Raw genomic sequence first — 72,089 nt, 5'->3', positions numbered from 1 at the left:
AGATAAAATAAGTGAGTTTACCATGTGGTTCAAAGTTATCGTTGTCATAAGTTGGATATTAAGGATTAATCCTAAGAAGAAAAAATAGATAATTAAAACACACATATATATATATATATATATATATATATTGGTGTTGTTCCATACACCAATCCTGGTCAGGGCACATTACTAGGCTGTGGTGAATATATATTCACTAATTTATTTAATTAGTGAATATATATATATTCACTAATTAAATAAAAATGGTGCTTGAGATGACTAAAGCTCATTTATTTCTTACCTGCATGTGGTTTTGTTTTATATAATATGTTTTTAAAATTCTCACCTGAGGATATGTTTTCACCAACTTTTAGAGAGAAAAGAAGGAAAGGAGAGAAAGAGGGAAGGCAGAAAGGAAGGAGGGGAGAGAGAGAGAGAGAGAGAGAGAGAGAGAGAGAGAGAGAGAGAGAGAGAGAGAGAGAGAGAAAGAGAGATCAATTGATTGCCTCCCATAGGCGCCCAGACCTGGGATGGACCATGGCCTAGTTATGTGCCCTGACTAGGATTGTTGTGCAGAACAACACTCCAACCAACTGAATCACCTGGCCAGAGCTCTAATATTTCTTTAAAACAAATCGAGCGCCTGCCCTTCTGAAGGTGCTCAGCTAAAAGACTATGCCTCTGTTAAGCAACAGGATAGAGTGTGTGAAATAAATTGAAATACTGAGAATATCTATCATGGGAAGGAACTAATCATCGATGATTAATACTAAACAGAAAATTATTCTATAACACACAATATTATTTATGAAAAGGCAATTTATAGTACAAAGTAACTTAAATATTAGGAAGGAGCTACCTTTTAAAAAGATTTATTTGTAATTTATAGAAATGTCACTTTTTTTAGCCTAGGTTTTTGGTTACTCTGTATATAAAATATGTTTATGTATTCCTTCTATGTATTAATGTTTTATAATTTTTTATTAATAACAAATGCATTTTATTTCACTACTTAACTTGATGAAACCATTAAATTAAGGTGACCAAATGGTCCCACTTTTGGCGGGACAGTCCCGATTTTCAACAATTTTCCCCGCCTCTCGCGTTATTTTAAAAAAAGTCCCGATTTTTGGAAAGATTGAAAAGATTGGAAAGATTCTTTCCAAAAATCGTGATCTTTTTTTAAAATGCCGCAGGACGCGGGGAAAATTGTTGAAAATCAGGACTGTCCAGCCAAAATCGGGACGATCTGGTCACCTTACATTCAATGTACCTTAAAAGAACACTAAAAGGCACAAGCAGTTATACAAACGCTGCTATTTTTCATTCTTTCTCCCCCACCCCCCCCCCTTTTTTTTTTTAATTCTCTCATGGTTCTGGAGGATTGAAGTTGGAACTCCAGGTGTCCACAGGACCATGCTCACTCTAAAAGCTCTTGGGAAGGGTGCTTGCTTGCCTCTCTCTGGCTTCTGGAGGTTGCCTGCAATTCTTGGGATTATGTGGCTGTTAGATGCGTCACTCACTCTAATTTCTTCCTCCCTTGACTGAGGGCATGCTCTGTTTTTCTTTTTGATCATTGAGCACATGTATCAAAACTGACTTCGCCCAAAGCAACTTTCTAAGGCTTTGGGTGTTGGCACGCCCTATTCTCCAACTATATTTCCTTGACCTTGGCACTCGCACAGTTGACAGGTAAGAAAGCTATCGGGCCGAAACCGGTTTGGCTCAGTGGTAGAGCGTTGATCTGCGAAATGAAAGGTTCCAGGTTCGATTCTGGTCAGGGGCATGTACGTTGGTTGCGGGCACATCCCCGGTAGGGGGTGTGCAAGAGGCAGCTGGTCTATGTTTCTCTCTCATCAACGTTTCTAGCTCTCTGTCTCTCTCCCTTCCTCTCTGTAAAAAATCAATAAAATATATATTTAAAAAGAAAGAAAGAAAGAAAGAAAGAAAGAAAGAAAGAAAGAAGAAGGAAGAAGGAAGGAAGAAGGAAGGAAGGAAGGAAGGAAGGAAGGAAGGAAGGAAGGAAGGAAGAAAGAAAGAAAGAAAGAAAGAAAGAAAGAAAGAAAGAAAGAAAGAAAGAAAGAAAGCTATCGGTTGTGAACATGTTAGGTTAAAGTCTCTGAACACAAAGGGACCTGACACGGAACTAAACTACTCAATAGTCTTCATGTCTTCCTTGATAAATTAGTGTTTCTACTGGTAAAAAACTGTATCTTGGGGATGAAGTTTATGTCTAAGTCATTAGTATATCCTGTGCTTTATTAAATCACAAGAGAAAGTCATTTTTGAATTCAGTTTCTGTGAAGTATTTGTCAGCCCATCTCCAAGACAACCATCTCTAACAGAGATGTATTATATTCTTTTAAATATCTTGGAGTCAATATTAATTCATTTATTTACTCTTTTTTTATTTCTGAGCATCTCAAATCAGATGCCCACGGATCAAAGTTCACAAGCAGGATCAAGCTTTATGAGCAATCCAAGGCTATGCAGCCTCCAAAGTAGTCTGGGCCATTAAGGGTGATTTCTCAGACACTTTATTCTCACATCAAGGCTGCACTTTCTGTTCCAGAATAATAGAGGTGGTCACTAAATGGAGTTCATAAGTTACTTCATGTAGCAAGAAGAGAATTTAAGTTGAGTAAAATCTCTATTTTATACCCAGAGAGTTGTGTGGCTTATATGTATTTTTCCACTGAGCCCTGTCTCCTGTTTCCATAAATTAATTTTGTCTTTATTTACTCTAAGAAACCCTTTTAGTTAGTAATAGTCTCTGAAGAAAATTTTATAGATAAGATTCTTCCTCCTTGCAAATAATATTAGTTTACACAGTTTAGTTGACAAGGAGATTAACCTGCCTTTTCCTCCACTTGGATGTGTCCCTCCCCTAAAGGGAACCAAACAAGCTTAAATTGTTTCCTCTATCTATCTATCTATCTATCTATCTATCTATCTATCTATCTACCTATCTATCTATGTCTAAGCGACCATTACAACTGAATGACCAGAACGACCAGAAGGACTGGTCGTCTAGTCTCTATGACATGCATTGACCACCAAGGGGCAGACACTCAGATCAGTAGGTTAGCTTGCTGTTGGGGTCTGGTCGATCAGGACTGAGAAGACAGGCCAGAAATACCCTGGAACCCTCATGCAGTCCTTCCCCAGCTGACAAACCTCCCGTGTCCCTCCCTAGCCCCAATCGTGCACTAGTGGGGTCCCTCAGCCTGGCATGCACCCTCTCACATTCCAGAATCCTTTGGAGGATATCGGAAAGCCAGTTTCAGCCTGATCCCACAGGCCAGGATGAGGGACCCCACTGGGCACGAATTCTTGCACGGGGCCTCTAGTATGTTTTATATATGCTTATCTTAATTAAAATTACATTAATATAGCTAATAATTATTATCATCATATGACTATTCTATTTTCTAAATATTACCTAAGAGTTTGTATTTTGCTTTGAATAAAGACTTGTTAAAGTGCACTATTAATTTTATTACCAATGTTAGGGGCAGAAACAGAATACTGGGAACTATCTGTAGTTATAAGAGATACTGGAGGCCTGGTGCACAGATTCATGCACCGTTGGGGTCCTTTGACCTGGCCTGCAGGGATCAGGCTGAAGCCAGCTCTCTGACATCCTCCTAGGGGTCCCGAATTACAAGAGGGCAGTTCTCAAGTGACATGCCCTGGAATCAGGCTCATGACTCTCTGGTTCCGGGCGTGTCACCTGAGAACCACAGCTGCTGTCACTGCAGCTCAGCAGCTCCTGCATTGAGCATCTGCTCTTGGTGGTCAGTGCACATCATAGCTACTAGTTGGACTGTCAAAAGGTTGGATGATCACTTAGGCTTTTATATATATATATTAGTTATGCTCTGTTAACCTTGATTGTTTTGTTCTAATAAGAGAAAGCACATTCTTACCTGGCCTAGGATCTGGGAGTCAACCTTACCCCTGTTGCTTGGGAGTCAACATTGGACCTGGGAGTCAATCTTGGAATGCATGCTAACTCTCATTGGAGAACTGCTTATTATCGTGGAAAAATTAACCTTATTGCCCAAACCATGGAGTCCCCACCCAGCCCAAATTGACTACTTCTGCACACCTGCAATATCCATTTTGTTTACCCATTCTTATTCCTTTTGCCTACTTCCCCATGTAATCTTTGTCCTACTCATTATAAGCAGCTAGTGCAGAGCAGATTTTGTGAATGACCTGCTATTCTCCCATACCGCCGGCATTACTGGAATAAATGCTCACATCTGATTCAACTCTGTCTCTTGCTTTATGGCTCAAGTAGTGACAAGCAGCCTGGACCCATTGGTTGTCCAGTTTCACCCCAAACCAACTGGAACCACATTTGTGGAAGTGAGGCCAGGCATCTACCCCCATAGAGCTCCTCCAGTGATTCTGACAACCGAGGTTTCACAAACACCACTCCATCTCCTCTCTTCTGTCAATCGATTATTTTATTTTATTAGCTAAAAGCAGAGAAAAGCACATTAAAATTTCTCACTAATTTTATGTTAGAGTCCATTTTTATTTTTGTAGGTCATATATTTTCCTCCTTGAGTATTTCAACACAGTTATGTGATTTAGCAGCTATATCTTTGTTGTGAAGAAATCATCACAAAGATTTTTAATTGGTTTAATATTTTATTTTTAATAATACATTTTATTTTGAGGAAAAAAAATCAAATCCTCCTATCTTTTACAATAATTGCACGTGCATGCTTTATGTTTCTTCATTTCTTTCTCATAAAATTCCTGAATTGTGTTTCTTTATAGATCTTTTTTTATAGACAATATTTAAATGGGTTCATTTTTAAATCCCATATGCTTATTTTTTTCTTCTTATAATTGCGATTTTTCAATTTGTAGTGATTATTGTATCAGATATACTTTTCGTTTTTACTACTTCAACTAATTTGCTTTATGTTTTATTCTTACATTGCCTTGTTGTTTCTGTAGTTTTCTATCTCTTGATGTTTATAATATATATTTATTCATTTTACATTCTAGTGATTTGAAAATTAGGAATTTTAATTATGAGGGTAATTACTATGTTCTTAAGTGTACATACCATTTGTGGTAATGGAAGACTATGTAATTTAGACTAAACTGCCTATAGAAAACACCTAGAAATGTTGGACCAAATGTTAAAAAAAAAAAAAAAAAGGAATGAATCAGGAAGTGAAGATCTGCAGTATTTGAGACCCTTTTCCCCCTGACCCTAGAAGAAGTGGCTGAGAGGATAAGAAGATAGTTTCAATCAAACTGAGACTCCAGGGGATAAAATTACAGCACAGTTCTCAACTAGAAGGTTTGGTGCTGAAGGGCTATCCATCAGGCATGAATGGCAAAAAGAAATGGGCTGGATCTCTCAGGAACTAAGGACCAGTTTTATTTTCATAAGAACCCACTTGTGGAATTTTAATTCTATCCACATTTTAAATTCTACAAAACATGCTTATTATTGCTATTTTATGCATTTAGTGTTCTTTTAGAATTATCAATTTAGTATTATTATTTTATATTCAGTCTTTCACCTCCAAATTCCTAGCAAGGATCATTTTTCTTCTGCCCGAAGTACATTTTCTTTGTCATAGGTTTGTTGGTGGTTAATTCTCAACATTTTAGAATGTCTGAAAATGTCTTTGACCATCATTTTTATAGGGTATATTTGCTGGACATAGACTTCAAGGTTGGCAGCTATTTTCAATCAGCTTCTTTTAAGATACAGTCTTATCATCTGCTTTCTAGTTCCTTTTGAGACATCAGCTAATAGGGTTATTATTTCTTCTTTTTACATAGTCAAGTCTATTTTTTTCTGGCCTCCTTAATATTTTACCTAGTCCTTTGGATTTTGTCAGTTTTACTATGCTCAGCCTACATGTTTTTTCCTTTGTATTTACCTTTTTTCTTTTTTTAAATCCTCCCCCAAAGATAAAATTTTTCATAAATTTTAGAGAGTGAAAGAGGGAAAGACAGAGAGAAACACTGATGTGAGAGAAACATATCAAGTGGTTACCTCCTGAAGGTGCTCCAAACAGGGCCCGGGCAGGGGAGGAGCCTGCAACCAAGGTCGAACCCAGGACTCTTTGGTCCATAGACTGACATTCTATGCACTGAGTCAAACTGGCTAGGGTCCCTTTGTATTTACGTTGTTTGGGGTTTATAATGTTTTTTGAGTCCATGGCTTGCTGTCTTTTGCTAATTAAGGAAAATAAACTGTTTTTATTTATTCAAATATTGGTCTCCCATTCTTTTTCTGCTCTCTTTCTGGCATTCTAGATACATATATGTTAGACCTTTTCACCATGACCTATATGCAGCATATTTAATGTATGTGTTGTCACGCTCCATTATGGCTATTTCTAAACAAGTGTTTAATATTCCATATAAAAGTTGTAGAGCTAAGTCTGGCATTAGTATGATGTTCTTGTTTTGCAAAGGGGAATTCTATTTGTTCTTGGAAGATAGCAAGAAGTTCTAGAATAGCAGCATCAGCCTCATGCAACCAGGAACTGCAATGAATCAACATTTGGACCAGGGAAAAGGGTTGCAACCCCATGCTTTTAATATCAATACCCTACTACCTTCCCTTTAAGGGTTTGTTTCAGAATGTGTTTTTCATTGGTAGAATACTAGTATATGAATGTATCTTTTTGTTCTCTTGCTATGAGAACAACTTGTTTCCATATCAAGTTCTTGGATTACTCTTTTGTCTCTCCCACCCTACACAGGTGCTCAGACATATATCAAATGTTAAGAAAGAGAAGTCTTAGGACAGCTTTTGCCTCTCAGCCAACATAAAAAGGAAGCCTGACTGGATGTTTGTAGTAATCTCTCATCATCCCTCTCTCTTTTTAACTTCATAACTTCATTCAGAGGTGTTGATATGTCTAAGGGCACCTTTTGCTAAAATGTGTTTCTCAGAAAGAATAAGCCATTTCTTTCTTTTGTCTCAGCTCTAGCAGGAGTGAACATTTTTCTTCTTTCTTTGAATATTGCTCCTATTTCACTTATATCATTTCTTTCTATGTATTTAGGCACACCAATTACTCACAGGTGGTGTTTCCATTTCCTGGCCTCCATATTGACCATCATTCTTTCACCACTTTCAATAATTTAAACTTCAATTGGCATCCTGGGAGATTTTCCCCAGCTTCATATTGTGAGATATAGTTCTTGAAGTGGTAATTCTGCCGCCTAATACTACTATTGTAAATATAAATATTATACTGTTGGATTAATGTATCCACCACACTCTTTAATAAATTTATAATACTACAGAATAGTTTAGAAAAAAATGTAAGTTACATGCCCAAGCCCTATACTCCGCAGCCTTAATCCTGTTCTCCCTAAGTGTACACATTTTAATAGTCCTTGACTCTTATCAGTTTCCTTTGAGTATTGAAATAATACACTAAAATATTTATTTCATAGATAGTATCTCTTTCTTCCTTCCTCTCTCTCTCTCTCTCTCTCTCTTTCTCTCTCTCTCTCTCTCTCTCTCTCTCTCTCTCTCTTTCTTTCTTTCTCTCTTTCTTTCTTTCTTTCTTTCTTTGTAGAATGGGGATATTGAAGCACCTGCTTTCTTTTTTGTCAATCTCTCCCACCTTCACCTTTTAAACTGTATCTGAATTTTTACATAGTCAGTGCTGATAATATTTATGTACTTCTCCATAACCATAAACTCTGTGCTTTATCCCCATATTGATGTTAAAAATTAAAAGTAATTAAGCAGCATCAAATTAGTGTCAGTTTTAGGGGTTCATTCATATTTCCTTCCTAATAGAGCTTTCAGTTATTCTAAGTGCCCTTCTCAGGTTCTTCCGTGTAGTGCCTTTATTATATCTTTAAAATATTCCAGGATCTCAAGCCTTCCATGGAAACTGCCCAGGAAATGTGTATTTTTGTTCCCCCTCTCCCTAAGCCCTTTGTGACCCTTGCCCAGTCTACCCCGGTTGCTCAATAGGACCCAACTGTCTGCAATTGTGGAAAGGCTCCACTTCGTGCTTTTAATGTTAATGCTCTAGTTCCTGGTTTCTAAATCTTTCTAAGCTGATTTTATTTTATTTTATTTGGTTTTGTTTTATTTTATTTTTTTACTGGGTGAAATCGTCAAGAAATTCCCTAACATAGAGTATATGGAAAGTAAATTTCCCAAGTCAATTTCTGTCAAAATTGCCTTTATACTTCTTTCATATTTGATTGAGAGTCTGGATGTATATCAATTTAAAATATAAACATGCAGAGATAAGAATTATTTCAAGTGACTTTAGAACTCAAAATATTTACTGTGTATTCTTATAGGATAAATTCTAGTCTATCTTTACATTATCAGTAGTATTTATATACTAAACTTCATTTTAGGGTCCAATTGTTAGTATTTATATTGTAATTTTAAAATACATTTTATGTAGAATATAAAAAATGCAAATTACATATCATATTTAACTTTTAGGAGCTAAAAGTTTAGTATAAAATAGATAAGAGGATTTTTTTAAATTAAGTAAAAATACTGTAGTGTTACATGTGAATTGGAAATACCAATATGTGCTCTGGATTATATTGTCTTATTTTTAAATCTATGTAATTTCTAACTTGTCCATAAAATATTCTGGAATCAGTGACAATCCATTAGCAATGAGTAACCTGGCACCCAGGACTCCTAGGAGGAATAGTTGATTCCAGGTCTAAAGCTGGAAATATGTAGGATTAGGCTGAAATATCTTATGCCAGAAAGCATGGAAAATTTTAAGAACCACAGGCAAATGCAAAAAACAAATAACAACACACAGGATACAGCGTCAAAGGTACCCTTTGGTCAAAGAAGAACAACCAATAATCTGATAAATATGACTAATTAAAAAAGGTTTACTACATAAAAATTTATGACAACAAAATTATACTTAAAAAAGAGAAAGGGGAAAAAATGCCTTATCAGACCTCATCAAAGCAAGTATGGCAACAACTCTGAAAACTGGTTATTATAAAAAAGAACATTATCCTGGTCTTCACTCTATCTCAAGGTAGTCAAAATATCTCTAGCTGATAAGGGAAAATTCTTCTTTGTTGAAGAATTCTAGCTAGAAAGGTGGTAGGAATAACAGAAGCAGAAAACTTGGTTTCTTAGGTTTCTTCTGCAATAAATAATGGATCTAGGCAATTATCATAATTTAATAAAAATAGTAGGTGAAAGATTATGAGATATTTCATAATGATAGGATTAGATTTCCAGGACCTATATCCACTGACAATTATTAGCATCACTAAGGATGGACCAAGAAGTCATTGTGGTCCTGAAATATGATGCAACATGACATAGAGCATTAACTACTAAGGGCAAAACCAAGAAACAAAATAAAAATCTAAACAAAGATCACCACTAACTTACATTTCTAGGAGTATATATAATTAGTTAAATGGCACTGAAAAAAGCAAATAAATCCAGAATGTGGAATATTCTTTAGAAGCATTAATTGAGTTTTGGTGAAAATTCAATAGGATGAGGGTAAAAAGGGAGAAGTGGGTGGGCTACAGAGAAAATAAGAGATTCAAGAGGCATAAAGAACAAATGCAATAACTGAAGATTATATGAGTCTTAAATCAAACAAATCAGCCTTTACTGGATTTTTTTAGGTAACCAGGGAAATTTGATCATAGACCAAATATTAAGTGACACTAAATAAGTATTTATTTTGTTAGGTATGGCAACTACAGTATAGTTTGTGAGAAAATGTATATATTTTTTAAAGTACATATATAAATATGTACAAATGAAATGACCAGTCTTTATTTATTTACTTTAAGCAAAGAAAAATGCAAAACAGAGATAGGTAAAGCAAATATTACAAGATCCTGATAATTATATTTAAAAACATATATTTGTTCTTGTAATTTCTTCTGTGCATGCTAAATATTAAACTTTAATATTCAATTTTATCTTGTACTATGTCTAAACTTCAATGTTTAACATTTAACTCTAATCTGTGTGTGTGTGTGTGTGTGTGTGTGTGTGTGTGTGTTTGTGTGTGTGTGTCTGTGTTCATAAGGGGGTGAGCAGTTAAGGGGAGATAGGAAATTCATGAATTTAATTTAATTATGCCAATATTTATTAAGCACCTAATCTTGGAAAATAAAGATGAATATGATACAGTAGAAATAATAGCAGTAAATAGAGGTAAATGATTAACCTCTGTCAGAATGGAATGAGAAATAGCTTCATACAGAATTTATAATTTGAGCTGGGACTTTAAGAATAAATAACAGCTTGTCAGAAGGTGATTGAAAAATTCCTCACAGAGGAAACACAGGGGAAAGGTACTACAGATTTGTGGAACTAAATCTTAAGGTTTGGCAACTGCTGTTAACTCCGATGATAGACAAATGCAAGAGGGAAAAGAGGGAAAATGAAATAGTGATGCAGGCAATGCCCCTGCTTCTCATATTCAGAAGAGACAGAGTAATTGGAAGGACTGAAAGAGGAAAACAATTATTCTGGTAACAATGAGGAAGGCAGAGAGAAAAAGTGCTAGGTGGACTGAAATAGCCTCAGCCAAAACTAAGGTGAGCCTGAACTATTGGTGGCAATGAAAATAAATAGTATGAATTTAAGAGATCCTATCTAATAAAAGAGTAATATGTAAATTGTCCATCACTCCAATACACAAGATGATTGCCCCCATGTGGTCAAAGATGGTTGCCCCCATGTTGTCACATGATGGCCACTACAAGATGGCCAGTAGGGGAGGGCAGTTGGGAGGGACCAGGCCTGCAAGGGAGGGAAGTTGGGGGTGATCAAGCCTGCAGAGAGGGCAGCTAGGGGTGACCAGGCCATCAGAGGAGGGAAGTTGGGGGTGACCAGGCCTGCAGGAAATGGTAGTATGGGGGCCCCAGGCCTGCCAGGGAGAGCAGTTGGGAGGTCCAGGCCTGCAGGGGAGGGCAATTAGGGGCAAACAGGCTGGCAGAGGAGCAGTTAGGCATCAATCAGGCTGGCAGGGGAGTAGTTAGGGGGTGATCAGGCTGGCAGGCAGAAGTGGTTAGGGACAATCAGGAAGGCAGACAGGCGAGCAGTTTGGGAGCCTGCAGTCCTGAATTGAGAGAGGGTGCAGGCTGAGCTGAGGGACATAGACTCCCATGCACAGATTTTGTGAACCAGGCCTCTAGTATTTAATAATTGATTAGAGAATAAAGGAGACAGAATGACTTTGTAACCACACCTTTGGCATCATTTTTTAGACTGTATTCCTTGGAAGTACCTTGGATTCGATCTTTGCCTCCAAGTTGATTATTCATATCCCTTGCCATCTAAAGAGGCTAGTAGTATCCTATACCAGTAAATATATACAAATGGATGAATAGAATAAAATAGAGACTTCAAAGGCACCCATAAACATTTAGTCACTTTATGTGTGGGGAAAAAAAATTCCACTCTAGAACATCAGTGAAATTATGGTTTGAAAATAATTTCACTATTGCTTGGTCAATGGATATCATATATTTTAGGCTGAACATACACAAACACACAAATATATACATATACACACAAACCAAAACACATACACAAGCATCAACCATACAGGAAAAGATTGATAAATTGGACCTCAATAAAATTATAACTTTCATTATCTAAAAAACACAAAAGACTGAAAAGGCAAGTGGAAAGTGGAAAATGTTTCTTTCTTTTATATATATATATATATATATATATATATATATATATATATATATATATTATTGATTTTATACAGAGAGGAAGAGAGAGAGATAGAGAGTTAGAAACATCGATGAGAGAGAATCATCAATCAGCTGCCTCTTGCACACCCCCTACTGGGGAGGTGCCCACAACCAAGGTATTGATACATGCCCTTGACCGGAATCGAACCCAGGACCTTTCAGTTCCCAAGCCGACGCTCTATCCACTGAGCCAAACCAGTTTCGGCTGGAAAATGTTTCTAATACAAATAACAAAAAAAGGACTCATTCAGAATATAGAAAGAACTATAAAGCAATAACAACACACAACCAAAAAACAAAATGGCAAGAGACTTAGACAGCCAATGTCACACAAAAAGTAAAGGCCTTACCAAGTGTTCAACAAACTTATGGAAAGGTGCTTTCACTGATTAATCATCTTAGTAAACACAAGTTAATACCACAGTGGAAAACTACTACACAAGCACTAGCATAGACACACAAAAAAAAATATATACACAAAAACAAATAAACTGCTAATATTAAGCAGTGGCAAGGACTTGGGGAACTAGAACCCTCACACACAGAGGAAGCATAAATTTGAGCAACCATTTTTGAAAACCATTTGTTAATATCTATTGAAACTTAAAACATGCATGTCCTATGACCTAGAAATTTCAATCCTAAATGTTTACTTGAAAGATAAGCACATATATGTTTACAAAAAGAATGCTCACATCAACAACACTAATAAAGCCAAAGTTTGAAAACAATGAAAACGAGCTGAATAAAATGGATAAATTGTGTTGTATTCATATAATAGAATACTATGTATAATGAGAGAAAAATAGTTTCATGTAGCATGGATATATTTCATAAATATGGAAAGCCAAGTAAAATAAGCTGAAACAAAAGAATTCACTCTGTGTGATTCTATTTGCATTAGATTCAAAAATATAAAAAAAACCCAATAGAGATGTCAAGAAATTGGTTACCATTGTGAAAGCTACTATTAGGACCACAGATTTCTAGGATGCTGGAAATGTTATGTTTCTTAATCTGTGTGCTTGTTAAATGGTCTATCCACTTTATAAAAACTTATCAAGATATATACATATATAACTTGTTCACTATTTTTATGTATACTAGAATATACTTTATTAACATATTATTTATAAATTAACTAGAGGCCTGGTGCACGAATACATGGACAGGTGGGGTCTGGCTAGCCAACCCTAATCAGAGCCAGTTGGGGCCAGGCTGGCTGCAGGGAGAGGTGTGGGAGGTTGGCTGGTTAGTCCCACCTCCAATTAAGGTGGGGAGGGCCAATCGGGGGTGGGACCACCCAGGGGGAGGGCCATGGGCAGTTGGTCAGCCAGCCCTACCCTCTGGCCGATCTTGTGGTGGAACTCCTGGTTGAGGGCACAATGTGCATATTTGCCTTTTATTATATAGGATTGAATTAGTTTAGCTTGGGATCTTATAACAAAAAATCAATGGATTATCTGAGAAAAATAGACTCAATACATGAAATGAGCTCTATACAGTTTTTACTCACCAACTAATTCACTAACCAAGTATATCCTATCTTAAGTGAAAGTATATATAATTACTAATGTGAGCATACTTATAGCCATAGACTGACTTTTAGGCAACTTGTAATAAATATTATACATCTTTCTTTTAATATGCTTTTTATTGATTTTAGAGAGGGGAAGGAAGATGGATAGAGAGCTAGAAACATTGATGAAAGAGAAACATCAATTGGCTGCCTCCTGAACAACCTCTACTGGGGATCCAGCCCCAACCTTTGGGCATGTGCCCTGACCAGGAATTGAACCTGTGAACCAGGTTGATGCTCAACTACTGAGCCACCCAACCAGGCTATTACCCATCTTTTGAAGTCCACCAAGTCATTACTTCTATGAAGCTTTTCAGCTGCTTCAAACATGTAAATCTTTTCCCAAGATTCCCCAAAACTTATCAATTATATAGCAAAACTGAATACATTCCTTAGAAATTTCATATATGCTAGTCTTATTTCTCAGACTACACATTCCTGAATGACAAAATATATTGTGCACAACAATATGATTATGTATCTGATGTATAACCCATAATACTTAGCAAATCAATGTGTAAACTATTTTAGATGGGTATCATTGACAGTATGATTTACATATAACACAATAGTATCAAATGCTATTGAAGCACACAGAAACACACTCACATGTCAATTTGAAAATACATGGTGGTTTCTGATTTTTTTTGGGGGGGCGGCGGGGGGACGATAAGGTATTGTGAGTCATGGTAGCCTCCCACTAGAGAAGTACCATGAAATAGCTGTTTTGCTTGGTCTCTTGGTAGCCAAGTTAGGATCCAAAATACAGGCTTCAATGAAGCAAGGGTAGAAAATCCTTTCCAGCACTGACAATTGTCAGCATTCCCATAGGCAGTGATGGTGGTGGAGAAGGCTCCCATGGCATGATTTTGGTGATGACTTATACTGCTTAAGGGTGGATTCCTGATCTTTTATTGCTAAGTTTCCTAGGGAATCTGTGACTCACCTGCTATTTGTTCAAACATTCCTCTTCTATTTAGACTAGGATCTTTGTCTTGTGATTATAGATAAAAACTCTTAGGATATATTTATATGTGTGTATATATATGTGTATGCACACGTGTTTCCATATACTCATATATACACCCATGCATCCAAAAATTACATTTCCAAAAACAAATGCATGAGTGGGTACGTGTGTGTGTATCCCATGTCAATGCCAAATAGTATGTATTTTTAGTAACTAAAAAGTAGAGGCTATAAATGGCTTTTACTTCCACAACCATTTGTACAAAGCAGTTCTTGTTCTGTTGTTTACTAAATAGACTTTATTGCTTTTTATTTGCTTGTTTTAATAAAATTGTTATTAGTTCATTGTAGAAAATGAGTCATTTTCAGAATAACTTTTTCCCATGCCTAGAATGTATAAATACTTATCTATAACTTCTTAACAACTTTGTTTTTATTTTTTAAATTTTTATTCATTCCCTACAATGTGTATGGTATGAAGAAAAAATTATAAAACTATATTTTCCTAACTGATCACTCAGTTGCTTGACACTAGTTATTTAATACCTTTTCTATCTCTAATTGATTTGAATTGCCATCTTCATAAAGTATATTAAATTTATATGCATATTTAGACTTCCTCAAAGATATTTTCCACAATTTCATTAGTCTTTAAGTTTATTCCTGTACTAATTTGTCCCTATTTAATTATTGCAACTTCATGATTTGATTTACTTTCTAGTTGAGCAGATGGTATCTTATTTTCACTGAAATAGGCTCTTTTGTATCAGCAATCTGTATCCACTTCCTCATCCTATTTTTTTTAATGTATCTCTTTTTTTTCAATTATCTTTGTAAGAGCTTTATCTACAGCATTGTTCTTCTTAAATAACCAGTTTTGAATGTATTCATCAATCTTACAGTTTTTCTATTTACCAATTCATGGTGCATTTGAGTATATTTTTATTTAAATAACAAATATCTGTTACAACCAATCCTATTAACTCTCAGCTCTTTGGGAATGGTTTTAATTTGTTCAACATCAAATAGGTTCTCTTCTTTGATTGATGCTAATTTCATCTCATTAATTGTCTTCCCCCAAATTCAATGAGGCGCATTTCCTATTCCTTCATGGCCAATTTTACATGTCATAGGAAAGCCATCCTGCCTTTCCTAGACCGAACCCATTTACTATACCATTTGTTCTTACAGCTATAATACTGTTTTTAATCTGGATTTTAAAACATTGACCTAGCTCCTCTCCCCTGGTAGACTGAATTTATTGGAAACAGGAACCAACTTCCAAAACAATACAGTAGTCAACTAAGAGTATTTTATGAACCAATGACAAGCATATATAAACCTTCTGTTTTATTTTACTTAGTTTACAAATGAGATACCACTATAAAATTCTTTAGAAACAAATGAGATACCACTATAAAATTAGGAATATGTTATCAGTGCATTAAAATGTTAGATCCACGAGGAAAAACTAAGTAAGATATTAGAGGTAAGGGAGCATACATATTTATAAATATAAGACATAAATTTAGTCCAGGGTCACTCAATCACCCAAGCAAAAATTGAAGAATTTCCATGAAAAGAGTATCTAATGTATTTAGTATATGCTACATTGTATGTGGAAATAAACATGTGCATACGTTGAAATTCTTGATGTTGAGGGTCTGACATAGTATGATGGAGCATTAGGGTGTATAACTTATGAAAAGAGAAAAACAAACAAACAAGTGGCTCTATAATACAAATAAGTGGCCTAAAGCAACAAAGAGAGCAAATCATTATTAGGCAACATAGAGGGAAACATATCCTGAGTCATTTAAGTATAATTTCACATGCTCTCTAGGGGTTAGATTTCAGATAAGTTTAATGTCATAGTAACAATATTCCAGCTAGGCTGAATAGTAAGAATCCTGTTAAGAGTAGCCTTGTAAGAATGGGTAAATCAAGAACTAAGGCTGTGACATAGGTAAAATAAGCAAAGCTATAACACCATCCCTGTTTTCCTTTCTCATTCTATTAGAATATGGGATAAAAGTAGGGTTGTTACAGGTTTAACCTATGTGAGGCATGTCATGATGCTGTATTCATTATACAACCCCTAGCTCAATGGAAAGACAGGATTGAAATATTCCCAGATTTTAAGAGAACCCTTCCATGGAGTGCTTATTCCTGACTGAGAAATAGATGTAAAGCTCATACACTTTTGTTATTCTGCTTTTCAACTTTATAATTAACACATCTTACTTTAATTTTCCTAATTTTTCCAATGAGAAGTGAAAGTATTGGGTGGATCTAAACAATCAAGTTACTTAAATGCAAGAATAGTTTCTTTTCAAAATGGGTATAATCTAATTGTATTCAATAAAAGGCCATAAAGCATTAAAAGAATAATTTAGTACACAAAGGTTTCATTCAGCTGCCCTGCCATGAAGTCCAACAGTCCTGGAGGTGTTTAAAACCCAGAGATAACATGGTCAGTAATGTTGGCATGGCAATGCTTTGAGTATAGTCAAAGGCCCTTCAGCAATGCAAACACAGATAATGTGATACTAAATCTGAATTACAGGCTTCTGCCTGAGTATACTGGTTTTGAATTCTTGAATGAAGTATCTTGACTGTTTGCTGCTTCTTCATGGGATGTTAAACATTCAGAACAATTTATGAAGCCATAAACCTGCAAGATTTCTTTTCCAGCTCAAGCTAAATCAAGGGGATCTTTATTTTTACTTGTCTAACCTATACCACTAAAAATCAGCTTATCACTGACTGAAGTGACCATAGTTATTCCCTCTGGGGTACTATTATAATGATCCTTTTTATTTTTATTTCCTACTTAACTGTTTTACTAAGATCAATATTTGAGGCTTCATTAAATTGACAACTGAATCTAAAACCAGTTTGCTATTGTTCAAAATGCAAATGACTATTTGCTGCTCTCAGATCTAAAAAAAAAAGGAAACATGCCAAGCATACTATAAATGTATACTACATTTATTTTGAATTTTTTTATGCATCACGTTTCTTTATACTTTTGTAGATAAGTCTTTCAGATGAATATAAATTACAATATATATTCTTTAATTTTGCTTGCTATCATTATTTTTGTAAAAAGTAAAAAGCAAATAAAATTAGAAAACAGTCAATACTGATGGTATTGAACTATGGTTTTACAGCCATGCTCATCTCCTGGATTTGTTTCTCAGTTTCCCTGCCATGGTGTGAATTTGAAAAGGAATCTGAAGATACAAGGTGAGAATTTGCCTTATTTTTCACCACACAGCTCGGATCTGTCATTTTCTACATTAATAGGATTTTTTTGACTGAATGACCTTGTTAATACAGCAATATGTTTTCTGCTATATATCATCAGTAACAGTCTTCTAAATAAGAAAAACTACCATTAAAAAAGTCATGCTTGACTTCACTCCATTTTTTCTCTTCCTTTAGCAAAATCAAACAACTTCCATTATATCTTAATGCAACAACTACCATTTAAAAAAAAAAAAAAAAAGCACAATGAGTATTGAAAATCCAACATGTTGAAATACAAGGCTAAAAACCTGCTGTCCAACAGCACAGTCTGATGGAGACATCTGGATCTTTGGCAAAATGCTAATTTTCTTTAAAAAGTGGTCATAATGTGGGAAAAATATTTTCTACTACACATAAATAACTTGAGTTAGGAGACCTTTAAAAGATGTTTAAAAATTACTACAAAAAGTGAGTTGTATGAAGATGGATAAAAGTCATTTTATTTCTTTTTGAGGTCTTTGAACGCATGTCATATTATGTCAGTTTCTGTTAATCCTATACTATCTTAGTCAATTTTGGTTCCATAATTGAGTATCAGAAAGGGGGACTGCCTCTTATACAAAAGCAGTGTGCTAAAGCCAGAAAAGAACACATTTTGCTAATGGGAGACTATGAATCCCAGTAATTTGTCTCATTGGCTGTTAGGAACTCTTGTTCTTCAAGAGTTAATAACCTTCATTGGGAATATTCAATGTGTGTTTTCTGTACTGATCTCTTCTTTTCCCATTCTTTACCAGTCTTCACCATCAGATCCATGTACTCTCTGGAAACTCCCCACAAAAATATTCTCGTCTCAATACCACTCCTTGAGGTAATTCATTAATTTCAGGACCATTATTCAATTCTCTATTCCAAAGGTTCATTATCTTCATTAGTATCCTAAAACCAGACTTACTTCCAACTCCCATTCCTTTCATGCAGCCTCATTCTTCCTGTAATCCTTTCTTCTCAACCTATGTTGACCCTCATCTGGCTTTTCAGTTTAAGTTTGCACAGTTTTCTTTTGTCCTCACAGCACCTGTTCCAAAATCCCAGAAGGGTGGATAACAATTCATAGGAACAGCAAAACCTAAACCTAATTTAGCCTAAAACAGACTAATGGACAAGATATCCGTCTGATAAAAGCTTTCAAAATTTGTCTCAGAAGATTTAAGCTCAATTTACTTTTTTGTTGTTGTTGTTGCTCCTTTGAGCTTGGCCTCACATGTCTCAGTGTAATTAATGACCATGAGGCTCACATAGATCGCTTATGCATTATGAGACTATAGAAATTACATTGTAATGTATTCTTCTGATAGGGCTGCCATCACAATGTGCCACAAACTGGATGGCTTAAACAACAGAAATGTATTGTCTCACATTCTGAAATTGAGGTGTCAGGAGGGTTGATTCCTTCTGATAGCTGTGAGAAAAGGATCTGTCCCAGGTCTTTCTCCTTGGCTTGTGGATTACTTGTGCTCTCTCTGTGTCTCTTCACATCATCTTATTTCTGTGTGTTTCTCTCATAGACTGAATTGGGATCTTCCAAAATTCAAATGTTGAAGCTCTAACCCACAATGCAACTGTATTTGAGGATAGGCCCTATAATTAAGGTTATTAAGGTTAAAAGAGGTTCTAATAGAATAGGACTGGTTCCTTATAAGATGAGCAAGAGAAAGAGATCTCTGTCTTTCTCTGCATGTGCACAGAAGAAAAGCCATATTGAGGACACAGTGAGAAGATAACCATCTACAAGCCAGTAAAGGGTCTCCCCACATACCATCCCTGAGGAAACTTAATCTTGGACTCGAACCTCCAGTACTGTGAGAAATAAATTCTGTTGCTTAAGTCACTCAGTCTGGTATTTTTTTAATAATATATTTTATTGATTTTTTTTTTACAGAGAGGAAGAGAGAGGGATAGAGAGTTAGAAACATCGATGAGAGAGAATCATTGATCAGCAGCCTCCATCACCCTCCCTCCCCAATGGGGCTGTGCCCACAACCAAGGTTCGATGCCCTTGACCAAAATTGAACCTGGGAACCTTCAGTCCACAGGCCCGATGCTCTATCCACTGAACCAAACCGGTTTTGGCTCAGTCTGGTATTTTATTACAACAGCCCAAGCAGAATAGTGCACACGTTTCCCATTTTTTATAAGGAAACCAGTCATATTGGATTAGGGCCACCCTAATGATTTCATTTTAAAACAAAGACTCTATTTCCAAATTATGTCACTTTCTGGGGGTTAGGACCCCCAACATTTTTTTGGGGGGGGGGCCGTTGGAGGGGGGCACAACTCAACCTATAGCACACACCAAACCTGGAGCATACTACTCACTGTTTAAGGAATCCTCTATTTGGAAAATGTCTAACTATTAACATTGATGCCTAAGACTACTAAAAATATCCCTGGTTAATGACCAGGTTTATATCCTATATAATAAAAGCCTAATATGCTAAGTGTCCTGTTGACCGGTTAGCTGTTCAATGGTCAAAACATAATATGCTAATGATATGCTAAGGCCATTCAACTGCTTGCTATGATGTGCACTGACCACCAGGGAGCAGATGCTCCAACTGGTAAGTTAGCTTGCTGCTGGGGTCTGGTGGATCAGGACTGAGTGAGACAGGCTGGACATGCCCTGGACCCCTCCTGTGGTCCCTCGCTGGCTGGCTGTCCTCTCACATCTCTTTCTGGCCCAACTGTGCAGGTCCCTTGGCCTGGCCTGCACCCTCTCACAATCCAGGACTCCTTGGGGGATATCCAGAGAGCCGGTTTCAGCCTGATCCACAGGCTAGGACAAGGGACCCCACGGGTGTATAAATTCATGCATTGGGTTTCTAGTGAAATAATAATTGACCCAGTTCATATGAAAAAACATTAGTGAAAGCCTGATTAGTAGAATTATTTGAAAAACTGTATTAGCAATACCAGTACATGACATAATTCTTCTGATTTTACATAAACTGTCAATACTGTAGAGTGAGGTATTAAACAGCATCCAAACTTCAAACATTGAGGCTGATGACCAAGTAGTAGAGAAATGAATGAATGAATCTCATGGGTACTGGGAAAGACCCTTCCTTGTGGACAGGAGATGAACTCAACCCCAGCAAACACTACCAGAATAACGACCTGGCAGTTCCTGCTGAAAGAACAGTGGGTGTCTCCTTCCCATAACCCAAAACAAAAGACTTTGCTCTTAGTGCATAGATCCTGACTCCAGCCAATTCCTTATTATATACTCATCTTATGCAACACTGTTCGCACAACTTCATAGAACATGGATTCTCCATGGGAGTAAACATGGTGGGGAGGTAAAAAAGTCTTTCTCTTTTTATGTATAAAGCATCAATGTACACATAGTACAAAAACAGACACAGTTTATCTATGGTATTAAAATTTCATTTGGAATGAGACAGTGATTGGGGGAAAAATGCCTACAAAGACAAAAAATACTTCAGGGGATGATAAAGTTTGAAAAATACTGAAATACAGTATTGACATATACCCTATTCATGGCTCCTTTTAAACATCAAACATCAAATTCCAACCCCCAAATACCAGCCCTCTCCCTCATTCCCCTTGCCTAGTTTGTGCCCTGATGTGGTAACCTTTTCCCTAACTTCTTCTATTTTATTAAAGATAAACATTATAAAGGAATTCTACATTGAATGCCTTTAAGTGGAAGTTTCCTTAATGTATTTAAATGTTTGTCTACACATGATTAATGACAGATGGCAGAATAAACAGATGACAAACATTACAATCATGAGTCTTAGGACATACCTTCAGTCTTAGGGAGATGAATTTAAGAAGAAAATGATGTAGTTCTATTTCAATATTAGGAAAATTTAAAAAATAATAATTTGTTCTTATGTATGTAAAGGTATTTTTCATAACTTTTGTTGATTTTCTTAGCTCATATTGTTAACAAGTTTACTATGTATTGTTGTAAATATTAAGACAATATTGTACAAATTAAACAATTTTGTAAATATTTTTAATTACTTCAATAACAGTTGTGATATACCCACAGAAAAGCAAATTACATAGAAGGGCAAGGTCATTCCAAGTGTTTATTCAGTGTTCTGAGATATTCCGTGGTTAAACAACTTTCATCTGCTAGGATCTACTTTTTAAATCTTCTAGCCCCTTTATCAACTACATGTACGGCCTCTAGAAATTAATATGCTAAACTGAACCAACTTAATGAAAGTAACTATCATAGGGCTTGTTTTTCCAAAGAGAAATATTATTTAGAGTAGCAAAATTATAAGCCAACCTAGGTAATTTGTAAAGCCCTTAGAAAGAAAACAAGAGCAAGTTTTGTGAATGGAAATACAGTGCTCAAGTCACAAATACAGATGAGTTCAGAAGAAGGAAAAAAGAATATTATAAAAACCCACAGTCAAACACATACCCTTTACAACTGCCATTCAGTCTTGGGAAGAAAACAACACAAATTCAATTCACTAAGTAAACTGCGCTAACAGATTTCAGGAAAGGTGCTAAAATTTAAGAGGACTTTAACTGTTTATTTGTTTCTTTCTGAAAAGATACAAAGAAAACACACAGTGGCTTTATAAATGTTCATATGCTTACGTTTTCTGTTGTTTTTTTTCTATTTTCCCCCCCATAAAGGAACCACATTTCTGACTTGTTACAATACGACTTAAGAATTGTCCTATTTAGCCTCAATCTTAATCAAACCTAAGAAGCAGGGACTGTAACTGTTTAAAAAATCTAAATGTTTCATCAGGAGCCACTGTTTGTCAGCCACCACTTGGCCTGAGAATGAGCAGCCAGTAAGGTTGTTTAGAGCTCAGATGCTGTGGCGACTGCATCTGTCTTCCAGGCAGCTTTAATCCTGCCTGGTTCACTGGCGCTACCTTTAAAAGCTCTTTAGATCGGTAATTGAGAGAATAAATCTTTGAAGGACTTACCTGAATACAAATATATATTAAGATTTCAGTCATAAAATACCTACAAAGTATTGTGCACAGTCTCCTCTCAAGGACTCAGCCATTTAATTCAGTTCGCTAGACCAAGATATTTGGAGTTGGGATTCAATGATAGAATTTTTGCTTTTGTCCTTGTTTTTGTTTTCCTGATGTGTGATGTGAAATCCAAGTTTCATTTTCTGTGCTAAACTAGGAGTTATGGAATTTGGGTGGGGCTGAGGGAAAGGATCATATCATAGATTTAAACACACGTTATGTTTACATAAAGTGAAAAGCTATAGGGAGAATTCAGAGGGTTAGTTTGGGAAGCACAAGGTCTGATTGGGAAAGGTTAATAATGCTAGGTTTGTTTAACCTGAAAAAAAGACAAGACTAACTATTGATTTTCTCAAAATATTATTTTCCTTAAAACACTCTTTTACTCTAGAATCACAGAAGCTCCTAGAAAGGGAGCCAAGAGGGACTGGGTTCCCAGAGGCTAAGGAGCAGGATTTGAGCAGGCACTCAGAACCTACTCAGTCAGGCTACAAACTTCTCTTTGAATTTATTTCTCATGTTTTCCTTATAGGATATCCCCAACTTCCAAGAGATAGTTTTACTCAGTTTTCCCCATTACCCACAAGAAGAGCCATATAATATCAATCTTAATACTAATAACTGCAGTGACATAATAACCATTATGTATTGAGCATCCACTATGGGCTAGACTGTTCAAAACACTTCACACTTCACAGTTATTAATTCTCATTTTCAAAATAGTCCAAAATAACCACAATGATACTCATTTATATTGTAGGAAACAAAGATTCAAGAGAGGTTAGACACATTGCTTAAGAACCCAAGCTATAAGTGGCAGAATCAGAAATAAAAACCTTGTCTATATAACTATAAAGTCTATGTTTTGTCCACTCCCCCATGAGTCCTCTCTAACTAAACACAAAAGAAAAGGAGTCTTAATAGCAAAATGGTTTATAATAATAATAAATGTGACATTATTTAAAGGCATAAGTATATATGAATTATTAAGTAAACCTACGGTAGATGTACATGACAGACTCAAATAAATACATAATTGATGTGGAGAATGCTTATTATTGCGATGTTAAGTTTAAAATTCCTCCCGATATAGACTTTATTGATGCCAGGCTATAAAAATATCCAGAATAAGTCTGGAACCAACTACACTAAAACATCAATAGCAACTGGGAAAGAATGGTGTGATAACAGCCACATTTTGTTCTTGCTATTTTAAATATATTCCTATTTTCTTTAGTAAGAATGTATTATTTTTATCATAATTATTTAATTAAATGTCTTTAGGGAACATATGATCTCTGATGTTAGGAGTAAACACAGGAAAAGCCCACCCTAACCATCCTCCTCCTATGAAACTGTCCCTGGGTGCTCTTCTCCCCTCTATGTCCTTGCCTTTCTGCCCAGCTTTCTACTCTGCCTCAGTGCCTATCACCAGTCTCACCTTCTCCAAGGTCCTTGTCCTGGCTCCCTCTTCCCTGGACCATACTTTTGGAATTGTTACTTTTCTGTTTATTGCAAGCATGTTTTATTTCCTAGAGTATAATTCAGTGTCTTAGGAACTTCATCAAATATGCCAATGGTTTAATGAAAGGAAGTCTCAATACTCTTCTTCCTAGGGCACTGCGAGATTGTCTCTATCTCTACTGAATCAAGAACAAGAGAACGCAGCCTACCTAGCATTCACATGAGGAAGGAAATTTAACATTTTCCCCTAAGAAATATTTACTGACATTCAAGGCTCTCAAACATTGGAGTAAATGACCATAGTGGATTTGCCACACTGGAGGCTGTAAATAATAATTTGGCTTAACAGATATGGTCTTCAGTAAAGGTCATTATTATACCAAAATTATGTCTGAGGAGTCATTTTTCTTTTCAAAGATTACTTGATATTCAACTACTTTAAACAAACAAACAAAAAGTTGTTTCCTCTTCAACAAAAATACCACTGATAATAACTTCTAAGCCCCAATATTTCCCTTAATTAACGTGAGTCTCTATGAAGTGAGAAAACCTCCCAGAAAAGATTATTTTGCCTTTTGTTGGTACCTTTGAGGGTCAAGAGGAGATTATCTGAAAATTTATGAACATGAGCCCTTTTAAAATTGTATAGCTCTTAGATGTTATTTCATTTCATTTGCTTCTCTTTGAGAAAATAAAAGCTTATTCAGCCCCTCCCGTATATCAAAAGATGCTTGAAAACTGTATTCTGTTTTATCCATTTCAATGTCAGCTAGACTAGAATGGTGCTTCTTACCTAGCAAATAAATACTAAATAAATACTCACTGAATGTATGACTGAAGTAATGTTTATCCTCTGTTGGCCCTGCAGCCAGACCTTTAGCTTCAGCATAAACGAGAAATGCAGAAGAAGCCTTTTCTCTAGGAATAGAAACTGGTAGCAAATTCACAGTTTCTTGCAAGATCTGTCGGAAATGCCATGTCCCTTCTATGTGACACCCAATAGAAACTAACACATTTAAGTTCACATGCAGACCAGCCAACATTATATATTGACAATCTCATGGAGCTCTATGATTCTTAGGACTTAAGGCCAGTTATATTTCCTTAGCCTTATTGAGAAAAAGGGAATATGGTTTATTTAAAAATCTTCAGAAAATGTAGGGAAAACAGGAATAATCAGGGGCTTTCCTGAAAACATACACTAGCATGTACACACACACACACACACACACACACACACACACACACACACCACAAAAACAATCATGTTTGGTCACATCACATCAGATACCACTATCGCCTCCTGTGTGGCCTGAGGCAAATTATTGTCATCCTCTATATTTCACTTCACCAAGGAACATGAATTTATGTCCTTGGTAAACACTGGAATTGAACACTTAAGCTGTTCAGCAACATAGCTGCTGTCAGAGTGAAAACACAAACACTTTAAGTTCAGGATTCTAATTTCAGAGTGATTACCATGAAGTAATGGAGTAAATAAATGCATTTTTATACAGTAAAATTTTGTTATCCCTAGATTTAATATTCATGTTTCAATAGTGACCATGTGTTCAAAGTTCACAACAGAGAGTAAATTTGTAATTCTGCAGAGGCACAGACTTGAATGATGACCCATAAAGTCTGGGATCTGTCTAGAGAGTGAGGTTAGAAGGGGAATGTTGAGCTAGAAAGTTCGCCAATTAGGGGTGGGGATTGTGAAGGTAAGGGGGGGGATGAGGGCAAATAGGTTATATCTTAACCAATAAAGAAATTAAAATGCAAAAAAAAAGAAAGTTTGCTAGAAAGACTGCTCATCATTTAGCATCTGCAATCCAATGGCGATTAGTTTTGTCCAGCATTTCTTACCTTGTAAACACACCTCAAAGTGGGAATAGTATCTGTGATTTCAGAGATTTAGACAATTCCTTTCAGAATATCAAGGACCAACCATATATAATTTATGACAATTCCTTTCAGAAAATCAAGGACCAGCCATATATAATTTATCTCCCTCACTACCTCTACCCTTTGTAAGGCTCATTGTTGGAGCATTCAATAAAGCTTATTGATTGATTCATTTATTCAAAACATAAAACAGTTGCCTGTTCAAACAAACATTCCCTTAAAGGGGATACCTAAGCATAGATTGGCCCATCAGAGCAATTTCTAATCCTGATTGTGGGTTAAGAGTTTAGATTCTTAGAAGCAGAGGTATTGGGAGGACACAGATGAACAAAGCAAACAATGGAGTTAGAACCACAAGGACACACTGTGCACCTCACAGCCTGGCCCAGTGTAAATTGAAACAGGAATACTGAAGATTCACATCTAGAATCAGTTCAGAGTTAGCCACAGAAATTGCCATATATGCTCAGCACCTGGGTTTATTATTGCTAATATGAAATCATCATTTCCTTAATACATGAGAACCACAAAATACTTCTGCCAGATCATGCAGGATCCCTTCAGTATAGGTAAGCAGAGACATCTAACTTTCCTGTCCACATTTCTCTTTTACTGATTCCTACCCAAATTTCTTCCCAGTTATTTAAAAATAAAAAAATCCCCAAACTTTGTTGAGCTTCTATTAAATGTCAAGGACTGTATTTGGACCTATTTATTGTTGAATACTTCATAGATCCACCAGAGATACCTGTTGATCAGGCAAAGCTGAATTTATTAGATGTATTACAACAAGAGAGGAAACCACATTGATAGTCATGATAGTGTCTCAAAGGAGAAGTGGTGGAAGTATATTTATAGGGTTCTGTGGATTGGACTCATACAATTTAAGGTTTTTCAAGATTGGAGGTTGCTGGAATTGGGCAAAATTCATGACACAATAGTTTAAGACTGGTGGACATATAAATTTAAGTTCTTGATGAGAAAACAGTTGTCAGATAAGAGCTTTTACCAAGCAAGAAATATGTTGTCCAATAAAAAACTATTTGCCAACATGTACAAACTGGTTGCCTAGATAAATTGTTTTTCCAAAATGGACTGAAACAAACCACAAATTTTTATTGGTTTATAGTCTTATCTTTCCAAGTAAGTCATATTGACAGATGGCCTTACTTCTCAGTGTGGTAAATATAAAGTTAAATAAGATATATTCTTCATCCCAAGGAACTTACTGTCTAATGTGGTTGACAAGATGGATAAACAAATCATTTTGGTTAGAAAGGAAGGGACAGATAGAACATATTAAGAGATAGAATCAAAAGGACTTACTTGTTCAATGGATATGGACAGTAAGGAAGAAGGAGAACTCTAAAATATCTCTCTTCTTACTTGGGTGTTTTAGAAAATATTTAGGATAGTAAATGTGGGGCCAATAGGTAAAAGAGAAAGATTTAAAAAATGGTGTCCATTCTAGACAGGTTGACATGAAGATCCCTTGTGATAATCAAGTGGAGGCAAGTAGATAACCAGCAGCAAGTAACTACACATAACTATCATGCAGCCCAAGCTGGGAGTAAAACCCATGGACACGGAGATTTCAACTAGAAAATGTGCAGAGTGAAAAGAAACCAAGGATTAAACCCTATATAATAACTTCAGGATAAAAAGACAGATAGAAGAAGAGAACCCCACCAAATAGATCCACAATTGTTATCATAGAAATCTAAAGAACAAAGAATTTTAAACAACAAGGAGAGATAAAGGTATCAAATACTGCAGAAAAGTTACTGTGAAATAGGCAGAAGTGACCTATATAATAACTGGAGTGTTAAGAATAATTTTAGTAGTAATAATTTCAGTGGAGCGGAAAGAACCAAAGCTTTAGAAGAGAGGATTTTCTATCTATCTCTTCTAGTTGTACTCCTCAGTATAAACACTCTACTGTTTTAGGATAATATAGGAAGATAGCTGTGCTCCTTTCAATAATTTAAGTGGTAATGAGTCTCTATCACCTCTCAGTCCCTGACTGCAATATCTCAGCATAACAGATAATTGTTAATTTGTTTTGTCTAACTGAATTCCTGCCTCTGTTAGGGGAATTCCTGTCTTATGAAGCTTGATGGGAAGCATGCCCCACCTCCCATCACAGAAGCTGAAAATGTCAGATATTCTCCCATCCTCCCTTACAGCTCAAGAATGATCAGCAATCTATCTTTGATAACTCAGATACATCAACACCAGACTTTGACTCAGGAGCTAATGAGGCCAAGAATCAGGCACCTGGGATTTATCTGTGGAAGCAGAAGCTACAGGCCAGATCAGGTTCCTGGCTGAAGAGTTAGGACCATTAAAAAGTTGACTGCTTGGTGGTTTTCTCAACAGAACAGTTCTGTTCAGGCTCTGCAGTATTCAGAGCCATCACTGACACTTACTGACAACTATGTGTCAGGTGCGAGTTTTGGGTACTACAGTATAGGGTTTCTCAACCTCAGCATTGTTGGCATTTTAGGTTGGCTAATTCTTTGTTGTATGTGTTGGGGGGGTGGGAAGGGCATTTGTAGGGGTCTGCCCTGTGTGTTGTAGGATGTTCAGTAGCACCTCTGGTCTCTTACCCACTACATGCCAGTAGCACTTTCCTGGCAATAAAAAAAAGCAACAATAAAAAAATGTCTGTAGGCTGTTTCTAAACAGTCCCTGGAGGGCAAAATAGCCCTCATTTAGAATCACTGATGAAGTCATTCAACATTCACAACCACCCCAAGAGACAAGAACCATGCTAGATTTTCAAGGCCTTGAGGAGATTCAGTTCAATCACCTTTTAAATAAATCTGGTAGTGGGCACAAATCAATTTTTGTCAAAATCTGTCAGTTCTGGTTTCTGCTGTTAGCAAACTGAAACCCACCTGCTAGAGTTTCTCATTCCCCTTCCTTTTGTCCTCACTGGAATCTCAAAATAGTGGTTGTGTTCCCTTGGACAGCAAATCCTTGGGTCCCACATAATGAGAACCCTGATGTTAATGAGACAATCCTGCTTGGGAGTTAGCAGCTTGGGAAAGAGAAGTGGTTTTCTGTTTCTCCAATCCAGTGAGGCTATTTCACAAGCTTAATTAGCTCTGGTGGCTGACACTGGACCAGTGCCTCTGCAGCCCTCATTAAAGCTTTATCAGTAAAATAGAAGGCTCCACTGTCCCCTCTTAATGAGGCAACATCATACTATTTTTCAAGAGGAAAATCCCCCCTCACTTCCCCCTCTTAAAACAATGCATGACAGGTAATTGGATTGTTAGTTTCATCCCTTGATGGAGATCTCCTCTGGTGAGGCTACTTTGTTCTTTGAAACACCCGATAACTCCCTGGGCATCACCTTGATAAGTACCCACCCACCTCTCAGAGATCTCTGGGTAAATTATGAAATCAAGCCCATTGCTTGTTCAGAAGCAGAAGGCTACACACTAAGACCTTCACTTTACAAACTAGGGTGCCAGAGCTTTGGTTTTTATTAGGAAGGTAGGGAGGTGTGGTTAGTGAGGCACATGGGCTTACAGTCAGAGTGATGGGTCCCAAGGCTGCCTCAGCCTCTTCTGACTACTTGGCCTGGCGAGTTGGCCTAACCTCTCAGAGCCTGGGTCACTTCATCCATAAAACAGATGTAATCATGTAGAGGTCATTGTGAGAATGAAGTGAGAACATGGTGTTTATTCAGCAAATGGCAATCGTTGCCATTACTGTTATTTAATTGTGCCCTTTATCCCCAGCTTACACATATTTGCAGAATGTTTCTTTTCCCTTATACTTGCCTACATATGATCTTCCACACATTCTCCAAATTCTGGTTCCTGGGACTAATCAGTCTGTGCATTAAAATATGTATACATCGTTGTCTGAGCCTTGGGATTTATTTTTGTTTGGGGGCCATTGGCAAAGAGTTTTAAAAAGAATCATCACATTTGATCTTTGAACTACATGATTCCACAAGGAAGGCAGGTGTCATAGAGGATGAATCCACCATGTAGAAAGGATGTGAGCAGGAAGGTCCTCAAGGCCTGTTCACATCTCTTTGGATGCTCTTCCCTCATGCCCCATAGGCCATCACAAAGTCACCCTTGTCTCAAATTTTTACATAAACATACCTTTGTCTTTATTTGTTAAATGAGAGGGTTGAACTGGAAGATCACTCAGTGCTTATGTCATATCTAACCACCTATGAACTTACAAAATAGGTTTAAATAAGCCAAGGCCATGCAAGAAAGTCAGCAAAGGTAATCACTTTAAGTCAGACCAGGTTAAAAAAAAAAAATCAGAACCAGGTGCAGCTAAATGTCAGAGCCATCAAGGACATTTTGCCATGTTGCAGGCACGACTCTCTACTCTCTGACACTATACTCTTTACAATCAGTGACACCTAATGATTCTGTCTCCAATCTCATCTCATTTACTCAATTGTCATTTTGACTGAGCTTTCCAGCATCACCAACTCATTACTGGCTTCTCTTATCTGACTTATTATATCAACACTTCATTTCCAATTCCAGCCATCTGTCTAACACCTCACTGTCTACTCTGTGAGATAGTTTGTTTCTGGTTATTTTAGCCCTGGATTATCTTCCAATCCTCACCTGTTCTGCATCACTGAACTCCCAGAAACAGGAAAACCCTAAAACATACCTGCTATTACTGGGAACAATACAAGTTGGTCTCTCTGATTTCCTAGCCTCTGAAAATGCACTTAACAGGACTTGAATCTAAATAGTTTGGTTCATTTCACCAGACTTACTGGTATGGTTTTACCTGCATAATGCCAGAATCATGTGTAGAAATATCCAAAATAATAATTTTTGGACTGACAATGGCTACTCCCCATGTTTGAACAGCTACAGCAATAAAAACTTCCCATTTGAGGAAATACAGCGCCTTCCTCTATTGAATATTCAGGGCTATTGCAGCCTCTGATGGGAAAAAGTCTCCTTTGCTGGGGAGGATAAGGAGCCTCGCCAACAAACTATGAAAACAGTAAACAAAAGGATGATTGCTATTCCTTTTGGAGCAGACAAAAGCCATGACCACGGAATACAACTGTAAGAATTTCGTCAAATTTCTCAAACCTTTGTAAGTTTCACAGTAATGCTATTTATTCTATTACCATCTGTTTTCCCATAGTGATTAGCATTAAGCTTCTTAAAATAAAAAAGGGTTGTATACTTATCTTCAGGACATTAAGAAAGAGCAAAGCAGAAAAATAGCTTTTTCCCCTCTGCAGGCAAGCTTGCTAGGAGAAAGACCCAGAGGCAGAGGGTGTCATCAATTTTCAAAGGAGAGGGAAATGGGTTGAGTCCTTGGAGCAAATAGAAAAGAAAAAAGTAAAATAGCATCAGTTAGGGTCTAAGAGGGACTTGGGACTAGATAGAACAAAGTCCTTTGTAATAGTTCCCCAAACTTGGCCTCAGACATTTATCTTAAGTTTGTTAATTGACTGACAGAAATATTCCTAAAGGTGAGAGTTAGAGGCTACTTCTGAGACCCATTTGGATATGAACAGAGTGTGCCTTTTCACTGAGGACAGGTTGAGTGAGAATCTTATTCCTGAGAAGCGATAATAATTTGTGGGAAATGCACCAGATTGGGTGTCAGCAGAAATTGACAAACTAATTCTACATTTATATGGAAATGCAAAGAACCCATTAAAACTAAGATATCTTTGAAAATAAAGTTGGATCTTATACTACCTGACTTAAAGCAAAAGTAATGGAGACTGAGTAATCTGTGGCAAGATAGAGAAAAGATTAATGAAACAGAATTGAGTCAGCAAATACATTCATGTATATGTTCAACTGATTTTTGACAACTGAATCCAATAGTCTTTACAAAAATTGCAGTTGAAACAATTTGATATTCACATATAAAAGAATGAACTTTAATCTATCCTTCTTACCATATATAAAAATAAGTTAAAATGAGCTATAGTTCTTGATATGCAATCTAAAACTTCTAGAAAAAAAATAAGAGAAAAAATTTCTTATATAAAATACCAAAACATGACTAATAAGTTTGTAAATTTGACTTCATTATTAAGACATTATTAAGAGAAACAAAAAGACAAACCACAGGCAGAAACAAAACATTTGCAAATCACACAGATGATAAAAAAAAAATGTGTCTAAAATATTTACAGAACAATTCTCAAATCTCAATTTAAAAAAAAAAAAGTCATAAATGAGCTAAAAAATATTCAATCAACACTTCACCAAAAAAAAGTTGTACAGATGGTAAGTAAACACATGAAAAAGGTACTCAAAACCTTAAGTCATTAGGGAAAGGAAAATTTGAACCTTAATGAAATACTAATATACACCTAAGTCTAACATTCAAAGACTAACTATACCAACTATTGATGAGGGTGTGGAGAAACTAGAATGCTCAGATACCACTGAGCATTGTTTGGAAAACAATTTGGCAGTTTCTTTATAAAGTTAAATGTGCATCTACCCCCAGGGTTTACCTAAATGAAATAAAAGCATGTGTTCAAAAGGGACCTATGCAAAAGTTCATAGTAGCTTTAATTATAATAAATAGCTGCAAATTAGAAACTAAGCAAATATACATCAATAGGTGAATGGATAAACAAATGTGGTTTATTCCTACAATGGAGCACTGCTCAGCAATGAAAAAGGAATAAATTGTCAGAATATGCAAAAATATGGATGACTCTTATAATAATTATTCTGATAAAAAGAAGACAGTAAAAAAGATGCATTTTGTATGATTCCATAATTTTACTTTTATTTATTTGTCAAAAATCTAAACTGATTAGTAGTGACAGAAATCTGATCAGTTCATGGGGATGGATCACAGGAAGGGGGAATTGGCAGAGGAGGAGATGAAGGAGGGTTTGCAAAGGACACAAAGAAACTAGTTATTTTCATTAATTAGAGATATTCATTATTTAGACTTTGATGTTGGTTTCACTATTATTTATAAATAATTTCCTACTCTTTAAATATATTATCTTACCTAATAAAAGAGAAACATGCAAATTAACCATCATTCTGCTATGCCCACGGCCAATCAGAGTAAGTATGCAAATTTACATAACACAGATGGAGGTTAATTCTGCATATGCAGGCATGGAGGTGTGAAGCCTGCTATAAGGGGAAGGGGGTGGTGGAGAAGGGAGATACTGAAGTGATGCTTGTCCCAGACAGAAGCAGGAACGTGCTGGCTCCTGGGCAGCTGGGAGTGAGGCCAGGGGAAGGAAGGCCTAGTCTTGCATGAATATCGTGCAATGGACCTCTAGTTTATTTATAATTTACTTATATATTAGTACAATTATACCTCAAAAAGCTGTTTATAAATGTGTCAAATGACTTGTCCAGAATGAGAGAGGATATAAGTAGCCCCAGAAATTTACCATTTGGCCAAAAGCCTTTATTCTTTTTGTTTAAAGTTATAGTGTTCTAATACTGCTGTCCCTCCAACCAGATGTTAGGGCTTTAGGGAAAACAACTGTGCCTAGCCAAAACTTTAACTACAGGAGACACACAAAAATCCTGATGAGCTCCTCCTCTTGAAATTTACTCCAAAACAAGATTAGAAGCAGAATTCTTCCTTCAATAAAATAAGATATTTATAACCCCATGTCACAATGAAGATTTAGCAAAGCAGCAAGAGACCCAACATTTAAGCAACAGTCTTGTAGTGGCTCAGAACAGACATTTGAGTCAAACTGACCGAACTCAAAATGTAACATTGCCATTTAGTTACTCATGTGATTTGGGCAAGTAACCTGTGTTCAGTTTCCTCATTTGTAAAAAGGGGGATAATAATATTACCTCATACGATCAGTGTGCTACTGAGATAAGTTATACTTACAGTGCTTAGATGTGCACTAGCACACAGTAAACACTACTTAAGTTTTTGTTAAGTAAATAAAATATTGTAGGAAAAAAATTCTAAACAATATGTGGCCTCATGGGGATAATAAAAACCAAGGCTATCCAGGAAAGATGATGAGGTTTTTCGTTTTTAAGACTAAAAAAAGAGGGCTTATTTGAAAGTCCCTATAATAAGAATCAGACATTTGGTTATCCCTTCTCCACACTGATTCTTGCCAAAAGATAAAGGGTTTATTTTCTTTAAAATAAAAAAATGGAGTGCTGGTAGTTTTGCTCAGTGGATAGAGTGTCAGCCTGCAGACTAAAAGGTCCTAGGTTCAATTCAGATCAAGGGCATGTACCTCAGTTGCAGGCTCCTCCCTAGCCCATGCCCTGGTCTGGGCTGTGCAGGAGGCAGTCAATGTGTTTCTCTCACATTGATATTTCTCTCTGTCTTTCCCTCTCTCTTCCACTCTCTCTAAAAATCAATGGAAAAATATCCTTAAGTGAGTATTAAAACAAAACAAAACAAAAAACAGAGAGGCTAAGGAGACAAATATATTAAGCTTAAAATGGGCAATGATAAGCAATGGGATTGAAACAAGAGGCTGTAGTGAGGCTGCCCACTGAAAAATGAATCTGCAGACCCTGCCCCGACTGCTCCAGAATATCTGCCTTTCAGTCAACCAGTTGTAACCAACCTACGTAAGAGAGAAGGAAACCCTTCTCCGGAGATAATGAGCCCCTCAAAAGATCAGATATTTGGATTTATCTAACCATAAGCCCATGGCTAACAAACTTTGTTTTAGCAGTGATGTTCACCAAAGATAACTCCACCATCCACACAGAGCTGCCCAACTGTTCGTGGTGCCCCTATCTTAAATAGGAATGGAATGACAGTGTCACCAGGCATTTGAGGGGAGTCTTCATTGTGAAGGAAAGACCAAAGCACAACAAACAGGTATAAAGTAAGCGAGATGGTACACAAATCAGAACAAACCATTAAAAATATAGCATTCATGTAACAATAATAGGATATCATAAACAGAAATCATCAAAGGGAGAAAAAGAGCTCTTTGAAAGCAGGTAAGGGGATTAATCAAAGAACATATATGCATAATCCACAGACACAGACAGCAGTGTGGTGATGGCCAAAGGGAAGGGGACAGGATGGAGGAGGGCAAAGGCAAGGGTAAGGGGATGGGGACGTCTGTGGTGATGTCACAAAAATTAAAATTAAGTAAAAGTATTATTGCTGTTTTAGGTCAGGTACCCTGCAAACAGAACCTGAGCTGGGGACTCTTGTCCAAGGATTAACTGAGGGAGTGATTTCAGAACAGAGGAGGGAAGCAGGTTAGGGCAGGGAAAGATGCCTACACAAGAATCTGATCTCTGTTGGAGACTTCCTTCAGTCGGGTCCCATAGCGAAGAGCTCAGAAGACACATTGCACCACTGAATCAATCCCACTTTGAAGTAAGGGTTCAGCCTTTTTACCTGCATGTCAGTCAGTTATTATCTGAGTTCTGATCCCAGGATATATAGGTGCACAGCCATGAAAAAGAGGCAGCTGCTGGTTTGTTCAGAACAATTCTCCAGAGAAGGGGTTGCTATGAGTTGTCAGCCCACACCCTCAGCAACTAGGGGGCGGCCGCACTGGCTGTCTAAGGGCAACCTGCTCATTCATTATCCCTGTATCCTTTCCAGGTAACTCTCAGAAGTCAAATATTTCCTTGCTCAAACATATTATGCAAATAATGAGCTTTTGAAATGATCTCCATTATTTTGGATATTTTGACTTTTAGCTTTTGAAAAATTAAGCAGATAGCCACAAGACTTGTTTGTAATAAACCTCCAACAAATATATGTCAACTCTTAGGCTAACACCTGGCATCAGTCTCCTTTCACTTCTATTTTTATAGCTCAGATTATGTAACTGAGAAAGTTTCCTTCAAATCTCCCACTTTCACTGTATTAATAGAAGTTCTAGAAAAAATGGTGAGAGTATTATCAAAGAAATTATACAAGAATTTTTTTCCAAAAATGAAAGCAAGGTAACTATATTAGAAGAACCCACTGATGGCCAGTGAAATAAATGTAAAGGGACCCATATAGAGGAACATCATAAAATCTTAGAACATCAGGGATAACAAAAAAGTTCTAAAGGTTTTGAGACAGACACTCAGGGCTATTTTTTGGCATTATTTGACTTTCTATACAAATATTAACAGCTATAACACAATATTTGGTGGTTCTAGAAATATGATTGAGAAAGACAATTCAAACTTAGGCAATCGAAGCATAAAAAAAAAACATCAATAAGAATCCTAATATAGTCGAAATCGGTTTGGCTCAGTGGATAGAGCCTCAGCCTGGGGACTGAAGGGTCCCGGGTTCAATTCAGATCAAGGGCATGTACCTTGGTTGTGGCAAATCCCCAGTAGGGGGTGTGCAAGAGGCAGCTGATCCATGATTCTCTCTCATCTGTATTTCTAACTCTCTATCCCCCTTTCTTCCTCTCTGTAAAAAATCAATAAAATATATTTTTAAAAAAAGAATCCTAATATAAATTCACATCTATTTTCAAAGTTAGTAAGGGGCAATCAGACAGGCAGGGTGTAAAATGAGAAAAAAATGTACATTTAAAAGCCAAACCCAGAGTGTCTAAGAAGTAACAAGACAGTTTAGGCACGGCAGAGGTGACATGATGGATCACCTTTAAATATTTTCACTATGTGATGTATAAAGTCATGGAATGTTGGTGAAAAGAGACTCATAGATGTAGCCCACTTCCCCAATCTGGTGAGCACTTGCATAGTGAAAGTGGAGAAGCAGGTCCATCAAGTGACAACAGACACTATATACAACTCTTCAGAAGAGAGGATCCAGCACTCTGTCCTCTTTGTATTATACAATATATGGAAAGCCATCTCTTATAAATGATAGCCTATGTTAAATGAATACAAAAAGGATGAAAGAATAGAAGCTTGGGTTTGAGCCCAAGCTTTGCCACAAACTAGCTATGTGCATATTCTTAGACAGTGGTCCTCCACCCTCCACCTGGGGCAATCCCCCCAGGGGGCATTTTTTATTGTCACAGCTGATGGAGGGAATGAGCAAGAGGGTTGGTAGGGGAGTACTATTAGCACCTGGTGAGAAAAGGTCAGGGATCCTACAGCACAAAGGACAGCCCCACACAACAAAGATCCATCCCATGGCAGAGGTGGAGGAACCCTGCTTCCGGGATAACGGAAGTCTGGCTTCCTTTCTGTAATGGGGCCCTTGATTCAGGATAAGGCTGGAAACTGCAGCCTTCCTTCAGTGGGATGTGTTGCTTGCTGAACAGCAAGATCTCTTTCTCTGGATTCAAACAGAAGCTGACTGAGTTCTTTGCAGGGCTGCTTGGAGGCAATCTCCACTCTGGCAGAAATATAAAGTGACATATTTAGGATTCTTTTCAATATGGAACTCTGATGAAAGAGGTGAGATGGGGAGCCCAGAAAGGTGAACTGAACTGAGTAACATGCAAAGAAGATCTGATACAACTCACAGATCCATTAGCAGGTAAATACTACAAAACATCTGGAGGTAAAATGACAGATGCCCATAGAATTGTGAGATAATTTTGATTTTTCTCTTGGGACAGCCCGATTTCTATCATATCTTACATCAGTTGTGTATAGTCCTTACTCTTCAGTACAAAGCACTTTTTCACTTAGGGTCTTTAATTAAAGTATAGAAAGTATAAAAAATGGAGAAAATGAATAAAACAAAAAGAAGAGGGGGTTATAATTTTTTAAATATAGTTTTATTTATTTCAGAGAGGAAGGGAGAAGGAAAGAGAGAGAAACATCAATGATGAAGGAGAATTATTGATCAGCTGCCTCCTGCATGCCCCCACTGGGGATTGATCTCACCACCCAGGCATGGGCCCTGACCAGGAATTGAACCTGACCTTCTGGTTCATAGATCTGATGCCTGAGCTATGCCCAGATAGGCAGAATTATAATTTTTAAAGTTTCATTAAGACTGTAAATGGTGTCCCTCTCCTGTGATATAATGAAACAAAGCAGCAGAGATAACTGGTTCAGGCCAGGCATTCAATCTTACCAAGAGTTATTTTATTTTACTTTTTTACTTTTTCTTAGAGGTGAAAGACCTTCTGGGAAAGGAACAAGACCAAAAACGCTGAGAAGATGATAACTAGCAGAATTTAAAACTTTAAGCTGAGTAATCCTAAATTATAAGGGCATATTTAAACTTTTTAAAAGAGTGCTAATTTTATTTCCTTACAGCAGATATATGCCCAAGCTTTTAGCGTAGACTACTGCCAGGTGTGTGTGTGTGTGTGTGTGTGTGTGTGTGTGTGTTGCCTGAGAGTAATAAAAAATAAATCCACTGGAACCATCTCCATACATGAACTTAGCTTGCTAACAGATATTACCTGCTAATTCCAGTGACAGATTTTCCTGATACTTAATGTCAATTTATTTTAATTCGACATTTTTTAAATTGGGATAAGAGTACATAGGTGCCATAATTGGCTTCAAATCTACAAATGAAACATTACATTAGTTAAAATTTTATGTGAAGAGTAGAGTTTGTCTGTTAACTATACAATAAATTATTTAACTATTGAATTTAGTCATAAATTTCATAGATTTTAATTACCTAGTGAAAAAGTAGAGACATGACAAGGGAGGAACATACAGAACATATGATCAAAAAGAGCCAAAGTTTTCACTTCTCCTCATCCTGAGAAAACATCTAGCTTGCCACATGATGGTACTTGTATAATTATAAGATAATTAAAGTTGTGATTAGTACTTACTACAGCATCAGCCTCACAAAAACAACAAAAACAACAAAAATAACTCAAGGTTCCAGTTCATAGGCTATAGGCTGGTGTACAGAAGTAAGATCCAGTTGTCTACCACTTCAAAATATTTCTTTAGCAACGGTTCACATTTGACTGAAAACAGGAAAGTGCGTTGCCTCATTTTCATACTGCTAAATCAAAACCTCTCTTTGGAATGCATCCCAATCCCAATGGTAATTTGCAAAGTGAAAATGAAATAACAGGAGGACATTAACCAGCTCCCTTCCAAGACCTGAGAAGCACAAGGGGAATGTGTAATTATTCATCCAACCTGCCTCCCACTTAGTGAGCATCTCTTATGTCGAGGCACTGAGCCAGGTACTGCACATAGATGTGAATAAGATGTTAGCTGGACTTGTTTAGGGTGGAGGCCATGGGTACAATTGGTTCTACCTTAAGCAAATCCTTACCTTATATTCTACTTCACTCAAAAGGACCTTCTCGGGGCCTGAAGCAAAATGAAAAGAGAATCTGGTTTTTGTAAGTTGTATCCAAGCATCCTTTATTTTTAAATCCTAGGTGTTATTTTTGATGTGATATTCACTTCCCTGTGCTTGGGAAAGAGACCTTGTGATTCTTTCGACAAGCCTGGCAGCTGCAGCTTTGTTATGAAACCACAGTGACTCCCACGTGCACTGTCATGAAAGCATACTGTGAAATGATTCAGTGGTGGGTCTTGAAAAAGAAGGGGAAACATTGGCAGAAAGGGAGTGATGATGTAATGTGTTTGGTGATCCCAAAATTGTTAAACTAGATAATAAGATGACTACTGTCCCCTTGATAACCTCAGTTCTCGGGGTCTCCTGCTGGCTGCATTCATTATATCAGCTGGGAACATTGCCTTAATGACATCTGCAAGGCTTAATACTCTGTAGACACCACACTGTGCCCACAGGATCGTCCATAACTCATTGAAATATGCAGAGCTTTCAGAAATAAGGAGAGATGTCAACTGGGCCTGGTGCTAAGGAAGGGCACAGAAACACTAGTAGAGGTCTATCGCCACTTAGCATTTCTCATTTTCCCATCTTCCTAACAAGGCTAGAATAATTGATTAGAGATAGGGTGAGAAATTTGGAGCAGCTTCTGGAAAAACAAAACAAAACAACAACAACAAAAAAAACACTGAGATCTTGCTTAATGAGGCCAATGGGCTCCTGGTTCAGAGAAGTAGCCCCAGGAAAATTAAGAGCCCAATTCCCCTTTCCTAGCCTTTTAATTGCAATGCTTTTATATCATCACCTATTGTTATACCACTGGATCCTTTCCCCCCTGATGTGTGACATTTCTCTGAATGATTTAACTTCCATGCTTGCTTCTCTTCTTCCAATTAGCCTTCTCCAATAGGCTCCATCTCTCATTTCATTTAGATTTTATTTTTCCCATAGAGTACCACACACTTCTTTCTGTATTTTAAAAAATTACCAATCCATCATCTCCCTGCCACACTGTTCCATTCCTTCTTCTCACTTCCATAGAATTTTAACAAAGCCTATTTATCATTTTGAGGGTGACCAGTAGTAGGCTTGGCACTCTATAGGGCCACTCTCTGGAAGCTTCATCCTTCCTCCCTTACCCGAGTCTAGATTAGTGTGTCTTTTCTCTGCAGACCAAGAATTGGCAAACTATAGCCTATGGACCAAATCTGGCCCAGCACCTTTTTATAAATTAGGTTTTATTGAGACACAGTCACGCTCACGTGTTTATTCTTTGTCTATAAACATGCATGATCATGGCGAGGGCTTGCACAGAGATTGCATGGTCCTTAGAAACATTTGTGAATCTCTGCTCCGGACAAAAGGCTTTTTTTTTATGTGTGTTTTTCCTTTGTCTTTCCTTCTCTTCTAAGTTAGATAACAACCACAAGGTTAGATAGCTCAACCAGAAATAATACCAAACTAGAGATGCAGATGAGTTTTATCTAAATTTACAGAAGGGTGGCCTCCATTCTCACATAAGAACCTTTCCTGTTTCTCAAAGGTAACAAAATGTTGATTCTTCCTTAAACATCCTAAAATTAAATGTTGTGTTTCTATTTACTTATTAATCCCTGCCCAAGTACACCCACTTCCAGGAGGCCTTTCTGATAGCTTATAATTGCTCTGAGACACATCTCATAGCTCACTGGTGTCCGCTTCCCTTCCCCTGCCCTCCACTTCCCCTACCCTTTCTCCTTCTTGTGATTTATGGTTTAGCAATATTTTTTTTATTGCTTGAGAATGCCTTTGTAGGTTCCTTTTCACTCTAATAGCATTTTTTCATTGAAACATACACAGTGCTTCACCTAAGATGGATTTTGGAAAATAAAAATGTCTCCATCTCCTTCCATGAATGAACACCCATTTCAAGTCTTTTCTGGTCTCCATGAGAATTTTTATATTGACCATTAGCTTGGAAATAGCATTTCTAATAGATGGAAGATACAATCCTAAAGAGGTGATAGAAACTGGGGAACTACACAGCATTTTATTTCATTTGAAATAGTTCACAAAACTTAAAATTTGTAAGCATTCAATTAAAATCTTTATTCCCAGGTTCTCTCAAAAAATCAGAAATTCTAGTACCTCTGGGATTTCCACATGGCTTCACCTAGCTAGAGCTCTGCAGCACCACCTCCTTGAGGAGTCATGTACTATCTGACTTCCAGATCACCATAGTTTCTGACACTCCTATTAGCCTATGTTGGGCCAGTTTAATCATTTGTGTTGCCTGCCCAATCCCCATAGACATCTATAGCAGTCTTCTCTTATCCACAGTTTTGCTTCTCACTCTTTCACTTAGTGTAGTCAACTATGGTCCAAAATATTAAATAGAAAATTTCAGGATATGTAATCCATGTTTTAAATGGCATGCCATTCTGAGTAGCATGATGAAATCTCCCATTGTCCCACTTTGTCCTGCCAAGGACATGAATTGCCCCTTACTCAAGCCTATCCAGGCTGTGTATGCTACCCACCCATTAGTCACTTAGTAGCTGCCTTGATTATTAGGTTGATTGTTGTGCTATTACAGTGCTTGTGTTCAAGTTGCCCTCATTCCTTATCTTACTTAGCAGTGGCTCCCAAGAGCAAGAAGAGTGATGCCAGCAATTCGGAGATGCCAAAGAGAAACTGTAAAGAATGTGTACATATAGGAAAAACCACTATAAATAGGGTTCTGTACCACCCCAGGTTCCTGGCATCCCCAAGGGTCTTGGAATGTATCCCCTGCCTTTAGGGATAGGGGACTACTGTAATTTGTGATTTGTAGTCTAAGCTAAGTAACAAAAAGACATAAACATTTGACTGAAAAGTTATATGTCATATGTGGTTATCAGCAATAGCTTAATGTAGCTGGAAGCAAAAGTAGTACAATGGGAGGAAATGGTAAATTAATGGAAAAATATTGCAAATATCTTAGAGTCAGTATTAGTAAAAGGCGGAGAGAGAAAAATGAACAAAAACCAAACTTGAAATTTGACAGTCTGTTTAGGTAATCAAGACCAAGCTAAGTCCTAGATTTGATAACAGCACTTTGGAGTATATAGTATAGTGGTTGTTGTGAGCTGAATTGTGTTTCTTCCAAATTCACATGCTGAAGTCCTAACCTCTAGTATTTCAGAATGTTCTGTGTATTTAGATACAAAGCTTTTAAAGATGTAATTAAGGCAAAATAAAGCTCTTAGGATGGGCCTTAACCCAATCTGACTAGTGTCTTATAGGAAGAGGAAATTTGGACACACAGCGATACCAGGGGCATGTGGGCATAGAGGGAGTACCATGTGAAGAGGTAGCAAGAGAGTGACCCTTTGCAAGCCACATAGAGGGGCCCGAGAAGAAATGAAACATGCTGGCATTTTCATCTTGAACTAGTAGCTAGAACTGTGAGAAAATTTCATTTTTTGTTGTTGAAGCCATCAGGTGTGTAGAATTTTGGTTGCCCCAGCAAATTAATCCGTGCAGCCCCTGCAATATATTCTGTGGCCTTACACAAGTTTTTTATCTCCCTCTCCTACAACTAGCCATCACCCACTCTCACACAAGCCATTCTCATAGCCCATCATACACTCCCCTCTCCTCACAATTCACCAAACCAGACCTATCTGCATCTTATATAAGGTGATGATTTCCAAAATGCCACAGTTGACTTACTCCATCTCTGGAAGACAAAGAATTAAAACTGAGGGACTATAACAAGCATATTCATTCTTGTTATATTCATTCTTCCTTATTCAACCTTGAAATACACAGCACAACAGCATCCATTAATTATTTCATTACTACATCTGACTTCCCTTTTCTTCTGATGCTCCTAAAATATCATATATCCCTACTTTTTTAATACTATTGTCCAAGAAGACTCTAATGCAGATAATGCCTTCCTTAGCCATCATAAATGTCCCTATTTAGTTATTCCTGACTCAAGAAAACTGGCCTGGAACTTTCATCTCCAGATTTGCCCTCTCTGCAGCCACTATGTAAAGGTGACGATGGCTTATGGAAGGGATGGGGAGGGAGTGGGGGGGAGTTGATGGATGAGTTTTCATGGTATAAACCCTGCATGGTGGAAACAAACAGTCAATTTGGCATTTCAGCTTAATGAAATCAGAACAAAATCACAACTCCATACTTTAAAAATATATATATTTGTATTGATTTCCAAGAAAGGGAGAGGGAGAGAATGATAGAAACATCAATGAAGAGAATCATCAGCTGCCTCTTGCACACCCCCTACTGGAGATTGAGCCTACAATCCAGGCATATACCTTAAGCAGGAATGGAGCCATGACCTTCTAGTTCATAGGTCGATGCTCAACCACTGAGCAACCCAAGCCAGGTGCAACTCCATACTTTTTTTGCACTGTTGCAAAAATATCACAGACTTCTTTGCACTTGGGAGATTACTTAAAAAGAGTATGAGCTCCTTGGAGACAGTGATTATTTTTTTTTACTTTCTGTATATCACTGACTGCATTGCTAGAACTTGACATTCCATTACATGATCATCTGTATTGGCTATATGATAATCACATGGCTTTGCCCTAGTAAAAGAATATTCCTCTCAGAATACCTCATCTAACCTTTGCAGAGACAAACATTATCCAACATGATAGTAAACTAAAGGCAGTTCCTTGAAAGGAGATGTCGAATGGGGTTTGGAGTTTATAGAGAAAAGTTTCTTTTAGAAGAGAGTATTTCCACTCGGGTGCCAGATGGAGGGATCTGACTGGTTATCCAGGAGATAGCAGAAGAGAGGCATCAGGCTTCAGATGGAGAAGCCATTAATAAGAAGGATGGATGGAAACCAGAAATGTTATCATCAGAGTGAGGGAGGGCTCTGTGTGAAAAAATCTAACCTGAGGTCTCTCATAGGTAGAAACAGATATTGGTTCCCTAGGCATTGCCCTATCTGAGGATATTTTCAGACCTAATTGCTCTCTGGCTTGGACAGAGTCAGCCCTATCATTTCAAGTTTTATTGTTAAAGTAAATATGATCTACAGGCACCTAAGCTTGCATAAAAGTTTGGCAAAAGGTACACTTTTCCAATAAATTTTTGTTTTGAAGACATTTACAGTAGGTCTCCTTTAAAAAATGCACTCATCTATTATAATTTCAGACATGTGCCCATGTGATTACTAGTTTTTCCATGACATTAAACAAATCCTAGTGTATAAAATATAATGATGCTTAGAAGTATGTATATATTTTAAATATGTTAAAATACATGCACACACACAAACTCCAAACAATATGTAACTGTGTACATTCACACATGTGTACTGACTCATGTGCACAAATTTCACACCAACCGCTTCCCTTTAGGTTTTAATTAAAGTGCCAATTCCTAAGATTGATGATTACCAAAAGTAGGTACTAAGAGAAGTAAATAAAAGGGCCAGTGGCATTTTGACAGCGGACAGTGTGACAGGGATGCATTGCCCAAGTTTTACTAGAATAAATCACCTTCATGCTAATTTTCACCTTTGGCTCCATTTCTCTACTTGTTCCCAAATAAGTTCTGAGAGGGACGCTTGCTAAGGCAGAGATTAGATGCACAGAATAGAGACTGATCCTCTTCAAAATCTCCCCTCCAATCCTATACAAAGCAGTAAGAACCAAAGAGCCATACTTCACTAATAAAGATTTGATGAACTGGTACAAAGTCTTAGTTTTCCTTTCCAAGATTTGTCCTGGCTGTGGGCATTCAAACCAAGGGAATACATCAGAGCAATGAGAACAGATCGCATCTGGTGGAAAAGACAAAGTGGGTGCATCCTTTGAAGAGCATATTTCTGTGTTAGGTTTCGTTTTTCCTTCCACCACTATCACTGCTGGCCAGGACCTCTCTTCACATCTCTGATCCTCTCTTTGAGCAAAGATTCACCCTCTGATAAAACAAGCCATAATCTGGAAACCTTTATTTTCTGAACAGAGCCTTCCAGCCACACTAAATCCATCTGAGTGAAATAAGTTATGATTTAAAGCATTTTTTGAGATTATATCCCCCTAAACGTACAACCCAGACTGAAGAGATTTATTTGGATGAAATGAGAAATGGTCTTAAACTTTGTCTTTCATTTGCACCAACCCCCAAAGAAACTTGCCAAGTTTATAAATGTTTATCCATCATTTTCCTTAATCTTTCTTCTCACTTGGTAGATGTACCCAACTCTACTTTCTTGTCTGTGAAGAAGCAAATATGTCAAAAGTTCAAAAAAAATTGATTAGAGTTTTTTTTCTGCAGCATTTTGCTGATTAGGAAGCACACATGAATTTCAGATAAGCATCAAACGCTTTTTGGCACCAAATATCAATTTCTGATTTTAACTCTTGCTAAATAAAATGACTCATACATTTTGTACATTCAGTATCATGCAACTTGACAGTGTGTACATTTATTGAATGGAAACATCCAAAATCACTCTCCCTGTTATATGTTCTAATTTTATCCTTTCTTTAGCAACTGTTGACAGTTAAATTTTCTTGTTTCTGGCATGGATATGAAACTGATAATATTTTGAAATGTTCTAAGACAAGTAGAGTTATATAACCCTTACCATTAAAAAAATTAAACAGATATTAGCTAGACTTGTTTTTGATAAACAACACTCACAGACCTCCAATGATTATATGCCAAACATCTGGCATCAATGTCCTCTCATTTCTACTTTTATAATTATGAGTTAGGTAGTAGGAATTTTTGTGTAAATACTCTCAAGCTCAGTGGAAACTATAGATATTGAGAGCTGTTCTTCTAATACTTCCTTGTAATATTTACTTTTCTTAAATATGGTGTGCTATTATCAGCATCCCCATCATTTAATGTTGTTAATGATGTAAAATACTATGCATAGGATCCAAATCTAAAGATAAAGAATAAAATCTTGTTAAATTATATTGACTTTTTTAAAAACTCTTGCTGTTTCTCCTAACCTCTTTTAGATTAATTAACTTGAAAACAATACTAGAAGATATATGATTCTAGAGGCCTGGTAAATGAAATTCGTGCACTGGGGGAGTTGGGGAGGTGGGGAGATGTGCCTCAGCCCAGAAGGCACCCTCTCCAATCTGCATCCTCTCAGGTGATGTCTAACTGCCAGTTTAGGCCTGATCCCACAGGCAGTTGGACATCTCTCTCACAATTGGGACTGCTGGCTCCCAACCACTTGCCTGCCTGCCTGCAAGATTGCTGATTGCCCCTAACCGCTTCTGCCTGCCAGCCCAATCGCCCTCAACTTCCCTCCCCTGCTGACTTGGTCACCTATTACCTGCCCTCCTCTGCCAGCCTGGTCACCCCCAACTGCTCTCCCCTGTAAGCCCAGTTGCTCCCAACTACCCTACCCTGCCAGCCTGGTCTCTCCCAACTACCCACCCCTGCTGGCCTAGTCGCCTCCAACTACCCTCCCCTGCTGGCCATCTTGTGGAGGCCATCTTGTGCAAGAGTGTGATGGTCTATTTGCATATTACCTCTTTATTATATAGGATAACAATACTAGATGATATTATAGAAAGTATCATGATTGCCATGGCATAAGTATATTCCCATAGGTATACATGACCAATGAACACAGGATGATATAAAATCAAGCTGTGTTCAAAAGCCACAAACTGGCATAGAGAAGAACATGAAGCTGATCCTTAACTTGATACCTATTTGCTTCCTGAGGTTTTCCCAGTATCACTTTGTATTCCAAAGATTCCTGCTGTGCAGTTCCATTATTCTGCTTTATAAGTGCAAGAGTCACAGTGACATGCCAAAATGTTAGGCAGAATATCAACTCATCATTAGAACATAATATCCCTAATACATGTGATTCTGATATGAAAAACTTGCTCAAGAAGTCACATCTATTCACTTTAATGTGACATTGTGCTGGTCAGCATGTGATGCTGCTGCCAGCTGGTTTCCAGCTGTCTGTCCAAAGAATGATACTCTGTTCATTAAAGTTATTTATCCCCAGGACATTCATGCCTCCAAGGGACTAAATCAGACCTGGTGGATGTACAGTAACTCTTCAATTTAGTTCTTTGGGTCATTTTGCTGCAAAGCCCCTCAGAGCCATGAAGGAAGTAAAGCAATGTGAAAAAGAATTGTTGACAGGCAGTTCCTGGGGATAATTGTGGGAAGTGTTGTTTCAATTGAATGTTTTCATCTTCCCTTATTTTTCTCTCACTGTCCTAACATCAAGTTGGCATTAAGCAGGTTTTCAACTACTTCTTAGTGAGGGATAAACTTGAGGTAATAATTTCCAGACTTATCAGTTCATCAGAATCACCTGGGGAGCTTTCAAAAAATACAGATTTCCCAACTTCAGAGTTTTTTATTCAGTAGGACTCAAGTTTGAAAAGTTTTTATCTCTTTCTTCTTATTATGAGCCCTTGGTAACCTGAATAGTTTTGAAGATCCAAAGTAAAGGATCCCTAATTAGACATTTAGGCTTTGATAGTCATCTAATGAAAATCTGTTTTGTACCATATATCAGTATTCAATATCATGTTCCATTCATGAGCAGGCCAATGGTATCTGGGAATACAGACTTTTTCTGGACCCTTTTTCTGTCTTGTGCTTTTTTTTTGATTTTTAAAAATGTAAGTATAATTTATATATACCGTATTTTTCGGACCATAAGACGCTCCGGACCATAAGACGCACCAGTTTTTAGAGAAGGGAAATGAAGAAAAAAGATTCTGAAACAAATAGTGTCCTAAAATATTTTATGTTTTGCATTAAAACCCAACATCACAGTCATAAACACATGTAATCAACCCTGTAAACAGCAGCATTTAGAACCATTTTAGAGCCGGGCAAGCACACAGAGACCACACAGAGCCGGGCAAGTAAAAAAACTTTTTTTTTAAAGTATATGTGTAGGCTATATTTGGACCATAAGATGCAGGGACTTTTTCCCCCCACTTCTGGGGGGAAAAAAGTGTGTCTTATGGTCCGAAAAATACGGTAATATTATGTTAGTTTCAGGTGTTAAAAATAGCAATCTGATATTCGTATGCAGTTGAGTTTTTTAGATAAGGAAGGTTCATGTGCATAGATATTAAGTGCATCAACTCTCATTTAAGACATCTTGTGTTCAAATAATGACTCTGCCACTTGCTACCTCTTTAAGCCTCGGTTAAAGTGAACAATAGCAGTATCTACTCCCAAAGGATCACTGAGAGAATTCATTGGCATAATGGGTGCTTCACAGTGTGTCAAATATAGGAAATACTCCATAAATTTAGGGTATTTTGGCTATAGTATTTTTAATGATTTATTTGAATCTTAAACATTTTACTTTTGGAAATCTTCACCACTTATGGTAATTGGAGTGCAGAAAAGTGTTTCCCAGACATCCAAACCTCTTTGACTATAATGTTCATTTTGTATTTGATGCACAGTTAGCTGATCTTTTGTGGAAAGACAAAGTAACATTCACCTTAGATAATATAGAAGATCCCCCATATCTTATCTTTATTTTGGTAACTTTTGTGTATCCTAGGTGAATATCCTACTTCTACTGACTTTTGGTGCTAAGCTTTGCCAACTGTTTCAATTAATTCCTCCCAGGCTTTCATTTATTTTGGTCTTAAAAGCTGTTAATAGAGTTATCTAACCTTTTCTGGGGACATCACCCTACTTTTCTCAAGCTAGGTACAAGCACTTCATCTCAGTAACAAATTATCCCTGATTATTATACTTGCAAGATAATTATAAATGATCCATCAAAACTATCAAGTAATTCAGTAAACCATTCACATTTTGTTATCTTCTAGCTTCTGCTAGAATGAAACCATCTGGGCTCTCTTAGAAGCTTTACCAGTGTTACAGAAAGTATAGTCTGCAGACCACCATAGTCCATAAATTGTCAGAGATCAATGAGCAAATAAAAAGCTAGGTTAGAATATAATCAACCACATCACTAGGCTTACTATTTAGTTTGTCTGACATTTTTAGTAGAAAAACTTTCTTAATGAGTGAAACACCATATCAATTCACATGCTGGCCAACTGTTAAACAATTCACAGGCCAGCTTCTTTGGATAGCATCAAGCTAGAAACCATGCTGTGTCAGAAATACAGCATTGGAGTTGGGGAGACACTACATAAGTTGACATTAGTAACTTTGATAGCAGTAAGAAAAGTCAGAATAAAGCAAAATTAATGTGATAAAGACAATCTGTAGGAAGCGGTAAAAAAGAGAGGCTTCTATAAGAGGAAACATTAAGACTTCAATGCTATCAAGTGCAAAAGTAGGGAGAAGAAAGAACATTTAATTTAGAGGAAAAAGCTAATGCAGAGACTTAAAGAGGAAACAACTTGGAGTGGCCCAGGAAATAAAAGAAGGTCAGTGGCTGGATGGAAATGAAAGAGGAAGAAAGCATAGGAGATGACTATCTGAATACTAGTTGGCAACTAAATCATGCAAGACCTTGAAAATAATTTACATTTTATTCCTGTTCTAATGAGAAACCATTGGGAAATCCTACACTCAGGGAGGTCATGATATAGTTTACATTCTTTAATTGCAATCAATTTTTCCTCTTAAGAACACCTCATTCTCCTGTAATTGTGCCTTTGGTCATTTTTATTTTTTAAATGTGATTTATTAATTTTTAGAGAGAGAAGAAAGGAGGTGTATAGAAAAATCGATTAGCTGTCCTTTGCACTCCGCCAACTAGGAATTGAACCAGTGACCTGGGCATGTGCCCTGACCAGAAATCAATCCTCTTGGTTCATGGGACAACCACTGAGCAACACTGGCTGGGCTGTGCCTTTGGTCTTGCTTGCTTCACCCTCTTGTCATTCTTTTTCCCATATGCTTGTCTCCTACAAAGCTCAAGGCTATTTTCTTCCATTGGTAACTACTTGCATGGTTACATTAAAAAACTTTATGCTAGTCTTCAGGTCAGGTGAATTGTACCTTGCTTGCTTCTTTAAAACACTTTCTGCAGCAATCAATGAGCAAGAAGTGAATTCCTGTTTACTGACCCTCTGTTTGCTTCTGGCTCCACTGGCTGAGAAAACAGGAAGGTATTTAAAGGAGAATTAGGAAGTGAAGAACGGTAAATATAAATATGTATTACAGAGATGGAAAGTGTTCCTGATGGGGAATAGGTGAACAAAGGTGAGGCCATTTAAACTGTACAAAAAAACAAACAAACAAACAAAAACACACACACAAAGATCATGATCCTCAGCTCTTCATCACTCACCTCACTCCTAGACAGGCTATTCATTGGGGTATTCACACTGTTGGATTTCTCATAGCATCAGCCAGCCATCTGGTTTCCAAGGCTTCTGCTGTTTTTACACTTTTCTCTTAACCATTGTCCTTGTTTTATATAAATGAAACAAGAGTCCAATTATGAAATACTTTAGCCCCTCTCTGATCCAAGAATCTTAATTTCTTATTTTGGACTATAATGTTCTAAATTTCTCCTCATCTGATCTCTTGAATTGTAGCATAAAGTACATTTGAAGCCACTGTATGTAGACTGCTTTCTCACACCTATTACCTAAGATTCTCCTTGCATTTCTTATGCTTCCTGTATCTGTTCCACCATCTTCTTAAAATCTACCTACTGTTCAGTTTTTAATTTTAAAGAGTTACTCTTGTGAGGTTGAATGTCTTCTTTCAAAACCCAATCAGTAAGGTTCTTTTCAGATTTCAGTACTTACCTTGCTGAGGGCTTACTTAGTAGATTATTCAAGAATTTAGGAGGTTAAATTGCTGCTTCGGTTTCAGGGAAAACTGATTGGGAGGGGAAAGAGAAAAGATACTGATGTTGTTATGGTCCTGTGAGTTTTTCTCCTTCATTTATTTTCATTAAAATAGATAATTGCAGAAAAACAAGATTTTTTTTTCCTCTTGAGAATGCACCTGCTCTTTCTGTGACACTTGACTTATTTCTTTTGTCTGTGACATCTGTTATTTCTAGTGAAGTCTGAGATCATGTTACTTGTAGTTTAAAAAAAAAGTTAGGTGTACATCAATTATTCTAAGCTAAAAGAAATAACAGTCCTAAAACCTTATATTTGGTTGTTTTACCTGTCAAAGATATTTCATTCATTCATAGAAAGGCTATTTTTCTAAGAAAATGGCTACTCGGAATAAACTCACTTATTGTTCTTGCCAATGTATATAGAAAAGTGGCATGATCAAGACTCAGAGAATTCAGAAAGTAAATTGCTAAAATGACCAGAATATTTGTCTTTATAAATGCTAGAGGATACATGACTTTTCGCATGTTCTTTTTCTCCTAATAGATAGAATATATAATTATCCAGTAGATATTTGTTATACAATGAGAACAAAATACCTCTTACTCCAGTTTCCAATGACATTTTTAAGTAAAGATAACTGTGCTGCCTACATAAAAGGGATACCTATATAACCTGCTTTACAAACCAGCATATCTACATTACCACTAATAAGCAATTGTGCTAGTTGTGTTGGGGATGGTCAAAATTCATTTTAGAATTCTACAGGCTGGACATAGGAATATTATTTCCCTCTTTCCTTGCTTTTTTTTTCCTATCAAATTTTTCTCTTATTTTATTTATTAAGCAAGATAGGGAAGAAAGAGCTCACTTTCTTTAACTCAATTAGTCCTAGGATTTGAGAGTGTTCATCATTTCTATTTACCTGCTAACTTCTACACATAACTAACTATAGTTTCAGGGGTAGAATTTACACAAAAAAAAGGAAAAGAAAGGGAAATCAAGATCTATTATTCTTATACATGAAGTGGTGAAAAAAGAAAAGAAAAACCATTGGATAAGCCAGGGTCTATCATTACCCAGGTATGTCATTTATTTCACCCACTGTGTCTTATGGGAAGGTCTATTTCTTTATACATTTTTGAATCATCATCTCAGTCCCTTTTATGGGTTTATGGAATTTTGACAGCTAGCTTAACTCAGGGAAATTCACCATCATCAATATTATTAATTCACCCCAATTCATCTGACGCTATACCAGGCACTATATCCATATCTGTGCATGGATGTCATTTACTATTGTATACTTCACCCAAATCTGAATAAATTGTTTAGTAAAGATTAGGAGAAAGATTACTTGGTATAGATGATTAGTTCAAAGTGACATTTTATACAGTGATTTAAGATCAAAATAAAGAGCCATGTTATAGTTCTTCAAAAATATGTAAATGGTTTTGTATGCTTTGACATCTTTTGGTATTTCTGACTATTTAAATAAATTTTACTTCCTATGGGAAATAGTGAGGTTAAATGATTCCTGTTTTTCATATTAAAGCTTGTCTTATGATAGGCATATGTAATTTGTGGTAGAAAAGACTGCCATTTAAAAAGTCCCTTCTTCTTTGCACCCCCAAAACTCTCATAATATCTCAAATTTTAATTTCAGAGATTAATTTCTTTTGGTCTTGAAGACTTTTGTGCTATAAAGAGTTCTCTATTAAAACGCAAATGGCCGGAGGAGTGGAAACATCTCAATCCAGTAATGAATAACCCGAAGCTCCATGTAGCTTTAAGCTCTGGCCAAAATCTAATTCTGTATTTAAAAAGGGTTCAAAGCTTGCCTCCTTGTTGCTATTTTTTAAAATACACCCTAATATTAACTTTCTAGTGGCTAGAAAGTATTATTTTCTCATTTACATTTTTCTATTCATTAAATTAAGGAAAATAAATTGTGAATATACACTTAAGATTAAATTAGGATAAAGAATGAATCAAAAAAGAGTTGCCATAGTTAAATCTAAGATTAAAAGTAGAATTTGAGTTAGCTTTTGTTATGAAATATTTATATCTTTCTCAAGATTTTATTTACCAAAACAGTAAGTTATATATATGTGTGTGTGTGTGTGTGTGTGTGTGTGTGTGTGTGTGTGTGTGAAAATAAATTGTGGTATATTAGTTCAATTCAACAATAGTTAATTATGAAAGACTGACATGGAAAACAACTATATGTTCTTAAATATATGTGATTTGATATGGTAGCAGAGCTTTTTTTTCAAATGGGATTTAAAATTTTTATGAATACTTAACAATTAGAATTATACTTAATAAATTCAATTGAACAACAAGAACAGATTTTAAAAAAAAAAATCTAGGGTATTGTAAGAGAATCCTGAAATGTAAAAAGCAGATGGATTGGGCCTGATGAAACTGGGTAAACAGCAGCATAAAGCATGAGCAGGTAAAAAGTATCACGAAGATAATCACAGACAGAAAAATCAAGCTCAAAGTGAACACATACAACAAAACAAGCAAAAGAAAACAAGATAAAATATGTTCCTGTAACAATCCATCAGAGCTATATATTAAAGAACTATATTTAAAGAAATTGTACAGCTGGTCTCTACACACACACACACACATAGACACACACACACACACACACACACATTCACTGTCTTACGGAAATTGTAAAAGCAAGTCATAAGGAAAGACTTTATAGTAGTGAGAGTATCTGGCTGGATTTGAACAATGGGCAAAATACTAGTAGAGAAAGAACAGAAAGAAAAGAGAAGTGGCTAAAAGGGGAGGACAGGAACAAATGAAATGAGAACTCAGATGCTAAGAGTCTCCCATCACAAAATTTTAAATTTTAAATAATTAAGGTAATGAGAATTGATGCAAGTCGATGAAATGTCCCAAATGTTTGCAATAACTAGTCTTTGCTCACTAGAATTGGGAAAGAAATTAGTTCATTTCTTTTTTATTTTTCTGACCTTACCACACAATCGCAAACTTCTATTTTTGCATGGACAAAGCTGGTTTTGAAAAATACATGCAAGGCCTCTTTGGGGATTGGAGTTGTTAGCACAGTATATTTATCTTATAATATTTTAAATCATAGTATAATGAATAATTCTGGTGGTAATGGCTGAACCTCCGTATTTATAGAAAACTGACATTTCTTGCACACAAAATTGTTCCTGTTTCTATGTAAATGAAGCTCTGCATTTAGGTGCAGTGGCTTCTGTTCATTTTACTTACTCTGTCTTATTTAAATAAAAAGATTGTATCACCAGTTTCACCCTTCGCCGCCCCCACACTCCTAACTCTGTAGGGTCTTCACTCCTGCTTAGAGAATATTTTCCCTCCTTTATGTCTCTCACCCAACATGTTGATTTTGTTCCTGCTGGATTATAAAATTATAAATGTCTTCTAATCGAGCAAACTTGTTATATCAAACTAAAATAAAGTGGGATATGTGTGTGTGTTTTATCTCCCTCCTCTCCTACTTATACACAACACTTGCACTTGGAACATTTCCCTTCTTGACATGGGTCTTGCCAGTGTTTTCTGTTTCTGGCAGAATATAAAATCTGACAAGGAAGAGGCCGCCTCTCCTTTTAGGATAATTTCTGTCTGAATCAGCTCCAGCTGCTATAACGAGGTACCATAGACTGGGTGGCTCACACAACATACATTTATTTTCTCACAGTTCTGGAGGCTCAGAAGTCCAAGATCAAGGTGCAGGCAGATTTAGTTCGGGTGATAGCTGTCTTCCTGGCTTGCAGATGGCTGCTTTCTCACTATTCACATGGCCTTTCCTTGGTACATGAACATGGACAGAAAGAGAGACCTCTCCTCTGCCTCTGCCACCTCCCTCTTCTTTCTCTTCTCCTTCCTCCTCCTCCTCTCCCTTTACTTCTTCTTCTTCCTATTAGACCCTCTTAGACCTCATTTAATCTTAATTACCTCCTACAAACTTTACTAGTATCTCCACACATATGTTAGGGGCTTAAGTCCATAGGAGAAAGGGAGAAGAAACAGAATTAAGTAGAGGGAAAGTGAAACTGCTATTCAGGCCCAACAAAAAACTCATTCAACCCCATAAAAGTGCTACAGGTAGCCAAAGGTATCTTACAAATGGCCAAAATGGCTAGGTCTTTATACTCATGCCTCAATAAGCCACTGGATGTGGGCCCACCTCCCTCATGACCACTGGAAAGGGTATATCATTGGAAAAGGCTCTCTGTGGCTGAGGCAGATGCTGAAGGAGCTGTTAGCTAGGACAAGAAGTCCTTTCTTGAAGATGTATCTGGATAGCACATCTGAGTCCCCTATGATTGTTCTGCAGGATGTTAAAAGAGGTACTGGAAAACAAAACTCTCAAACTAACCACTCAGTTAAAGAAATTTAAATAGCTTTCTCTATCATAGAACTTCTGAGAGCCTTTATAAGGTTAAATGCATTGTAATTTCCTTGAGAGGAACAAAAACATCTCAAGATGCTTTCATTTTGTTTTTACCAGTTGGAAAAAAATAACCAATCTGTTCTGATAATTTATTCTTGCTCAGGTAAAATCCTATTTCGCAAGAAAATATAGCCACAATGAAATACATTAGGGATGTACCACTTTCTAACAACATAAAGAATGGTTCAGAGTCATAGAAAGAAGCTCTGAGTGTCACTATCACTCTTATGATTGATTATGAGATGATATTTTCTAATAATTAGCAATTCCTATTGATTTTTTAAACTTAAAGTTGTCCACTTTTAAAGGGTTTAAAGTAGCATTTTGCAAAACTCACCAGTTGTGTTAACCCAATGCATTGGTACTCTCTCAGAAGAAATGAACTGCAACACTGGCGAGCCCAACAATATTTTGGAGACATCATCACAAATATTTGAAAGAAGAAAGAGGAAGTAACCAGTGTCCTATACTGACTATCTTAAGCTCAGCACTTTTCTTGATTAACGAGTTTCCCCTGAAATATTATCTTTTAAACTAGAAGACTAGTGCACAAAATTCATGCACTGGGGAAAAGGAATCCCGCCTTACTGCTTACCTACTCACTGCTCCTTAGGGCTGCCTTGAAGGCAGGAGGGGCTCCCACCACCACGGCTGCCCTTGCCAGCCATAGGGCCCAGCTTCTGGCTGAGCTGCGCTGTGAGAGCTCCCTGACCATCAGGGGGAAGCTCCTGCATTGAGCATCTGCCCCCTGATAGTCAGTAGGCATCATAACGACTGGTCATTCTGATTATTCCACTGTAAAGGTCGCTTATGCTTTTATTATATAGATGCTCAGAAGGTCTGTGGGATATGCTCTGGTCTCTGTGAAAGAAGGAAAAAGTGTGTTGTTCTTCTTATGAAAACATTTAGGAAGAAATCCGTTTTTGTTTCCTTTGACTAAGGCAGTCAAAAATATTTACAATTAGAGTTGGAAACAATTGAGTGAGCTGAATTTGCTTAACTGTTTATGGGCTCATCTGCACACAGCAGCATATTTTCAGACTTTTTTTTTTGCTTCTTCCTAAGAGGAAATGCTAAGGCAGTTCAGTTGATTTTCACCTATTGTGAAAGCATTATGTCTCCATAAAAGCTGTGTGCTGCACTGGAAATAATATGGAATATCTGATACAGTGTTGCCTTCTGATGCCTCTAACTTGACCATGCACAATTTACATAAGGAACTGGTTGAGTTTCAGTTTCCACGTGAGTAAAACGGAGATTGTTTGTAAGAGAGTTATTTGTAAGAATTGGAGGCATTGTGTATCTTAATTCTAGTTCTCGCCACCCAGGAGCCAATAGGTATTCAATAAATGGAGATAGCTGTTGTTGTTGTGAGTACAAACACCGAGGTTACTATTCCCCTCTTTTTTCTGGAAATTTCTGTTGGATTTTAAAATCAGACAGTTTCAGTAGATAGTGATTACCTAACTCTACTGGATTCATTATATATATTTAAATGATGTGAAATGCTACAATGGCAAGCACTATTTCTTTTGGACCATATCGATCTATTGCATTTTGCTGAGAAGACAAGTAGCTACTGTGCATATGACGGCCGTGAAGCTTTTAAACAAATCGCCCTCCTGTAATCAAAAAGAGAACACTATCCCTAATGCTGCAACTATTTTTTAAATAATTATTTGTAATGGAAACGGTGTAATAGGAGCTCTAATGTTGCCTTCCATAAGTGCTAATTAAATTACATGGTGAATACATGTGCAATTGATCTAAGTGCCTTACATTCTTTTCAGCATTGTTATGAATAAATGCACATATGTTTACAGATCCTAATGTGATACTTTATTCCATTATCCTGAGTGGTCTGCTTTCTATGTCTGTAATGAAAGACACACAAAGTTAAACGTGTGGCTTTCAAATGCCCTGTGCAATGAGAAATCAAGTATTCCAGGAAATGCCATAACAGGCTTCTGGGAAGATGAATTTTAGAGTCTCATCTGTCCCTGTGTCTTCTGAAGATGGCCTAGCTGCTTAGATATAGGAGAGAAGAAGGCAACAAGGACATGGATTGGGGAGAGGTCTCAGAAGATTAACATTTCTAGAGACTTCCATATAAATGGTTTGTAATTGCAGGTGACTTGTCCACGTTTTGACTTTATTAGGACAAGAGAAGAATTTTTAGTATGTTTTCCTTAATGCTATTTAACACGCACACACACACACACACACACACACACACACACACACACACTAAAAGTCTGTGATTGAGTCTTTCTGACTTTGAAAGGAAGAGTGTTTAAATAGTCTTTCCTTTATGAAATGAGAATAAGAGTAGATGATAGTTTCATTTTGTCTTGTATTAGTGTCATTTCTGGGTCTAATAAAGCATAAGAAACTCTTTGTCAGTTAGCCAAGTTGGTCAATATATTAAAGGTTTTGTTTGTTTGTTTGTTTTGGTTTTTTTTTAAATAGATACATAAAAACAGTGAGAACCACGGATTTAGAATGCTTCTTCCCTTCCCCTGGGAATCTGTTCTTATAAATCACTTAGGAGTAAAACCTAAAAGAAACCAATGTTTGATTAACCATCACTATTACTAACTCATCTAAGGATTCTTTCCTATAACTCACAATGTCAATGCTATGGATGCTATATCAAAGGAAGATTTAAATGTGCGCTACATGGACTTGTCTATACACTAGGAAGCAGGAGTCATGCTAGTTGAAGGTCTCAGCACTTGAGATCCTTGTAAGGGAAAGAAATTCCATCTTGTCAGATCCCTTCCTGAGAAAGTAATGGTCATGCTAAATGGAGACAGTTAACACTTATGGAGGACTCTACATTTTAAAAATATTTCTATCTCATTTAATATCGAACATAACACTTTGAGACAGATTTGACTATGACCTTTTGTCAAAAGAAGTAACTAAAATCTCAAGACAGGAAGAAAGCATCTAGACGGAAAGTGGCATGATCTTAGATTTCCTCCCCAAAGTCAAGCTCTTCCCTGGACCACAGCTATAGCAGACTTTCTGTGGAACACTCTCCTAGGCCTGGGGCTGGGGTTAAAAAGGGTAATTCTGTTCTCTTTCCCCTTTTTCCTTTAAGGTGATTCACTTTAGAACCTGGAGAAGACCCACCTCTCTGGTCCCAGCTTGAATTGTCCTCATGTCTGACATCTCCTGTGTTTCCCATTCTTTCCTAACAGACTCAGTGACCCGGGTTCACCAGCTCCAGAGGAAATGGCTGCTGAGATTTCTCAGATAACTTTGTTCCTGGTGTTTGGTCTGTCCCTATGAGATGTCAATCACAGCCAACGGGCTCTTGCCACCGCTTCTCACCATCATCACTAGAGGGCAGCTCAGCAGATGTTTACTGTGCACCCAGGTCAGCCACTGAATCACCCAGTTCTCTGTGGGATTCATCTGCCAAGCCTTTGAGTGATGTTAGGACTGGCCAACTGTACACAATGGCACAGTCCTAGCTGTTCTGTCCTGTGTCTCCTTTGGCTCACGTGAGCTTGGTTCCCTCAAGGCTAAGTGTGGCCAAGTGGGGGATATCACATCTGACTGGATGACAATATCCATGGCTCTAAATTCCCTCTCCCACTTCCCATATCTGGACACACACACACACACACACACACACACACACACACATCAATTCAAAGAATCGCCCTGAGCATTCCAAAGCTCCCTGAGATAAACATGCAAAATGAAATACTGACCTTGGATTTTATTCTCAAAAGAAGATTAACACCAGGCCAACTCTAATGTGCGGGACTTCAAAAGACTCTGGGAAGCTGAATGATTTAAAGAATCATTTTCACTGTTTGTTGATGGCGGGGCTTTTTAAGTGGCAGGGCTTGGATGTTTCTGCGAGCAGGCTTTAGCATTTTTGCACAGTCCTAAGCAGCACAAAATTGAATTAGAGCAGCTTCTTGCAAACCATCATGAAGAATATGTATTTATCAGTTTTAAAAGCTTCCTGGAAGATTTAAGAGGGCAGGAGTATTTCAGTCACAACCCATTAACCCTATTTATCATCCATTGAAAATGTCTAAGTGTGAAACTATTTTCAATCTCCGTTAATGTGCCTAGAACTGACATAGTGTATCATACTTAATTTCCACACTGCATTATGTAGTTGTGTTTTATATTTGTGCATCCAGAGATGGCAGATCTCACATACAGAGGCTCTCCTTCCTGCACAGCCAGCTAGCATGACTGAGGCTTGAGCTGTCCATCCTTTAAATGAACAGGAATCAAAGCTACTATGCAAGGCGGTTCCTCTTAGTCCTCTCAGTATACCACACCTCTCCGTCTTAAAAAAGGTGGAACTGAGCATAAAATATGAAGTAAGTTTGATTTATACATATACTTCAGCTCTGAAGAACATGTGTATGTTCTAATTTTGGCTTTTCTAGTTATTTTCCCCGTTGATTTTGCATAAAGTCTATTAACCTTCTATTACACCCGACTGGACAGCAATTGATACAATAAGTTGCACTCAATAAAAAATTCACAGTGTTTTAGTTATTCTGCTAAATAGTTAGTGGGCAGTGTTTCACTAACTACTCAAGACAGCTCTAAGACTTAAGCAGTGCAGGTATGACCATCATAACCACTTCATAGGTGAGGGATGTAAGAAAGACTCAGAGAGTGTAAGTAATGGGCCCACAGACAGAGTTATGAAATGTGATTTAAACCCTGTGCTGTCTGAGTGTGAAATCCAGTCCTTGTCTGTAAAACACAAGGAGAGCCAGACTTGAGAGATAAACACACATACCTATCATGTAGAGGAAGTATAGAAAAAGTATACATATATATATATATATATATATATATATATATATATATATATATATATATATATAAATCAAAGTATATAAAAGCAGAAAAGTCAGTTGAAGCCCTCAGGCAAATTCGAAAGAAAAAGGGATAAATACTAGTAAGAGATGAGACCAGGATCTGGGTTATAAGTAAAGAAAGTAATTGGTGGGCCAGGATTCCTACAGGGGCAGCAAAGAGAAGGTCACAGGGGAAGCAGGAGTGAGGCAAGGAGACAGCGGCCAGGATTCAGGTGAGTCACAGAGCAGAAAAGGGTCAAGGGGAGACAGCTCCAAGTCATGTTTTCATCCTTTGCTGAATGTAGGATGTCTGGCATTGTTCTGCCAATATTCAAGGGTGAAGCTGGTCCAAGTGAAAGTACCTCATAGGAGGGGAGGTCAAAACACGCTGAAATCTGCGGGGAACGGAGAAGTCCCACCATTGAAACAGTTCCAATTTGGGCGGAGACTGTGGACAAGGTTATGTTGCAAAACTGGATCATGCATGGGGCTGAAGAATGGAGTTCTTGGCATTGTGCAGGGCTCGGCTGTGTGGCCCTATCCATATCTGAGCCTTTCTTTATTTCCACTCCAAACTTGCTTCAGGCAACAATCAGTCATATACTCTTCTGTGATCTCAAAGCTTTGGGTATATGTTTCTCCGTGTATGGCTCTTATTATGTTAGACTAATGTGTCTCACCCACTAGCTGTGAATGTTCTGAGGGCATATCCACTGAGGACATACTATTATTTTTTTTAAATATCACAAGCTTGCCTTTACCAAACACACTCAATGCTTTTCCTCTTAGTGACTTTTTTTTCAAGTGATGAGAGAAAAGTGATGGAAGACAAGGGAAGTGACAGTAAGGAAAGGTATGCGTAACCCCGGGAGTCCTCATCAACGAAAGGTGGCTCATCATCTGCATGCTTCTAAGGATTGTTGCCCTTCATGTGTACTAATAAGGACCAGCTCAACTCAATTTACCTGCTTAGAGTGCTCTCTGGCTGTCTGGGAGAAAGGACCCATTCTTATTCGGGACAATATTCTATTTCTTTGGGTTTCATTCCTGAATCACATAGGGATGCTGCTGAGGTAGCTGACATCCCAGGAGGTAATGGAAATGGAAGCCCCTCTTGGCTTGGGTGAGGGCTTGCTTTAGTAACCCTGCTAGCCAGGCAGACTGGGGAGCATACGCAGCATTCCTCCATGTGTCCCTGAACTTTTTTAATCTATGTCTATGTTGAACCATACCTCCTGAGCCTGAATTTTCATGCTGATTTTGATCATGTGCGGGAACAAATAATGCATCTCACTCTACTAAAATCACAGGTACTTAAGTAGATTATTAGTTCCATGTCTTAAAATCACTATGCTTACAAAGGTCAGCTAAGAATATAAGCTTTGCTTGTGAGAATGTGGTAAGTCCTTAATGATGACATTTCCAGAGGATGATCTCTATGTAATGAGTAAACATGCTGGTTGTCCAGGTCCAGAATTGGTCAACACAAGCTTGGCTGTTCTCTGGTGGCAAGTGGGAGGAGATGATATAAAGGAGTTGAACTTTTCTTGTTCCACATCTACTCTATACTGAGGAGAAATATCGTTTTGTAGTTGAGAGTTTGAGCTCTGGAATCATGCAAACATGAGCTTGAATGCCAGCTCCTCTATGTGTATGCTATTCAACTTTTTGAAGACTCAAAAATCCCCAAGGTTGTAAGTAGTTCCTAAATTTACTGCCTGACACACAGAAAGTATTGAACAAATATGAAAAAGTATAGGTTTAGATCTTCAAAAACTCAATCCCATCCCTCAATGAGTATTTTGCTCACAGCACTACCATGTCTTAACATCTGTACCAGAGCACAAAAGAGTGGACTATGACCCTCAGATCTTAACGCTGTTTTCCCATCGTTGTGATTATAAAAATGAAATGAACATTTCCAAAATTAACAATGAGAAGATTTCACTTGCAAATCCCAATATCTCGCTTATTTTCAAATTCAGAAACCCTAGAGATATGGACCCCCATTTCATAACCCAACAGCTACCTCTGGGTCAGGAGGTGTTGCTCTCCTGAGATAGGTGTGTTCTCCAGTCTGACACAGGCTCCATCACTCTCCACTGTTTCCCGGAAAACAAGACCATTGTTAGTTACCCATTTTCTCACTGGACTTTTACTGTAATTTTCCAATATAGAGTGGGGCAAAAGTAGGTTTATAGTTGTTCATATGAAAATAATTTATACATAATAATTCAATAATAAATTATGATTTGTGTACTCACAACTGTAAACCTACTTTTGTCCTATGCTATATATTGAGGCTTTATTAAACACACACACACACACACACACACACACACACTGTGCTCTTAAGTTGTTGGACTTTATTAAACACACACACATGCACACACACACACGCGCACGCACACACACACACACACACGCACACACACAAACTGTGCTCTTAAGTTGTTGGACTTAGTATTCTCTAAATGTAAAGTAGGCCTACTAGGTTGGCTGTGTTATTTAGATCCTTTATATTCTTGTGTATTCTTTGGCCAACTGTGTCTAACTAGTATAGAGAATAAAATATTAAAATATGTAACTATGATTATGGATTTATCTATCTTTTTAGCTCTGTCAAATTTTTGCTCTATAAATCCTGAATCTCTGTTTTGAGTTATACGCAATTTTAGAATTATTATGTCTTTCCATTGATTGCTTCCTTTATCATTATTAAGTGATTGTCTTCATGTGAAACACTCCTTTCTTATACCCTTATCACAGCATGTCATTTCTAAAATTTTTTCTTTCAAACCATCTGTGTCTTTATATTTAAAGAGTTTCACTTTTATATGTTTGGGCCTTTCTATTTATTCAGTCTGTTAATATCTAACTTTAATTGGAGTGTTTAGTTTATTACAGTCATACCAATTTGCTATTGTTTTTCTACATGCCCCATGTTTTCATTTATTTATAGTTTCCTCCTTTCTTTTCCTGTTATCTGTAGGCTAATTAAAACATCTTTTATATTCTATGAATTCCCTTCCAGAGATCCAAAGGCTTGCAGTTCTGCCTATTGTCAGTTCCTGATAGCTGCCGCCTTATATATTTTGTCCAGTGTCATACTCCCATGGAGAGAGTTGAAAATGCTACACATTTTCTGTTTTTGATGAGCACCATACAATATGAATTCTTTTTAAATTTCTGTATTTGTAGGATACAAATTTGTAGCAGTGCTGAAAAAGTAGGTACAATTGTTTTTTAAGTCACACATTTTATGTATCATGACTGAAAGTTGACAAAAATGGAGCCTTTCTAGAGGAACTTCCTCATATGTCCTGCTTTCCAAACTTTTAAACTGGACTAAAACCAATATTGTTTTACACATTGTTTGTTAATCCAACAGGAAATCAGACATTCTGCCAAAAGGACTGATGACTATGGACACTCTGTCTGAAGTTAGAATGGTGAGCATGTGTAGCCAAGATTAGTTCATCTTAGCACCTATAGAAATTATTTCTCCTGTTAATGTAACTATTCCTTGCCTTTTCTCATAAAACCCCCTTTCCTTCACCCTGTTATCAGGACACTATTTGAATTTCTGCCTGAATCTGTGCTTCCAAAATTACAATTATTTTATTATAAATAAACTGCCTTCTTCAGTTTTTTGTTTTTATATACCTAACTACTAATGGCCTGGTGCATGAAATTCATGCACAGAGGTGGGGTGGGGGGAAGGGTGTCCCTCAGCTCAGCCTGCACCCTCTCCAGTCTAGGACCCTCAAAGGATTTCCTACTGCCGGTTTACAGGGATCAGGCCTAAACCAGCAGTTGGACATCCCTCTCACAATCCGAGACTGCTGGCTCCTAATCACTCACCTGCCTGCTTACCTAATTGCCCCTAACCATCTTGCCTACCGGCCTGCTCACCCCCAACTGACCCCGCCGCCAGCCTGCTTGCCTCCAAATGCCCCCCCGCCAGCCTGATCACCCCAACTGCCCCTTGTAACAGCATGCTAGCACCCAACTTCCCCCCCCACCCCGCCCATGGCCTGCTCACCCCACCTGCCCTCTCCACTGGCCTTCTCACCCATAACTACCCCCTTGCTGGCCTGCTCACCCCAAACTGACCCCACTGACAGCCTGCTGGTCCCCAACTGGCCATCCTGCTGGTCTGCTCACCCACAACAGCCCCTGCCCACCAGCCTGATCACCCACAACTGCCCTCCCCTCTTGGCCTCTAACCACCTCTACCTTGGCCCTGTCACCATGGCTTTGTCCAGAAGAATGTCCAGAAGGTCTCCTGGGAGGTTTCCCAGTCTAATTAGCACATTACCCTTTTATTAGTATAGATAATACTACTGCTAATACTAAATACTACTAATAAAAATAATAATAGAAATAATAATTATAAAAAGTAGAAGAAGGACAGGAAGAGGAGGAACAATAGAATTGTCTTTTTATTCTCCCAATAGAAAGTAATATTATACACTTGTCAAATAAAGAGGCAATAAAAACCATGCAGTCAAAATAAATAGAAAAAAAAAAGACTGTATGTAAGTGCTTTAGGCATTTAATTAACAAAATATTTTGCTATTTTTCTGGACTCTGAATTTTGAGCTGTCAGCATTTAACAGTTGTTTTTCTTAACAAGCATTCAAAAGAACATATAGGTTTCATGGCCCACAAAACCTAGATTTTAGAAGTCTGAAAGATCCTATAATGATATTTAAGTAAATCAACAGAGATTTTAGATTAAAAAAAATAATCATTTGAAAGAGTTTAATTTGCTTAAAGCAGCATGCAATGATTTTGGAGGGGAGGGATATAGGGACATTGGTTGGTGATAAAAGAACAAACCCAACTTTTCTATCATTTGTGCCTCCTTCAGTTTGGAAAAGGTAAGCACTAAGGAAAAAAAATATTCCTTTAAAATTTCTACTTGAATCACTAAATATATCATGGGGGGTAAATCTATTAAAAGACTATAAGGAAAAGCAAATATCCAAAGTTCAGCTTCCAAGAGAAACAGAATATACACATGCATGCAGACACATACAGACATATATATTTTCCACCTCCTATTTTTAAACAATATACATAAATAAACACATTTGGAGAATTAAATCAGTTACTATATAGATTTCCAACAGTGAAGATGATTCCCTTCCATCCTCCTCAAATCCCACAAAGAAGTTGGTGAGGGGAGCAATTTCCATTATCTGTTAGGCTCAATTAAGACCACAGTTGTCTTAAAAAATAAACAAGAGAAGAGGCTATTTTGCATTAGAATGCATTAGGGGAATAGACCTGGGAAGCACAGATGGCTGTAAGTATGGACACTGGAAAATTACTACTCTATTTTTGCAATATCTGTGTGACTTTCCGGTCTCAAAAACCCTATCCCCACTCCCTATCATATCATAGCCAATTAGCAATAGAAATTTTTATTACTGGCTGTGATGGCTGTCTTCTTCCAGCTAATCTTGTAAGGATAGGTGCCCATTCGTTTCTGGGCAATTCATAGCACACATGCTTGTTATGGAGAAAGGGGGGAAAAATTGGAGCCAGGTTCTAAAAAGGTATTTGGCAACATAGATGTCTATAAATAAAGCACTTCTGAGCATTTAAAATGGAAATGAAAATGACACTATATGATATGTTTAGGCCCAAAGCTAACTGGCAAGTTGAGAATCAGAAATCCCTGGTCCCATTCAGGGTTTAACTAGTAACTCATTTTATGAACTCTGCCCTCTCCATGTCATCAAAATGCCTCTACTTAAAATCGCCTAGCATTTTATTATCTCTCACTTCTTCATAAACATACTGATGAGAAGATAAGATTCTCTGATCTTTCCAAAATACAGCTGAGTACATTCCAAGGAATAAAAATGAACACAATAGATACAAAGTAACAATAACACAAAGTGTGCTTGTTTGGGTGCGAGCACTTGACTTTGAATACTGCTTCCTGGTTGAGTGGCAAAGCTCTCTGGAGGCTCTGGCTACTGGGTGTGGTTGTTGAGAGCCATTGAACACTTAGCAAAGTCTATCCACTGCATTTGGGGTGAAGTGCAACCTTGCAAGAGTTTCATTTTTACAAGACAGCCCACCATGCACATTGTCATCCTGTGCACTGAAATCCCCACTCACATTAAAGACTGCCTCTCTTCGTTACAGTGGCTCTTCCATGAAGTCCCCTGGCTGCTCAATGGAATATACAATACATAATGTTCAGGGGAAATGTAATTATGGTTATTTTTAACATTTAATAAAAGAAAAAGCATTAATTTCCCAACCAGAAACTACTTGTTTCTTAATTATAGTCTAAAAAGATATAGGGTTTACTTAAAAATCCCAATTTAAACTGCCCCAAAGTAAATTTAGGCAAATATATATATATATATACTAGAGGCCCAATGCATGAAATTTGGCGCTGGCATGAGCCCTCTTGTGGTCTGGGAGCCCTCAGAGGATGTCTGACCAATGGCTTAGGCTTGCTCCCTGGCAGTCGGACATCCTTAGTGCTGCTGTGGAGGCAGAAGAGGCTCCTACCACCACTGCTGTGCTCACCATTCGTAAGCCCAGCTTCTGGCTGAGCAGTGCTCCCCCTATGGGCAGCTCCTGCATTCAGCGTCTGCCTCTGATGGTCAGTGTGCATCATAGCAACTGGTCACTCTGCCAATTTGTGTACAGTATTAGCCTTTTATTGTATAGGATTTAAATTGACTATATCTTCTTTTAGTATCTAATTGTTAAGTATGTAGTGAAGAAATTTTGTAAGAAAATTAATTATTTTTGGTTATTCTAATCTTCTACTGTTTGCAATGGCTCTGAAGTAACATACCTAATAAAAAAAAAACCCTAAACCTCAACCTCACATAAATACTTCCCCAGGATACCTACTTTTAACTGACCATGTTCTTCCTTTGAGGACCATGCTTCTTATTCTGTCATCTCAAATAGGGACCTTGGGGACCACAGGTGAGGTTGATGTTCTCACTCCCTACCACTATTTCCCAACCTCTAATGAAAATCACTGCTGCTTTGATTTCTAGGCCTTCCAGAAATACCACCCCTCCCCCTTCCTCATTGCCATAATTGATCACATCCTTTATTATTAACTACAGACTTTGGCACTTGGCCCATTACCCTGCTGAAAATCTGGCACTTCATCATCCACATGGATTCCATATCTAACATCCAGACTATTCATTTCTTTGACCCCCTCCACTGACCTACATACCACTCCATCTTTGATGCTCACTCCCTGGTGTACCTTAGTCCTTGCTGTACCCTTTGTACCACTTTCAAAATAATTTATTTCTACCACCACTCTATTATCACCCTTATCATTCTATCTACTTTTAAATCTGATCATGATCAAGTGTCTCCCACATAAAGAACAAATGATCAAAAACCTCTCCATTTCCCTCCTGATTGACCTCCATTTCCCTCTTGATTTACCTAATATCCTATCTTTTCTATGCCCCTTCAGTGTCAAACTTCTAAAGGAGTTATGTCTGCATTATCCACATTCGAACTGGTTTCTTCTCTTCATTGTTTACAAATGGCTCCATATCACTGAATCCAGGGGCTATTTCGCAGTCCTCATCTTACTCAATGCTGCTGACCACTTCCCCCTTTTTACAAGACTCTGTTCCTCTGATTCTGAGACTTACCATTGCCCTGCATCTCCTCCTCATAGCTCATACCTCATCTCCTCTCACATCTCATCCTCCTTCCTACAGGTATTAAATTCTGTACTTCCTCAGTGCTGTCCAAGACCCTCAACTCCACTTACTCAGTATCTTCTCCATGGGCAAGCTGTCCATGCCTTCAGCTTTAAGTACTACCAGTGCAATCTACCATTACATCCGTCATACTTCCAACTTTAGTATATATCAATATCTACCTGTCTACTTCACTTCTCCGCTTTGATGCCTCAATATACTTCATTCTTAAGCTATTCAAAGCCAAATTAATTATCTTCCTGTATCAACTCCCACTAACTAAATAAATAATAGAAACTGGTTCTATTTCAAGATTTGGTCAACCCCCAAGCTGATTCTTACAACCTCCATATTCATCATTCTGTGTCTATTTCCAACTTCTGTTTATGCTACCTTCTAGGTGTCCTTCAAATGCATCCTCTTGTGTCCATAGCCACTACCTTCACCCTAAGCCAACCTATAAGTACTCTTACCTGGACAATTCCACTGCAATAATTTCCTAACTGATTCACCTTTACAAACTCAAGTGATATTTTCCCAAAATAAAATTTATCATGCTCCCCTAATCCTTTAAATACATAATGGGGCCACTGTACTGAATATGGAAACCTAATCTCTGCCCCTCCAGGAGCCAGTTAAATTATATTCCTTCAGATCTCCTTCAGCTGCGGCCCCTCTGAGAAACCTTTCCTGCTTCCCTGATATCCTCTGCCCCCTGCAGTTGTCCTTAATGAAGTGGGATTCAGAAAGTTCTAAATCAAGTTTGGATGAAGCTGATAAGTAACTAATGAGAAAATCAGAAGCCTACTCTTTCCCTAAAATCTGAAATGCTACTGGTAAAGTTCTCCAGCAAAAAAAAAGCCCCTGTCTCTCTCAAAGGCCATTACCCTTCTTCACCAGGAATGAAAATGTGTAATTCCCAGCTTCAACAGATTGTTTTTTACCATGCCTGGCAAACATGGTCTTTTTATCCATTCACAATTCAGCTGAGAGCAGTCAGCACAAGCAGAATGAAGAGGTCTTTTGCCTTCAGAAAAAAAATGACAGCAAATATTAAATAGCATTTAGTGTTCACTGTTTCAATAAGCTCATTAGAGGTCTCTAGTCTAACTTCTATAGAATTATAATGCTATAATAGAAACATTTACCAAAAGTGCTAAGCCATTTTTCAAAATGATTTGGTGTCCCCAATATTGAAGAGAATCGTTTTGGAACACATTTTCACAGATCACCTTAATTCAACTTGAACTAAATTCATTTATGAGAGCTGCTAGGCTGTACATCTCAACTTATCTCTGCCTTGAATTTGCCTACGATGGATATTGCTTGAGCTGCAGGGATCATTGAGCAGAGAATACTTCTGCCCTTCCTTGCCCTTCTCTGTTATCAGAGGGAACTTTCAGCTTCTTATGTTTCCCTAACGAGGAGTTCAGAAGTAGCCATTGCATGTGACCTGGAAGGGGCAATAGAAAATGGCCTTCTCCATACTCTGGGGTGGTTGTTGTCTCTGTTAAGAGTGGTGGAGAGTGTGGCAACAGGACAGAAGCGAACTCTAAGAAGCTGTTAGTCAAGGCTGTCCTCTCTGGGTCTGAGACATACCTGCTGAACCTGACCACCAAATCAGTTTGGGAACATGCTGCTCTCACCTCTGCCCTCTGCCTTGAACCTGCTTGTGAGGCCTAGCTTTTTTATGGTACTCCATTGACAGTCCTTTATGAAACTAAATGTCTCTTGGATCCCTGTGCTAGAGTCTTTCTCATTCCATCGTTTTCTATGTGGTGACAATTCCCAAATCAGAGTTCTTGGTCAGCTGTCACTCCTGAGCTACAGACACAATTACCTCTTAACCTACTAGACAAAGGCACCTGGATGTCATATAAGCACCTCAAACCTGAGATGTCAAAATCTAAACTCAAATCTTGCCCCCCACATCTGCTCTGTTTTCTAGATTCCCTATGTTTATGGAAAGCATCAACTCTCTTCCAAGTAATCTAAGACACTACCCTGATGTATTAGTCAGCTACTGCCATAATAATAATTAATAACAAACCATATCAATGCTCAGTGGCTTACAATCCCAAACACGTATCCTCATGTCTGTAGGCTTAAAATGATCATTTGATTAATCTTGCATGAGCTTGGCTGGGTAGCTCTGCTTCCTGCTGCAGATCAGTGTGCTTAGCACAAGTGATAGGCTGGGTCCAGGTCTGCACCACATGTGTCTGGGACCCTGGTTGAAAAGCAAATGGCTCTCCTGAGCATTTTCTTCAGATATCACACTATTAGAGCACAAGAGTCAACCAAGACTGTCAGCTACATTTAATGCCCTTACTTTGATATAAGTTACATAGACACATCTAACATCAAGGAGATGGAAGTAAATATTTTCTCCAAAAATAATTTAATCTATCAGATTAGGCACCATTATCAATGATCTCCTTCCCTTTATCAATATTTTATCACTCCTTTACCACCATCATTCCCAGTTAATGACTAAGCTGTTCATTTCACTTTCTAAATATTTCTGGACTCAGTGATGCAGGTCACCATCATGCCCTCATCTACAACAGTTTCTGGCTGTCCTACCTGGCTCCAGGTCTCCACCTCCATGTCTTGATAGAAATACTGTTAAAATTCTGACTCCTAAAGGTGCATCACAAGTACTTTGTTAAAAGTAACTTCATTTACATTTTAAATTCCAATTTTTACCTTCCCGTTCTATGTTTAAGCCTCAAAAGCACCTTTCAGGTCTCTGTATCTATGTTGCTCTATCTCAGCTCTGAATCACTGGATGTCTCACTCTCTTGATCTGAAACCCACATCCCCATCTCCCTCCCCACCATTGCTTTGTGTGGCAATTGTTCCTTTTCCGTCTATTCATCATTTAAATATCCTTTCCTATGGGAAACCATCCCTGCCCTCCAAAGGCATTGTTAGGTTTTCCTCCAAAGTGCTGCCACAATGCAATAATCATCTTCTTATTGCCTGAGTTCCCTATTTCACACTAGACATTGCCTTATATACAGTGTGGGATCCATCTTAAATAATGTGCAGCACAGAGTGGGTACTCAGTGTATATACAGCATAAATAAAGATAAATATGATTCTAATAAAAGTATTGTAGCCGAAACCAGTTTGGCTCAGTGGATAGAGCATCAGCCTGCAGACTGAAAGGTCCCTGGTTCGATTCCGGTCAAGAGCATGTACCTTGGTTGCTGGCACATCCTCAGTTGGGGTTGTGCAGGAGGCAGCTGGTTGATGTTTCTCTCTCATCGATGTTTCTAACTCTCTATCTCTCTCTTCCTCTCTGTAAAAAATCAATAAAATATTTTTTAAATAAAAAATAAAAAAACTTTTGATATAGGAATAAAAACATCATTATAATCTTTATTTTTTTAAAGTATTGTACTCAAATTTGCTATGAGAATTATAAAAATTATCAGAGTTGGTAAAGTCATCCTATATAATAATAGTGTAATATGAAAATCGACCAAATGGCGGAACAACCAGACCTTATGATGTGCACTGATCACTGGGGACAGACGCTAAACACAGGAGCTGTCCCCTGGTGGTCAGTGCACTCCCACAGGGGGAGAACAGGTTAGCCAGAAGCTGGGTTCATGGCTGGAAAGTTCAGGGGAGGTGGCTGGAGCCTCTCCTGCTTTCACTGCAACACTGAGGATGTCCCCAAGGGCTCCTGGACTCCAAAAGGTTGCAGGCCTGGCTGAGAGAACCTCCCCCCGCCCCCACCCAGTGCACAAATGTCCTGTACCAGGCCTCTAGTCATTAATAAAAGGGCACAGAGATATGTGCCCTTTAAATCAGTGGTCACCAAACTTTTGTACCTTATGAACCACAGTGGTTGGTTTAGGAACCACCAGTTGGCAACCGCTGCTTTAAATAGCTCAAAGCTGATATTTACTGTATAATAGAAACAATATTCTATCTGCAGTACTTATTTCCTATAACCCTTTTCCCAGATTGGTGCCTGAATGTCTCATTCCCATAAGGGCAGGTAGCAAATATGTGTTAGATAATCCCCAGTGCATTACTAGAAAAGGTTTAAGAGTTATGCTTCCCATTGGTAAGTACATTTAAACAATCAGTTTTTTAAAGATAAAAACAAAAACAAAAGACTTAAAGGATTTGCTCATTAATGTTGGGATTTCAAGCA

The sequence above is a fragment of the Pipistrellus kuhlii genome, unplaced genomic scaffold, assembly GCF_014108245.1.
Source record: "Pipistrellus kuhlii isolate mPipKuh1 unplaced genomic scaffold, mPipKuh1.p scaffold_m20_p_13, whole genome shotgun sequence".
NCBI classification, from domain to species: Eukaryota; Metazoa; Chordata; class Mammalia; order Chiroptera; family Vespertilionidae; genus Pipistrellus; species Pipistrellus kuhlii.
This window is presented reverse-complemented; position numbering follows the sequence as displayed.